The sequence below is a fragment of the Schistocerca serialis genome, chromosome 2, assembly GCF_023864345.2.
Source record: "Schistocerca serialis cubense isolate TAMUIC-IGC-003099 chromosome 2, iqSchSeri2.2, whole genome shotgun sequence".
Taxonomy (NCBI): Eukaryota; Metazoa; Arthropoda; class Insecta; order Orthoptera; family Acrididae; genus Schistocerca; species Schistocerca serialis.
In genome coordinates this window covers 819,763,442-819,835,530 of record NC_064639.1, presented here as the reverse complement: position 1 = coordinate 819,835,530, position 72,089 = coordinate 819,763,442, and the positions used below count along the sequence as shown (strand labels likewise).

Sequence of the window (72,089 nt, the reverse complement as noted above, 5' to 3'; positions counted from 1 at the left end):
GGGTGGAGGGCATAGGATTTAAAAAGGCCAAAATGCATCAATGAACAGAAGAAAAGAATTTTTCATTTTATTTATTTACTTATTTAATTTTTCATTAGCAGTACGCCACAAAAGCTCGTACTATGGCATGCTTCGTATTACCGAATGGAAGGTAAATGAAAGCCGATCCTCGTCGACTATCAGACAGGAAGTGGAGCAAGAGAGGTCGCCTCGTTACGACGGGAGGACGCTCAAGGCGCTAATCGCTGAGGAATTATCAGCGGATTTCTTCTCGTAGCAATGTGGTCACCTTCGGCAGATCAGTCATAACGAAAAGGGTTCATTCTTCAATTTCTACTGTCGTAGATAATCCAGCTGTGAAGTGGGGTATGGAAAACGCTAAAGACAAAATATGAGAATTGTTGCAGGTACTTAGAATTTGTACCATCGCACAATGTCGTTCATTTAATAAGTGCCAAAAACCGAAAATTGTCTTCTAACCGTCACCGAACAAGCAGCGAACGGCGTGGCCGTATATATTGCTCCCGGAGAATACACTTCATACGAGAAGAAGCACGACTGTGCAGCTATCCAATCCGGAAACGCGTGGGAGGAAAGCTAACATCTGTCGCAGCAAATACTAAATATCCTTCGCCGAGTCGCAGACAAGGCGATGGTCATCCGTATCCACCACCCTGCGATGTGAATTTGATGTAGGCGAGACTGGCATACCCACTTCCCGTTGAGCGTTATGTACCGAGCGGATTGAACATCCGCATCAAGAGTGATGGCTTAATTCCAGGAGCGTTAATATATTGCATTATGACCATATAGGGCATCATTTCCGTTTTTTAATAAGTATTCTTGCGTTATAACTTTGATTACAATGTTGCTATCATAAGAAAAAAGATTTTTCCCCCACATGTAATATTGGTTGAAAAATAATTGATGTATATCAAAAGTAACATTGGTCCTAAGATGCTGCCCTGAGGGACACCTGTGTTAATCTACTTAATGCGTTATACATGTTTCACTAAGTATATTATTTCATTTAAAACCTGTGTCGACTCTATGACGTGTATCGAGTTTTTGAATTACTATTGGAAGCAAAAGGAAATTTCTATTATTCCTAATATTTCTGGCTTCCTTGCTACGGCGTGTGTAGAAGTTTTAGTGAGAAAGTGCAGTATTTCGTTCTTGCTGGTTTGCGTTCAATAGAGAATGTGTCAAATCGACTGAAAAATGTATTTTTACAAACAAGAAGTGTGATACATTTCCGATTGCAGTGACATCTGAAGCGGCCGCAACTGGCAGCGGAGTAAACGTGCTTCTCGCGAAGCGGTAGCCTCGACAATTGGTTGGGGGTCAGGCAGCTTGTGGGAGGGGGGCAGGGGGTGTGCGGCACTAAACCGGAGGCCATTAGCGGCCCCTGTGAGCTCTCAGCGAGCTCTGGCTCGGGGGAGGGGCGTGCACCGGTCGTAAAGCCGTGGAGCGAGCCGGGGCCGATTCCGAAGGCAGCGGGAATAACTGACAGCCAAAAGTGCACGGCGGCGGCGAAATCAGAGAAGTGTCATCTGCAGCCGACGGTGCGCACTGCTGGGGAAAGAAGAGGGGTGGGAGGAGGGGAAGGGAGGGCTGCTGTAAGAGAGGCGGCGGCTGCGGAGAAAGTGAACGCTGTCGCCAGTCCCAGGCCGCCAACTGGAAAGTTGTCTGGGATGCAGCGGGGGCTGGCGCCGGGGGCGGGGAGGCGGCGTCGACCGGCTGCCGGCGCTATAAAACGGGGCGTCTAGTGCATCCCGACCAATCGCGGCGGCCCGGCCGGCTGCAGCATTATTCTTTGGCCTATAAAATAATCCGGGGAATCCCCGGTCCTGAGTGGGTGCGCGGGCCGGAGCGGGGGGAGGGAGGAGAAAGTGGGACGGTAGCGCCGGCTGTAAAGTGCCGCCGCCACTGGCGGGCGACTTTATGACGGAAAACTTGAGCTCGCATAAAACACAGAAACGTTTCGGAATAGGCCCACAAAAGCCATCCGTGCGCGAATATCTTACCTTCCTCTGGCGGCGACGCAGCTCACCCCCCCCCCCCCCCCCCCCCCCACCTCTGCCACCCTAGCGAGATTGGCGGCTCCTCTGGCCTTCGCGCGATTGGGACGCGGGGTGAAAATTCCAGGAGGTGCAGGCGCGAGCGCGATGGGGCGGACGGTGCGAGATACGCCGCCTCCGCCGCCCCCGCTGCCACTTTCCCTGAGGAGGCGTCGATTTATGGCGCGAGCGGGACGCGCTGATAAAAGAAAATCCCGCAGTAAACGAATACGGCGGCGCTCATAATGGGCGGCGGCGCGACGGCATGTGGTGAAGAGGGGGGGGGGGGGGGGTTGCGTCGCGACGGGCGTCAGCCGCGAAGCAGGCGCGGCTGCTGCGAGCAGACACGTGGCCGCGGTCTTTAGCGCTGCACGTGGCCGCACGCAGGGTGGCCCGGTTGCGGCGGACGATCTGTGGCGTTTCCTTCCTGTCTCTCAGTCAGCTTTTTCAACCGAAAGTTTCTCGAAGGGAGACATAACTTAGCAATTCGTAATATAAATCGACTTTACCTAAATTACTGTCCGGGCGAGGAAGGAAACCACAACTCTCTAAGTCTCAGGATTCTTTTGTTTCCGTATATCAGTCTGCAGAAATGGAACCCTTATACGATCAGTTTTTGTTGCCCTTATGTCTGTCTGTCTGTCCGACTAATGAGAAACCATTCCCTCCGGAACTGGTGCACCTATCAAGTTCAAATTTGTATCACAACTAACGTCTACCGTCCCTTGGCGGTGTTTAAAATTTAACCTTGTAAGTCAATGCAGTAAGAATATACGGCCATTTATGTTATATATTTTGATACGCGTAAACTCACTCATCAAAACCTATAGTGTTCTTCCCGTTGACCTAGAATCACGAATTTTGTCAAGAAGCAAGGTTCTGAGTACAAGCAAAGGAAAATAGGGAAACTGTTGAAATGTAATTATATCAAATGAAAGTCTTAGAATTCACAGGGCCCACATCTTGCCAGAATCGATATCGATAACAGCGAATGAGCGTCGACATTTCCGACTCCTGAAAGGAACTATCTACATACATCAAAAAAGTTTTGCATCACCTCGGTTCCGGGATTTCTGGAACCTTTGCAGAAGATGGAATAGAGATCAACATAAACATCATTTCCGCCCTTTTTATTGCTCATGAAAACCACATATTGCATGTTGTACCACCATACAGCGAGACCTTCACAGGTGTGGGTCCAAATTGCTGTACACACCGGTACCACTAACACCCAGTAGCACGTCCTCTTGCATTGATGCTCGCCTGTATTCGCCGTGGCATACTGCCCACAAGTTCATCAAGGCACAGTTGGTCCAGATTGTCCCACTTCCAACGGCGATTCGGAGTAGATCCCTCAGAGCGGTTGGTGGATCACGTCGTCCATAAACAGCCCTTTTCATTGTATCCCAGGTATGTTCGATAGGGTTCATGTCATTGACTGTGCGGCTGCTCCCGGTGGAGGTTCGAGTCCTCCTTCGGGCACGGGTGTGTGTGTTTGTCCTTAGGATAATTTAGGTTAAGTAGTGTGTAAGCTTTGGGACTGATGACCTTAGCAGTTAAGTCCCATAAGATTTCACACACATTTGAACATTTTTGGCTCATATCTGGAGAACATGCTGGCCACTCTAGTCGAGCGATGTCGTTGTCCTGAAGGAAGTCATTCACAAGATGTGCACGTTGGGGGCGCGAATTGTCGTCTATGAAGACGAATGCCTCGCCAATATGCTGCCAACATGGTTGTATTATCGGTCGGGGGATGTCATTCACGTATCGTACAGCCGTTATGGCGCCTTCCATGACCACCACCATCGTACATCGACCCCACATAATGCCACACCAAAACAGCAGGTAACCTCCACCTTGCTGCGCTCGCTGGAGAGTGTATCTAAGGAGTTCAACCTGACCGGGTTGCCTCCAAACACGTCTCCGACGATTGTCTTTTGGAAGGCATATGCGACACTCATCGGTGAAGAGAACGTGATGCCAATCCTGAGCGGTCCATTCGGCATGTACTGGGCCCATCTGTCCAGCTCTGCATGGTGTCGTGGTTGCAAAGATGGACCTCGCCATGGACGTCGGGAGTGAAGTTGCGCATCATGCAGCCTATTGTGCACAGTTTGAGTCGTAACACAACGTCCTGTGGCTACTCGAAAAGAATTATTCAACATGGTGGCGTTGCTGTCAGGGTTCCTCCGAGCCATAATCCGTAGGTAGCGGTCATCCACTGCAGTAGTAGCCCTCGGGCGGCCTGAGCGAGGCATGTCATCGACAGTTCCTGTCTCTCTGTGTCTCCTCCATGTCCGAACAACATTGCTTTGGTTCACTCCGAGACGCCTGGACACTTCCCTCGTTGAGAGCCCTTCCTGGCACAAAGTAACAATGCGGATGCGATCGAACACCGGTATTGACCGTCAAAGCATGGTTGAAGTACAGACAACAGGAACCGTGTACCTCCTTCCTGGTGGAATGACTGGAACTGATTAGCTGTCAGACCCCCTCCGTCTAATAGGCGCTATTCATGCATGGTTGTTTACGTCTTTGGGCGGGTTTAGTGACATTTCTGAACAGTCAAAGGGACTGTGTTTGTAATAAAATATCCACAGTCAAGGTCTATCTTCAGGAGTTCTGGGAACCGGGTTGACGCAAAACTTTTTTGATGTGTTTATATACGGTACTAAGTTTGTAAGTAACCCTCAAAGTGCGAGGTCGATTCACACTTAGCCAATTTGTTATTCACCATCTAGACGAATGTCTACGTAAATTACGTGTCTCGAAGTTATTAAAGACAATGACTGGAGTATTAAGTGTACTGTGTGCAGAAGTAGTTGGATAAAAAGAGATTTTAACATCTGCTAGACGATTCCTAATAATACGAGGTGTCGCTATAACATAACGGGATTGATGCTGTCACAAAGTATGTATGCAAGTGGCAGAGATGAACGACCAATAGCTGTAAAGCGTGAAACCTTCTCAGTGGAATGCTGCATCTCTAGTGCCTGTAGACAAATAAGTGTGGCCGTGGCCTTCGTTTGTGCAAAAGCTGTTACTTTTTTTTAGTCATCACTTTTCGTATGGTTCGATACGGCCCGCCACGAATTCCTCTTCTGTGACAACCTTTTCATGTGAGGGTAGCAGTGGTGGAACTTATTCCATGATGTCTTAACAAATGTTCTACTCTCATGTCATTTTCAACATTTTTCTGTAGCACGACATCTGAAATGCCTCGATTCTCTTCTGTTCCGGATTCCCCACTGCCTATGTTTCACTAGCGTACAATGCTGTGCTCCAAACGGACATTCTCAGAAAGTTCTTCCTCAAATTAAGGCCTATACTTGATACTAGTAGACTTCTCTTGGCCAGGAATGCCCGTTTTGCCAGTGCTAGTCTGCTTTTTGTGTCCTTCATTCTCCGCCCGTCATGGGTTATTTTGCTGCCTAGGTAGCAGAATTCCTAACTTCGTCTACTTCGTGATCCCTATTTCTGATATTAATCTCGTTTTTCTCATTTCCGCTACTTCTAATTACTTTCGTTTTTCTTCGATTTGCTCTCAATCCACATTCCGTTCAGCAGATTCTGTAATTCTTCTTCACTTTCAGTTTCACTTTCGCTTTCTGTTGCACTGGCTTAAGCATAACCTTCATGAGACCATCATCATTTCATCACTCTCATAATGTTGGCACCAGGTTCTTGAGTAGGCTGGGAGGTCCATTGTTAAAAGGCGGAGACCGATCAATCCCACATAATTCTCACCATAAAACGTTACTTACAATAAGGGAAATTATTGGATAAAATATCTCAAGAGGGGCTTTTACTTCTGACAGAGAAGGAATTAACCGAAGAGCACGAATAGTCTTTGGTCGTTGTCCCAAGAACAATCCGCCTCCAACCGCTCGTATTTGGCCACCAAAGAACATTTGAAACGAGACGCAGATTCTATGATTGTATGGAGACAGGATGGCAGTTTTTTTTTTAAAAATAATGAACTCGACAGGTTATAGTGAAAAGGTAATTATCAAGCCAGCAAATATCAATGGATCCTAACTTAAATGTTGACAGCAGAAACACTCTCGAACGAAAGACAGATGGTAGGTCGATACAAATGAATTAGCCTTCATCATATATCTTAGCGACATTATTTTAAGATTTTCTACGGCTTCTCGAAGCTTCGATGTATTTAGTACAATTCAGTTGCTTCGTTGAGAAGTAATAACTTTCATTGCTTAATTTTTTATGAATAAATTGTGCGCCTATAATGTATCATTATGAATATCCGTTTCATTCATCGCTGAGACTTGAAAATGTATCAGGAACCATACAGTTTCTGAGAGATCGATAGGTCGCACCACGATCTCTGCTAGAACCATTTTGCCTCAGGAGGGCGTGGTGCGCGCGGAGATCGAAGGCGCGAGGGCAGTGACGGGGAGACCAGGAAGGTGAAACAGTTCGCTCGGGTCGAGGCGGCCGAGTTTGAACCTGGCGGCGAGGCGGGTAGAGTTCCGGTAGTTGACGGCTAGCATAAATCCGTCAGGTGACGATCACCGGCTCTGAGCGTAGCAGTGATACCAGGAAGTGACCCTCAGTTGGGTTCCTGGACTGCGAACCGTAATTACCTCGGTTGCGGCTGGCTGCAGACCTTTGGACGTGTTGGCCGCTTACCGAGGGACCGTGCCTTTTGTGTGCTTCAACAACCGACATGACCTGCAGGCAGAAGTTGTGTGTCGTCTACACGCTATCCTTCCTGTATCGTTGTACTGATATGTCTGGTGAGTTTCCGATTTGGTTTATCGGGTTCGAGTGAGCCGGACATCCGCAGTAACCATAACTGTAACTGCCATTTTCTATACCAGTACTGTGACTGTTAAGTCGCCGGCCGGATTTGCCGTGCGGTTCTAGGCGCTACAGCCTGGAACCGAGCGACCGCTACGGTCGCAGGTTCGAATCCTGCCTCGGGCATGGATGTGTGTGATGTCCTTAGGTTAGTTAGGTTTAATTAGTTCTGAGTTCTAGGCGACTGATGACCTCAGAAGTTAAGACGCATAGTGCTCAGAGCCATTTGAACCATTTGAAGTGTTAAGTTCGGTAGGTTTCTGGTTGTTTGTTCGAGGGTCACGTTCGGTTTCGTACCCGTCTTCTGGTTGTTGATCACGCATCTTTCTCTAGGCAGGAAAGTTGTTTGTGCAGTCCTATAAAACTATGGAATTTCTTTCTTTATTTAATGCTCCAGTCTGAGTGTTATTTGACAAGTTGGAACTTCCCAGTTGGCTGCTCTAAGGCGTCAGATTTGTGGCGGCACGCCTTTATGTATTAGGTAGGTTCATTTGGTGTGCCACGTCCTGCATGTTCTATTACTGGAGCGCACAATTTTGTTATCTTATTGGGTGTTTATACTACCAAAAATGGTTCAAATGGCTCTCAGCACTATGGGACTTAACATCGGAGGTCATCAGTCCCCCAGAACTTAGAACTACTTAAACGCAACTAACTTAAGGACATCACACACATCCATGCCAGAGGCAGGATTCGAACCTGTGACCGGAGCGGTCTCGCGGTTCCAGACTGAAGCGCCTAAAACCGCTCGGCCACAATGGCCGGCGGAACATCCCACATCAGACGAGTTGCGTGGTAGAGTAATGGTGTTGTGCATGAACTTGGAGAACTTGTTTGTGTAACAGTCGCCGACATAGTATAGCTGAGGCGGGATACGGGGAACCAGCCCGCATTCGCAGGGACAGATGGAAAACCGCCTAAAAACCATCCACAGACTGGCCAGCTCACCGGACCTCGACACAACTCCGCCGGGCGGATTCGTGCCGGGGACCAGGTGCTCCTTCCCAATCCGCAAAGCCGTGTGTTAGACCGCACAGCTAACCGGGCGGGCCATTAGTGTCTTAATCATTGCACTCGTACTGCAGCTATTCTTTTATTTTTTTATTTCTAGCTCATGTAAATTTTTAAAGTGTTAACTGGCTAATTTGCCAATGGAGTAATTACTAGATATATTAACTTAAATGTGTTTGTGCAAGTTTTGGCTCGGCCACCTGAATAGTGATTAACTTTACTCCTTGTACGCACCGTTGTTGCTTGTACTCGCCAAACACTAAGAGATTTAAGATCTGTTAATTTCATGAAGGCTCTCACTGGCTATTTGCTCCATTAAGGATGCAATTTTTAACATCAGTTTTGTTTGATAATTGCTCTTGTGTGCCTTGCATACCTCCACTGTCTGGCGGTATAGTAATTTTCTTATGTGGTACTTATTTACGAAGTATCTAAAAGTTTATTTCGAGAAAGAATTTTTAGCTCTTTATTGTACTGCTACAGTTTTTATTCTTGTATTTAATCTGTTTGATATTAATCAATCTGTTACAGTTTTAAAATTGTAAATTATTCTGTCTCTTAGTAGCCAGTACCTGGTCAGTACCATTAGAGGTGGTTTTCGAAGAGATGTATAATACATCTAACTTCTAGTGTTCTGCTGAAAAAAGATAGTTCACAACATCAATGATGTGCAATCTCCCTTTGCCTTTGTCCTTGCTAGCATAGACAGCCTGACGTGGGTACTGCGTACCAGTTTCATTTAATTATATAGTATCAGTTAAATTTAAACTAGAAGATGCCAAAGAAAAATAAAAGGAAAAATTCAGATCCTGACTTGCTGAGTGAGCGAAACTTTAGTGTTCCAGTTAACCTTTGAGATGTATTCTGCTTGCAGAAGAACAACAAACCCTTTCCTGATTGAAGCACTTGATATCCTCCAAGCATTTGTGTAACAGAGAGAGCGCTGTGCTTGTGCAGTTTGCAGTTACCGACAAGGGGGTTTGGAACACTTGAACGGAGCGACATTTGGACGGAGTGACACTTGCACGGAGTCTGGGGCTCTTGCCGGACTAATCTAAATTTTCATAAGTACAGCCACGTAAGAAGTCTTACATCGCACTCGCACCACAGCACTGACCAACCATGTATCGCTTCAGCGTGGCTCATTAACGCGTTTCGTGACAAATTTATTTTTAAGACTGTTGTCTTAATGAAAACTGACAATTATATCGAAAATAGTGAGAACTGACACTGAAATTCATCTCTTTTAACATTTTGATGATGCAAAGAAGGGGTGGGGGGAACATAGTATTTCTTACAACTGTTGCAGCCTTATAATGACTGCTGTTTTAGGGTGAAATTTAAATTGTAAAATTTAGATTTCGTTGATCCTTTATTAAAACATTGAACATAAAAACGCAGAATATCAATGGATATTACTTATTTTACTTTTCTCTAAAGGATCAGTCTGGTACCACGACTGCCCCAGTCGGAGGTTCGAGTCCTCCCTCAGGCATGAGTGTTGTGTTGTCCATAGCGTAAGTTAGTTTAAGTTAGATTAAGTAGTGTGTAAGCTTAGGGGCCGATGACCTACGCAGTTTGGTCCCATAAGATCTTACCACAAATTTACAAAGATTTTTTCTGGTACCACTATTCGAGTAATGCTAATTCGACAATAAGCTCTGCCAGCGAGCCTCTGTGCGTGGATTTCGTTCTCTTCATTGGGTAAAAAACCAACATGTTCATGTAGGTCTAAACATCGACATAATTGCAGCATGTAAGTATAAACATCGACATAATCGTAGCTGCAGACTTGTGAAGTTGTGAAAATTTACGCTGAGGAAACAGAAGTCTACTAGACTAATTCTGATATGAAACTAATCACGCGAACGTCACACATGCCTCGGGCATGGATGTGTGTGATAGCCTTAGGTTAGTTAGGTTTAAGTAGTTCTAAGTTCTAGGGGACTGATGACCTCAGATGTTAAGTCCCATAGGCTCAGAGCCATTTGAACCATTTGATTTGAACGTCACACAGTATGTGTATAGGATCTAGCTGTAGCGGAGTTTCCAAACTGTCAACATAACCCGAAAACCAGCGGAACTTTGTAAGCTGAAAAGCGGTATGGTCACCTAACGGCAGATTCATCCGTTGAGTATTCCCCTGAAAACAAAACTGCATTTTTACAGTGATAACGATGGGAAAATTATTGAGACATTTATTACTCTGGCCCTTTATGATGAATACTTTCTTCAGGCGTATCACTTAAAAGCGTATCTTTCTTTCCCTTTAATTTTTGCATTACGGCTTCTCGCTGTTCGCCTTCCAAGCGTCCATAATATTTTGTATGGAATCGATTGTAATGTTATTGTAAACTGTATTTTTTGTTTTGTTCAAAGTTTTGAAGCACATTAATAGGAAAGTAAGCACATCAAGACACCATCGCATGTAATAAACATACCCACATAGATGTGGCAACTGCACTGGTACTTTGATATTGATGTGTCAGACCACTCTGAAGTTCCTAACTCGATAATCACGCTAATTTTCATCTCTTTAAAAACGGCTACTCTTCGTTTTATGGGGAGACTCCACCATAAAACTTCAATTTTTTTCAAACACAATTAATGGTTATTTCACGTCTCTGGAAGTCACCTTTGAAATTCCAAAACGATTTGGCTATATTCGAATGACAAATAGTCTAAGTAATGTTTTAAATACGAACTGCGTAAGGGGCTGTGGCACACCGAAATGCCAAAGATATTTTTTTGCTTTCTATTACAATCAAACAGAACCACGTTTACTCCGAATCTGGCATAAACTCAAACTGGGAAAAAGGTTGCAAGGTTTCCAGGAAAACTGAAGCAAAATAATCTGCAGCCAGTCGCTGGAAATCAATTACTTCGCCTATTGACTGTGTAAATATAAATTTAGGGAATACACTAAAATCCTGTACAAGACAGTACAAATAACAAGCTCCAAGGAAGTAGGCATTTGCGTTCAGTCAGATATGCCTACCACTGCAGCGCCTCAAGAAGACTGTGAGCAGATTTTCATTCATAAAATTCAAGAAAAAAGCTACCCTGATCTTGAAAATACAAGAAGCAACCTCGTATAAGCAGGAAAGGAAAACGAAATAGTGCCGGTGAATTTTTATGGGCATGTGTCTTGCAGTAACATTCATTTTTTGATAAAATGTTAAAATCTGTTTCACCATAAGTTTGTTTTTCTAAGCTCAGTGTCAGCATTTTTATCATAAATATTACCCAGTCAGAATGAAATTTTTGCAAGAAGTACTCTCGATGTGTTTGCTTACACTGTTATCGAAAATGTAATTTATTTATTTTGTAATCACATTTATGAACCGATAATTAAAGAAAATTTAAGGCTGAATTTGAAATACACTGAAAACAAATTAATATTTTTCACGAAAGAATGCGCAAACCGTTGAACAATTTCTTGTGAACGTATCTGCAAAATCTGGCATGTCAAAATTGTTGGTGCCAGTGAGTACCAAAATTTGGTTTTCAAGAATGCCATTAAAATCATATAAAAATTCAAAACTCGAAAACTTGGGTACTGCTATGTCTTTGCATAACAGGAATGATTTTAAAATTTCTTTGCTATCGGCAGAGTAGATGGAAAGTTAAATGTTTCGCTGGTGTCTCCTCTTTAGCACTGCGCCGTATGTAATGTATGTTCGTACCTATTTATGGTCATTTCTCTGACGGCAGCACATCGTTTGCACTTCTCCTACTCTGCTAGTCGGTCGCGCTGCGCTAAGTAATGACGTCTGATCGTCCAATTTTACTGCGAGCTATCACAACTCAGGCGGCGAGCTAGCCTGGGAGCTCTTGCTCGCATAGCTGAATCCTCAGCTGGCCTATTGTAGACCACGACATGTTACCAGAAATTAGTTTTAACATATGTCGAAACGTTGCAAAAGTGCGACCATTTTTATGATAGTTTTGTCTTTACCAGTTTCATGCTAGTTTGCTGATCTTGGAACGAGGGAAGGAGGGAGTATCGATTTAATCGGACGTCATCACCCCATTTGCCTACGTTTCCGCTGCAAAAACTTTTTATTTGGTGTAGACTCATACAGATTTTGATTCTAAGAACCTCTCAAAGCGAATGCTGAGATTATTCCCTTGAAAGGATTGACCTTTGAGATAGTCTTTTCAGTCTTCATCAGGCAATATTTTTACAAATTTCAAGAGACATTTAGCAGACTTTGTGTCGTTTCCAGGGAATTTTCCATTTTCGAATCCTATTAAATTTATTTACAATATTTACAAGAATGCCAATTATTACATTAAACCACTTTTCAATATTTACAAATTTTTCGACGATTCTGACATTTTCTTCGACATTCTAACTTTTGTGCATAGGCCACACGAGTCTAAAATGTTTTTAAGTTCCCATCAGTTTGGAGTTTCTTTAAAGTCATTGAAATCGTTTCGTCAGTCTTCATTGCTGACTTTTTTTTGTTTTCTTTTCCCATCATGGTTTATAAAGTAAATCCGTCAAACCGGTGGTCGTGGTCCTCTGCATCTTCACGAAAGTGTTTCGTTAATGACTAAATATTCGGATGACCTTTTTATATTAATGTACTTCTGAGAGTCTATTAGCGCGATGGGGCCTTCCATTCCGGTTCCACATCAATGCGGGCATATGTTCTTTATCGACCCACTGGACGACAAAAGTCATAAAAGTCCTGAAGCTTCTGGTTTTTAGGCAGGCGTGCTCTGCCAATACAGAGCCAACCACCATCCAGCATGTCCACGGGAAGATGTGCTACAGCATAACACATTCTTACGTGACAGCGTAATTCCACGTTTTCCTTATAGGCGGCAAGGGGCCGGAATACTGAATTTGTTTCCACAGACATTGATTAAAATAATTGCAATCAGTAATCTGTTTCAGAAAAGAAACTGTTAGTTGCTTGGACGATGGCATTTTGGAAGTCCATCCTCAGAGATGCACGGTTCCATCCAGACACGTTAGTTTAAATAGCATTAAAAAAACATTCATATGTTTCTCGCTGTTTATTTGGCAGCAAAGCGTAAACAAGTGGAAGGGGTTATTTCCTTCCTTCCAAGAACTATTAAGGTCGGCGTGAAGTATAAACAACTGTACAAACTGCTTGCTCTAACTCTTAAACGTTCCATCCACAAATAATGATCCACAGTTTGATAAGAACGCTTTTACCTTTTCTCTGGCAAACATCAGTATACTGTGATTCGGTCCCCGGTTATCATCTAAAACTGAGCAACTGCAACTAGCATTCACCAGCAAATTATTTTCTTGAAAGACTGTCGCTCGAGACAGGTCAGAGTATTGTATAGTTCCCAAATATTTTCGTCTAATGCGATGTAACGATTGTTTCGCACCTCTCTGCGATAGTAATTTTACTAAGTCGTTGCCTCAATTGAAGAGCTGCCCTACTTCTATAACGTAAAGTGATGAAATTGTGGCGTCTTTGCTCTGAAAAAATGTCTTTGCACTTCATTTGCTCCTCCATCTGGAATACAAAAATGGCTACCTTCCCCTAAAAATGTTATTTTTTATAAATAGTCTTCCTTTGCATTTACTCTTTCTAAGGTTTACACAACGGCAGTAAGTCACTTCTTGTTTGTTTGTGTAGTCCACTATAATCAGTAAAGGCTTCCCTTTGATGGTCTCAGTGAAATCCATTATCTCAGTACTAAAACACGGAACACTACTTGCCAGTCAGACGTCAATTGCAGTACCGAACTCTGGGAGAAAGCCACGCACACGACGAACTGGCGCGTGGGCAAGGAACTTTGTGCAGGAAATGGCCTTTGACCTTCCCAACAATAAGTCGCAGGTAGCGGCCGACAAGACGGTACATCCTACTTCTGGAAGACACTATCCACTACCGACAGTGTCGTCGGCTCCGTACAAATAACACTCAGTGCAAGTGTCACGAAGTCCCGACAGCGAGGGCCGCATAGCTCCACGCCACGTGTAGTCGCGGCGGTACGCAGCAAGGAGGTAAGTGCGTTTTGGAGTACCTGCTGCTGCATCTGTCTGGCCACCAGCAAAAGTAACAGCATGTCATCCTCAATATTCACCTTTGTCCGTACGCGCGCTACGCAGCAGCTTACAAATTGCGCAAATTGTAGATACAGCTGCTTTCCTAGAGTTCCAGAGACATAACTCCAACCTGTAGCTCAACTACCGTTTAGGTCAATCTTTATCATTGCTCACTAATGTGAATATTCTTGTTGTGTGCAGTGTGTCACATAACAAGCTGGATAAATTCTTGAGTCAGTACGCATTCACGTTTCAATCCCATATGCAAGTCTATCTCAACGTGAGCAACCGGTGTTTTCTGTGAGCACCACACAAGACATGTGAACGAATGGAATATTGTGCCCCGTGGTGATAATCAGTCGCGGTAAAACATTCAAGAGCGCCGCACAATGTCAGTGTGAATAGCGTCGTTAACTACACTACTGGCCATTAAAATTGCTACATCATGAAGATGACGTGCTACAGACGCGAAATTTAACCGACAGGAAGAAGATGCTGTGATATGCAAATGATTAGCTTTTCAGAGCATTCACACAAGGTTGGCGCCGATGGCGACACCTACAACGTGCTGACATGAGGAAAGTTTCCAACCGACTTCTCATACACAAACAGCAGTTGACCGGCGTTGCCTGGTGAAACGTTGTTGAGATATCTCGTGTAAAAAGGGGGAAAATGCTTAACATCACGTTTCCGACGTTGATAGAGGTCGGATTGTAGCCTATCGCGATTGCGGCTTATCGTACCGCGACATTGCTGCTCGCGTTGGTCGAGATCCAATGACTGTTCGCAGAATATGGAATCGGTGGGTTCAGGAGGGTAATACGGAACGCCGTGCTGGATCCCAACGTCCTCGTAACACTAGCAGTCGAGATGACAGGCATCTAATCCGCATGGCTGTAACGGACCGTGCAGCCACGTCTCGATCCCTGAGTCAACAGATAGGGACGTTTGCAAGGCAACAACCATCTGCACGAACAGTTCGACGACGTTTGCAGCAGAATGGACTATCAGCTCGGAGACCATGGCTGCGGTTACCCTTGACGCGCTGCATCACAGACAGGAGCGCCTGCGATGGTGTACTCAAAGACGAACCTGGGTGCACGAACGGCAAAACGTCATTTTTTCGGATGAATCCAGGTTCTGTTTACAGCATCATGATGGCCAAATCCGTGTTTGGCGACATCACGGTGAACGCACATTGGAAGCGTGTATTCGTCATCGCCACACTGACTGGCGTGATGGTATGGGGTGCCATTGGTTACACGTCTCGGTCACCTCTTGTTCGCATTGACGGCTCTTTGAACAGTGGATGTTACATTTCAGGTGTGTTACGACCCGTTGCTCACCCTTCATTTGGTCCCTGCGAAACTCTATATTTCACCAGGATAATACACGACCGCATGTTGCAGGTCCTGTATGGGCCTTTCTGGATACAAAAAATGTTAGATTGCAGCCCTGTTCAGCACATTCTCCAGATCTCTCACCAATTGAAAACGTCTGGTCAATGGTGGCCGAGCAGCTGGCTCGTCACAATACGCCAGTCACTACTCCTGATGAACTGTGGTATCGTGCTGAAGCTGCATGGGCAGCTGTACCGGAACACGCCATCCAAGCTCTGTTTAACTCAATGCCGAGGCGTATCAACGTCGTTATCACGGCCAGAGGTGGTTGTTCTGGGTACTGATTTCTCAGGATCTATGCACCCAAATTGCGTGAATATGTAATCACATGTCAGTTCTAGTATAATATATTTGTCCAATGAATACCCGTTTATCATCTGCATTTCGTCTTGGTGTGGCAATTTTAATGGCCAGTAGTGTACGGGGTCATGCTGAAAAGTAATGCCTTCGAACTTTTTATAATGTTCCCAATATTGGTTGAGGTATTATTAGGTCGATCATATTACTCGGTACGACTTGCCATCGTTGCTGACACAAGCTGCAACCAACTTCCGCTGGGCTCAGAATTGTAGCGTAGCGTATAACAAGGCGGTGCGCAACGTAAATAAGTCAGTGCGTGAGAAACAGCATGCCGTAATAGTGTTTCCAAACGCACAGAACGTACCTTCAATCCATATAAGAATGTAAGTTTGTTTTGAGCGTTAGTGTGATGGGTTCATTAAATGTTCAAATGTGTGTGAATTCTTAAGGGACCAAACTGCTGAGATCATCGGTCCCTAGACTTACACACTACTTAAACTAACTAATGCTAATAACAACAGAAACACCCACGCCCACGCGGCGAGATGGGTTCCTTAACAAAAATCGTGACAGATGATAAATCTGGGTTCACCATTTTCACTCCGAAAACAAGAGAGCATTATTGAAGCTGCACCAGAAAGTATCATAGACTTCAAAAAAGTTCAGGACCATGCCATCAACAGCCTCATTGTTCTAGGATGTTCAAGTGTTAAAGATGCCGTATATTTGTAAGTCATGCCTAAAGGCACCACCATAAAACCTGCACGGCGCTGCGAGAGTCTCAGAAACTGAAAACACCAAATCGAAGAGTTCAACACACGGAGCACCCTCTCCTTCAGCACGACAATTCCATACCACACGCGACCGCTTGGACACCTGCAAGTATCTGACGCCTTGGGTTCATATCCATCGATTGTCGTCCATTCTGTCATGACTTGACCCCATCCGATTTTCATCTGTTTCAGAAATTTAAAGAACACTTTCGAAGACTTTGCTTTGACAGGGCTGAAGCGGTGAAAGAACAGGTGAGATTTTGGCTCCGCAATAATGTCAAGCATCCTCCAGTGACGGTGTCAACAAACTGCTCTCTCTTTGGAAGAAATGTGTTCGTCACCAGGGTGACTATGTTGAGAAATACATACACAGACATGAAGAATAAAGATGTAGAATGTTAAGAAAGCTTTAAGATTTTTCACATAAGAAGTTCGGAGCCATTGCTTTTCAGCACAACGTCGTATAAGGCTTACAAACGGAAGGGCAGGGAGGGGGAGGGGGGGGGGAGGGTAACCACTGATTGGCTTCTGACAATGATTATGACAAAAACTGATCTGACCTGTATTTTTGACGACTAGGTAAACGTAAGGATATCAGCAAAACTAAAATAACAGGAGCTTTACTTTACATTCCTGTTTGTCCTAATGTCATCACACACCCCATGAACCATGGACCTTGTCGTTGGTGGGGAGGCTTGCGTGCCTCAGCGATACAAATAGCCGTACCGTAGGTGCAACCACGACGGAGGGGTATCTGTCGAGAGGCCAGACAAACATGTGGTTCCTGAAGAGGGGCAGCAGCCTTTTCAGTAGTTGCAGGGGCAACAGTCTGGACGATTGACTGATCTGGCCTTGTAACACTAACCAAAACAGCCTCGCTGTGCTGGTACTGCGAACGGTTGAAAGCAAGGGGAAACTACTGCCGTTATTTTTCCCGAGGGCATGCAGCTTTACTGTATGGTTAATGATGATGACGTCCTCTTGGGTAAAATATTCCGGAGGTAAAATAGTCACCCATTCGTATCTCCGGGCGGGGACTACTCAAGAGGACGTCGTTATCAGGAGAAAGAAAACTGGCGTTCTACGGATCTGAGCGTGGAATGCCCGATCCCTTAATCGTGCAGGTAGGTTAGAAAATTTAAAAAGGGACATGGATAGGTTAAAGTTAGATGTAGTGGGAATTAGTGAAGTTCGGTGGCAGGAGGAACAAGACTTTTGGTCAGGTGATTACAGGGTTATAAATACAAAATCAAATAGAGGTAATTCAGGAGTAGGTTTAATAATGAATAAAAAAAATAGGAATGCGGGTAAGCTACTACCAACAGCATAGTGAACGCATTTTTTGTAGCCAAGATAGACACGACGCCTACGCCTACTACAGTAGTACAAGTTTATATGCCAACTAGCTCTGCAGATGACGAAGAAATTGAAGAAATGTATGACGAAATAAAAGAAATTATTCAGATAGTGAAGGGAGACGAAAATTTAATAGTCATGGGTGACAGGAATTCAGTAGTAGGAAAAGGGAGAGAAGGAAACGTAGTAGGTGAATATGGATTGGGGCTAAGAAATGAAAGAGGAAGCCGCCTGCTAGAATTTTGCTCAGAGCACAACTTAATCATAGCTAACACTTGGATCAAGAATCATAAAAGAAGGTTGTATACATGGAAGAAGCCTGGAGATACTGACAGATTTCAGATAGATTATATAATGGTAAGACAGAGATTTAGGAACCAGGTTTTAAATTGTAAGACATTTCCAGGGGCAGATGTGGACTCCGACCACAATCTATTGGTTATGAACTGTAGATTAAAACTGAAGAAACTGCAAAAAGGTGGGAATTTAAGGAGATGGGACCTGGATAAACTGACTAAACCAGAGGTTGTACAGAGTTTCAGGGAGAGCGTAAGGGAACAAATGGCAGGAATGGAGGAAAGAAATACAGTAGAAGAAGAATGGGTAGCTTTGAGGGATGAAGTAGTGAAGGCAGCAGAGGATCAAGTAGGTAAAAAGACGAGGGCTAATAGAAATCCTTGGGTAACAGAAGAAATATTGAATTTAATTGATAAAAGGAAAAAATATAAAAATGCAGTAAATGAAGCAGACAAAAAGGAATACAAACGTCTCAAAAATGAGATCGACAGGAAGTGCGAAATGGCTAAGCAGGGATGGCTAGAGGATAAATGTAAGGATGTAGCGGCTTCTCACTAGGGGTAAGATAGATACTGCACATAGGAAAATTAGAGACCTTTGGAGGAAAGAAAACCACTTGTATGAATATTAAGAGCTCAGATGGAAACCCAGTTCTAAGCAAAGAAGCAGAAAGGTGGAAGGAGTATATAGAGGGTCTATACAAGGGCGATGTACTTGAGGACAATATTATGGAAAGGGAAGAGGATGTAGATGAAGATGAAATGGGAGATATTATGATACTGCGTGAAGAGTTTGACAGAGCACTGAAAGACCTGAGTCGAAACAAGGCCCCGGGAGTAGACAACATTCCATTAGAGCTACTGACGGCCTTGGGAGAGCCAGTCCTGACAAAACTCTACCATCTGGTGAGCAAGATGTATGAGACAGACGAAATACCCTCAGACTTCAAAAAGAATATAATAATTCCCATCCCAAAAAAAGCAGGTGTTGACAGTTGTGAAAATTACCGAACTATCAGTTTAATAAGTCACGGCTGCAAAATACTAACGCGAATTCTTTACAGACGAATGGAAAAACTAGTAGAAGCCGACCTAGGGGAAGATCAGTTTGGATTCCGTAGAAATATTGGAACACGTGAGGCAATACTGACCCTACGACTTATCTTAGAAGCTAGATTAAGGAAAGGCAAACCTACGTTTCTAGCATTTGTAGACTTAGAGAAAGCTTTTGACAATGTTGACTGAAATACTCTTTCAAATTCTGAAGGTGGCAGGCGTAAAATACAGGGAGCGAAAGGCTATTTACAATTTGTACGGAAACCAGATGGCAGTTATAAGAGTTGAGGGTTCATGAAAGGGAAGCAGTGGTTGGGAAGGGAGTGTGACAGGGTTGTAGCCTCTGCCCGATGTTATTCAATCTGTATATTGAGCAAGCAGTGAAGGAAACAAAAGAAAAATTCGGAGTAGGTATTAAAATCCACGGAGAAGAAATAAAAACTTTGAGGTTCGCCGATGACACTGTAATTCTGTCAGCAAAGGACTTGAAAGAGCAGTTGAGCGGATGGGACAGTGTCTTGAAAGGAGGGTATAAGATGAACATCAACAAAAGCAAAACGAGGATAATGGAATGTAGTCGAATTACGTCGGGTGGTTCAAAAATGTCTCTGAGCACTATGGGACTTAACATCTTAGGTCATCAGTCCCCTAGAACTTAGAACTACTTAAACCTAACTAACCTAAGGACATCACACGCATCCATGCCCGAGGCAGGATTCGAACCTGCGACCGTAGTAGTCCCGCGGTTCCGGACTGCAGCGCCTAGAACCGCAAGACCACCGCGGACGGCAAGTCGGGTGGTGCTGAGGGAATTAGATTAGGAAATGAGACACTTAAAGTAGTAAAGGAGTTTTGCTATTTGGGGAGCAAAACAACTGATGATGGTCGAAGTAGAGAGGATATAAAATGTAGACTAGCTATGGGAAGGAAAGCGTTTTTGAAGAAGAGAAATTTGTTAACATCGAGTATAGATTTAAGTGTCAGGAAGTCGTTTCTGAAAGTATTTGTATGGAGCGTAACCATGTATGGAAGTGAAACATGGACGATAACTAGTTTGGACAAGAAGAGAATAGAAGCTTTCGAAATGTGGTGCTACAGAAGAATGCTGAAGATTAGATGGGTAGATCACGTAACTAATGAAGAGGTTTTGAATAGAATTGGGGAGGAGTTTGTGGCACAACTTGACTAGAAGAAGGGATCGGTTGGTAGGACATGTTCTGAGGCATGAAGGGATCACCTATTTAGTATTGGAGGGCAGCGTAGAGGGTAAAAATCGTAGAGGGAGACCAAGAGATGAATACACCAAGCAGATTCAGAAGGATGTAGGTTGCAGTAGGTACTGGGAGATGAAGAAGCTTGCACAGGGTAGAGTAGCATGGAGAGCTGCATCAAACCAGTCTCAGGACTGAAGACCACAACAACAACAACCTATAGTCCATACGCACTAAAGAGTGTCCAGTTAGTTTTGGACACTTACAGTTGTGGACACTTACGCACAGTGGCACGTGCACGTACAAACGTAAAAGCAGTTGCACATATTTTGTGATTGATGACCTTAGAGCGACCTTCTGCATTGCGAGGATTTTAAATTCTGTAAGCAAAACTCATCACATTTTTAAGATACATAAGCTCGCCTACTTCGTCTTCGATCGGAAGTCGTATTCCTTCTTTCCTTTTCAGTTTATTGTGTAACAAAAATACAGCAACAAAATAAACACGCAGCCTCAAGCGCAATAACTAGTTTATAGCCACCTTACGGAGCGATTGACACGGAAATGTGTTGGTGCGCCCACGTCGTGGCGGCGAGGAGGGAACGTGGCGAGAGCAGTGCACACTGGAGCGGCGCCGTCAGGGAGACGCAGCACGGTCATGCTACGAATGGATCAGAATATGTTTTCTTCATGAGACGTTCCGTAGCGAAGATGATGTTGCTTACGTCTATTATAGTTGAAAAAAGAGGAAGAAATATGGGCATTCGACGTAATGCAAGATCTGAACATGTACCTCGACCATTTCCAGAATTTTTTTTCCAGAGTGGTTGTGTGAGTTAACAAGCATTTCACTCCCATTTAAGTATATGGATGAGAGAGTCAGCCTTCAGAAATTGTGAAACTAACCCTATCGTCCAGGACCGTGTGTCATAAACAGTGCACATTCGCCACGAGATAGGGAAATTCACAGGCGTCTATTGTGTTGAATAAGCGCTGTAGTGTGCGAGTGATACAGACGAAAATGTGCGTCATAGAGAAACCCCGTAGAAGCTGTTTGGGTCCAGAGACACGTAGTAGTCTTAAATATGGCGGACCTAAGATCGACCATAAAGAGAAACATTTACGAAAACTATTTAATTCTGTAGTAATTCATGGAACCACAGTAATTTTAATCTACCATCCATCATAAATTTTCAGGGTGATCCCAATAAAACTTGAATATTCATCATATCTATAATAATTTAGGATTTACTGTTCAAGTTGTGTAACAAAGACCTGAAGCTAAAATCTGAACGCTTTGGTCGATCTTAACGATCGTCTTTTCATATAGAAGCGCATCATTAAAATGACAAATATTGTAAATATCAACTCTGTAACTTTATTTGTTTAAAAGATATAGTAAATTTAAATTATCAATATTTTCAGTTAAGCATCAGATCATCATTTCCTCCACACAACACATTGAACGATGACAGCATGACACTTTATTGAATCATTAGGTAATAGAATATTTGTTGTAAAGTTTAGTGCATAATAGTTACTTTTGTTCTTTATTTATTTATCGGAAAGCACATTAGTACAAGGCTACTGGCGCTGACATTCAAAGTTAAGAAGGAAACTGTACTGGTTTTATGTAAAAGAATTTAACGTTTGTAATGTAATCGATATCATTGTTACTTTATTTAGAACGTGAAACTGGTTAAGCTTTGATTATTTAAATATGTAAAATAATGTAGAATAAGCTGTAGCCAATCAGATGGACGGCTTCAGGAAAGGAAACTGCCCTAGACAGTTGAGCGAGGATGTTCGGCGCGCGGGAAACGCGGCCGGGGACGGACAGAGGAACTGTGCTGGTGGAGACGCGGAAGCAGAGGGTCGGTCTTTAGGTAGCAAGGAAGTGAAACGACGGAAAATTTCGCGTTGTGTGGTATCGCGGGACTTAGTCTCTGAGCGGTGAGCAACCGCACGCCTGGTGTGAACTCTAACTTTTCGCGTATTTAACGAGTTGGAGGAGTATTGGACTTGAAGTTCGATATGCGATTGTGAACGAGCGAACTGTGTCAAATGGATATGCGCTCGAGCGTAATAGAAATTCTAAATACGACCACTTACGCTATTAGTTTGCTTTCTGAATAAACATTATTCTAACCAAATCGCAGATGTGTGGCCTACATCATTTATGGGTCCTTAATGTAGCTCCCGGTATTATTATTACTGTTGTTATATGTTATATTAAAGTTGTACGTTTCATACAGTTTCGCAAACTTGCCATCAGCCAGACAATTTAACCAAAAGGCTACAAGTGTCTAATTTAGGGCGTGTAATGCGACACGTGCGGTTCAACCCCCAGACGAGTTTGAGCCAAGACATTTCGACGAAGAGGAACAGCATGTGAGTCCGAACATCTTTAGGATGTTAGCTCGCAGTTGGCAGCAATCAGCGGCTGTGTGGCGATGCTGTGGTGTGCGGGAAGGTGTCGAAGATGAGTGACTATAGGATGATAAAAGATGAAGTAGACAAAATATTTAGTTGGTGTGAAGAATGGCAGTTATCTCTAAATGTAGACAAGTGTAAATTAATGCAGATGAGTTGGAAAAACAAACCCAAATGTACGGACACAGCATTAGCAGTGCCCTGCTTGACAGTCACGCAGTTTAAATATCTAGTAGTAACGTTGCAAAGTTGTGTATAATGGATCGAGCATGTGAAGACTGTGTCAGGGAAGACTAGTGATCGTCTTCTGTTTATTGGGATAATTTTAGGGAAGTGTGGTTCATCTGTAAAGATGATGATATAGGACGAGAGTGCGACCAGTTCTTGAGTACTGCTCGAGTGTTTGCGATCCGCACCAGATCGGATTAAAGGAAGACATCGAAGCACTTCAGAGGCGGGCTGCTAGATCTGTTACCGGTAGGTTCAAACAACACGCAAGTGTTAAATGCTTCGGTAACTCAGACGGAAATATTGATGGTAGGCGACATCCGATGTGCACTCTTGAGAAACTTGAGAGAACCGGTATTTGAAGCTGACTGCAGAACGATCCTACTGTCACCAGGATACATTTCGCGAATGGATCGCGAAGATAAGATATGAGAAATTAGGCCGTATAGACAATCGTTTTTCCCTCGTTCTATTTGGAAAGGTAACGACTTGTAGTGGGTCAGGGTACCTTAGCCGCGTACCGTACGGCGCTTGTGGAATGTCTGTAGATGTAGATGTAGAACCAGCGAATTGAAAGGAGATTAGCGTATTAGACCAAGGGCTGCACTGACAATTATTCTAAATAATTGTGTCCAACTACACATTTCATCTGAAAACCACATTACACTAAGAGAAAGAAAAAGGCATAATATTCAATAATCGTGTTGTAAAGCATTGCAAAGAAGCAGAGAAGTACTGGGAAAAGGAATCTGCCGCTAGATAACATTTCAGTTTTTTGAGTCTTGTTTGATAAATTTCTGCCAGTAAAAAGTGCCAAGAAAGAAGCCATACTTAGCATGTGAAATAAATCGCAGCCGAAAAACGGAATGTCTATAAGGAAGTACCATCTGAACGTGGCTCTGTACGTCTGTCTGACAAAACCCATTGATTGAGGCCAGAAAATGTACTTGTTTTGTGTAATTGCAACAGGAATAGTGTTAAATTTTTCCTTACCCTTTTGCTACTGCTTGTGCAGATTTCCATTTGCGATAAACATTTTATGTTTTGCCTTGTATTCACGTACTTTCTAAAAAAAAAAAAAAAAAATGGTGCAAATGGCTCTGAGCATTATGGGACTTAACTTCTAAGGTCATCAGTCCCCTAGAACTTAGAACTACTTAAATCTAACTAACCTAAGGACATCACACACATCCATGCCCGAGGCAGGAGTCGAACCTGGGACCTTAGCGGTCGTACGGTTCCAGACTGTAGCGACTAGAACCACTCGGCCACCCCGGCCTCCGTAATAAGTGTCACAAAAAGTACAAAATGCTGTTTTACCTTATATACACCAACTGCATCAAGAAAACTTTAATAGGAAAGTATAAAATAGGTAAGGAAATAGGTATGCATAAAACATCCAGAACGAAAGTATTAGTGCAGACAAGAAAACTTGATGTGTACAGTATATAGGTAACTCCGCCGCTGTATCTGTGGTTGTATATCCCTGGTTTTAAAATTTAAAAAACTCTTAATGTAGCGTTAACATAAAATTTGGTTGTAATGGACTTCATAAACCACACACGAAAGAGAAACACGAGCCACAAATCCTCATGGCGCGTGGTGATGACAGAGGTGGCGCGTCGCGGCTTGTCTCGGCGAAATGTCCAAATGTTAGTTCCATTTTTTGCGCACAATGATGGATGTAAAATGTACTAAATGTAATTTGGCCAGCAACTACGTTTTGCACTTCAAACTATTCGAAATATGGACGGTATTTCCCTAGTTTAGACATATCAAAATAACTATCAGAAATATCTAAAAGAGAGACTGTTTATTATTAAGTTGTGGTATCAGACTATAAGGTGTGAAAGAATAAAAAAAATATCGAATAGTTTCCTCAAAATCGAATGAGAAAGTCTGCATAGCGGAAACTACGTGCGGATTCCAATTTGACTCGAAAAGAAAATGTTTTACAGAAGAACTAACTACAGAGACCAATGTAGTTCTAAATCATCTCGTATTTTGACACTTCAAATTAACAAACACAGCAGCGCGTCGCTTGAATGTCTCCGCCCTGCATTGCTTCCCTAAATACTGTTAGAGTTAGTTCTAAATGACGTTAAATGTACCAATGTATGTACTATAGTGGCAGACTGAAAGAAGCCATTAAGTAAATCGGCCATAATTCAGATGTGGCGTGAGCTAACTATGAACTGAGCGCATCACAAGAAAGAGAAGAAGCACCATCTTGATATGGGACAGTGACTCACACGTACATACACTGAGGAGCCAAATAAACTGGTACACCTGCCCAATATCTTGTACGGCCCCCGCAAGCACGCAGAAATGCGCAACACGACGTGGCACGGACTCGACTAATGTCTGAAGTAGTGCTGGAGGGATTCGACACCATGAATAGTGCAGGGCTGTCCATAAATCCATAAGAGTACGAGGATGTGGAGATCTCTTCTGAACAGCACGTTGCAAGGCATCCCGGATTTGCTCAATAATGTTCATGTCTTGGGGGTTTGGTGGCCATAAACTCGGAGTGTTCCTGGAGCCACTCCGTAGCAATTCTGGACGTGTTGGATGTTGCATGTCCTGCTGGAATTGCCCAAGCCCGTCGTAGTGCGCAATGGACATGACTGGATGCAGGTTATCAAACAGGATTCTGGCTTACGTTTCACCTGTCAGAGTCGTATCTAGAGGTATCACTCCATCTCCACACGAACCACACCATTACAGAGCCTCCAACAGCTTTAACAATCCCCTGCTGACATGGATTCATGAGGTTGTTTCCATACCCGTACACGTACACCCGCTCGATACAATTTGAAACGAGACTCTTCCGACCAGGCAATATGTTTCCAGTCATCAACAGTCGGTGTTGGCGGCCACAGGCGAGGCGTCAAACGTTGTGTTGTGTAGTCGGTAAGGGTACACAAGTGGGCCTTCGGCTGCGAAAGCTCATATCTATGATGTTTCTTTGAATGGTTCGCAGCCCGACACTTGTTAATGTCCCAGTATTGAAACCTGCAACAATTTCCGGAAGGGTTGCACTTCTGTCACGTTTAACGATTGTCTTCAGTAGTTGTTGATCCCTTTCCTGCAGGACTTTTTCCGGTCGCAGCGATATAGGAGATTTGATGTTTTGCCGAATTCCTGATATTCACGGTACACTCGTGAAATGGTCGTACAGGAAAATCACCACTTCATCGCTACCTCAGAGATGCTGTGTCCCATCGCTTGTGCGCCGACAATAACACCACGTTCAAACTCACATCTTGATAACCTGCCATTGTAGCAGCGGTAACCGATCTAAGAAATGCGCCAGACACTTGTCATCTAATATAGGCATTACCGACAACAGCGCTGTATTCTGCCTGTTTACATATCTCTGTATTTGAATATGTATGCCTATACCAGTTTATATGGCGCTTCAGTGTATTTCTACATGTTGTATTTATTTTAAAGTCGTGCCACGGACCACGAAGCGACGCGTCTCCACCACGCTTCCTCTGTGCGAACTTTTTCTTTTGTTAACACAGAGATGATTTTAAACAGCGCCACGTCCTCACCAAAAGGTCGCTCCACGCCAGTTCTCTATGATTTGGGTCTAAGGCCATTAGCACCTGATGATGATAGTAAGTATCCCGAAACGAGTCGCACAAAACTTTATGGAAGTGAAAATACCAAATCCTGAAAACAGAGGTTTACCGACAACAGTACCGTACTGGCTAAATAGGAGAACAGTTGACTATGTTGATGTCCAGCCCTATATCACTAGGCATGGTCTACAACTAAACACAGCTGTGAAGGGAGGAATACTACAAGTCATGAAGAAAATGAAACCATTGGAAAAAGCAACACGAGACATTTGTCAGATTTAACAATCCTTCAATAAAAAATAAAATACAACAATAAAATCATCAATAAGAAATAAAGTACAACAATTTGAAGTTTAGCTTTAATCTTTGAACTGCACAGTAATTTGTGTCACTGAGCGCTGGTGTAGGTACACATAAATCCAACGTGTAGTATTATCCGTGTATGAAAAGACAGACTATTATTGTGGGACTACTTAAGACGATAAGTCATGTATTTATATCAGAAAAGGAACACACTTCGAATCAAGACATCCCCCCAGGGGGTCCACAACTCTTTTGTGGATACGTGCGTAGCGAGCACGGGACCCTGAGCTAATGTGGCCCTCCTTCCTTTCCGGGCTGCATACCTTCCTTTTCCGCATCCTTCCCTATCCCCCATCTTCGCCCCCCCCCCCCTCCCATCACCTCTGGCTCTTTCCTTCCCTTTCTCCCCCTCTGGGAGTATGGTTTGTGCCTATGTCCAGAGACGGACGCTTGTAATTGTAACGCATTCTTCGCCTTCTCTGCTTGTCTGTCTTCATCCCTCCTTTGTCCTTCTCTTTTCCTTACCTCTTCTCTTTACCCTTTTCTCCACTGCGGCGTTTGAGACCTCTCTTCTTTCCTTTCCCTTTCTTTGTTTTTCCTTCTCTCTTTCTTCCTCCCTGTGCGTGTCTGAAGGCCGACCCATGCATCTTTGTGCGTAGCCGGTGACGGGGTAACGCGTAATTCCCTGCCCCGGGTAGACAGGTAGGACACGTATGTACCCCCTGGTAATGGCTAGGCCCAGGGAGGGGTAATTACCCGAGCTGATACCTTCCGAAAGTGCCGATTGGTCCCTCTGTCCGATTGTCGGGAGGTGTGACCTGAGGTGTGAACAATCACCTAAGGCGGGAGTGCCCTCAGAGAGGGCCCCCACAAGGGAGGAGCGCGCCATCGGAGACGCCGGTAATCATGGGGGATTCTTCCGCAATGGTTTCCTCTCCTTCCACTATGTCTGCTCACAAGCGTAAGTTCACTGAGTCTCAGCCACAGACAGTTCTTCCGTTGTTGCCACAGTTCCTTGTTGTTTCTCGGTCTACCGGCCGCGGTGGTCTAGCGGTTCTGGCGCTGCAGTCCGGAACCGCGGGACTGCTACGGTCGCAGGTACGAATCCTGCCTCAGGCATGGGTGTGTGTGATGTCCTTAGGTTAGTTAGGTTTAAGTAGTTCTAAGTTCTAGGGGACTTAAGACCTAAGATGTTGAGTCCCATAGTGCTCAGAGCCATTTGACCATTTTTGTTTCTCGGTCTGACGAAGGTCACGACTTCTCCATGGTCAACCCTTTCATTATTCAGAAAGGTGTCGACGCAATTGCAGGTCCTGTAAAGTCTTGTTCCAGATTACGGAATGGCACCTTGTTGTTAGAAACAGCCAGTGCCCTCCAGGCACAAAAATTGCTGCGTACTTCACTGCTCCACACCTTCCATGTCCGGGTTGAAGCGTACCGCACTTTAAATTCCTCGCATGGAGTCGTTTATACACGCTCCCTCGATGGATTGTCAGATGAAGAAATTCAGCACTACCTATCTGACCAGGGCGTAACGGCTGTTCATAGAGTTATGAAAAGGGTTGACACGACCATCATTCCAACCCACACTGTCTTCTTGACATTTGACAAAGTTCAACTCCCATCGAAAATCAAAGCAGGCTATGAGATAATTTCCGTTCGCCCTTACGTCCCAAACCCTACGCATTGCTGTCGGTGTCAGCAGTTCAATCACACTAGCCAGTCCTGTTCCAATCCGGCCAAATGTGTTACGTGTGGCAAGGATGCCCATGAGGGTGCTTGTCCACCTCCATCCCCCCGCTGCATCAACTGTATGGGTGACCACGCTGCTTCCTCTCGAGATTGCCCCGTTTTTAAAGACGAAAAGCTCATCCAGGAAATCAGAGTGAAGGAAAAGATGTCGACGTTTGCTGCTCGAAAATTATTCGCCAGTCGCCAGCCCACCGTGCCTCAGACAGGAAAATACAGCACTGTCCTTGCATCTCCTCGGCCAACAAAGGAGGCGGCCACGCAGACTTGTGACCTCACCTTTAGTGCCACGGTCGTCAGATCGGCCAGTGCAAAGATCGCCCATTCAACCTCACCACTTTCGCCTGCCCACTCTATGGCTCACCCTTCATCGCGTTCTGCTAAACCTCGAGCCCAAAAGTCAGACACCCGGACTTCCAAAAAAGAGCACACTTGTGAAGAGTTTTTACGTACCCTAACTTCGCAACCATCGGTTCCTCCTCCATCTAAACATCATAATTCCAAGAAGGCTACTAAGAAACCCAGCTCTTCTCCTTCTCCGCCAAGGCGTGTCCCATCTACAGCACCACCTGGCGGAAATCGCCCTCGGCCATCTTCTGTGTCGCCGAGGCGCACTGCTGGCGGCCGATCAACCGGCCGATCGCTGGTGGCAGGAGTTGCCCCTGCACAACCTATGGATCAGGATCTTCTGCCTTCGGCTGAATGCCATTCCATGCTGTCGGTCGCAAGCTCTGAGCAGTCGATGAGTTGACAGCAACCTTGGTCACATTCCTCCATTTTCTGTTCACCCTATGTCAATTATCCACTGGAATATCCGCGGCATTCGAGCCAATCGGGATGAATTGTCGATCCTCTTACGATCCTACTCGCCGGTCATCTTCTGTCTTCAGGAAACAAAGCTGCGTCCCCATGACCGCTTTGTTCTCCCCCATTTTCAGTCTGTCCGATTTGATCTCCCTTCTGTTGAAGGCACTCCAGCCCATGGAGGACTCATGATTCTTCTCCATGATACTCTCCATTATCACCCAATCCACTTAAACACTTCCTTCCAAGCTGTCGCTGGCCGTCTTTCCCTTTCTGGATATACCTTTTCTCTTTGTACTGTATACATTCCATCGTCCACACCATTGGCACGAGCTGATCTCCTTCATCTTCTTGGTCAGCTTCCACCCCCTATTTGCTGGTTGGGGACTTCAATGCCCACCACCCCCTTTGGGGATCTCCACATCCTTGTCCACGTGGCACACTATTGCTAGACGTCTTCCACCAAGCGGATCTAGTTTGCCTCAACACTGGAGTCCCCACATTTTTGTCTGCCTCCATGACAAATTTCTCTCACTTGGACCATTCGGTCGGTACTGTTCCGCTAGCTCGGCGCTTCGAATGGTTCGCCATTGACGATACACACTCGTGTGACCACTTTCCATGTGTCCTTAGACTGCAGCCTCAACTGCCATCTATGCGCTCGCGACGCTGGAAGTTTGCCCAAGCCGATTGGACACTTTTTTCGTCTCTAGCGACATTTGATGACCGTCACTTTCCCAGCGTAGACGATGAGGTCACACATATTACCGACGTTATTCTTACAGCTGCGGAACGTTCAATACCACGCACCTTCGAATTGCCCCGGCGCCCCCCAGTTCCTTGGTGGAACGAGGCGTGCCGTGACGCAATACGTGAGCGGCGACGTGCTCTTCGCGTTTTCCGCCACCATCCTACTTTGGCCAACTGTATCCGCTATAAGCAGTTCCGTGCGCGATGCCGTCGCGTCATCCGCGATAGCAAGAAGGCAAGCTGGAAATTCTTTATTAGCTCATTTAACACCTTCACTCCCTCCTCGGAAGTTTGGAGTCGGCTTCGGCGGTTGTCAGGCGCGCCTAGTTTCTCCCCGGTCTCTGGGCTCACTGTCGCGCATGATACATTAGTGGACCCCGTCGCAATTTCTAACTTATTGGGTCAACACTTCGCTGAGGTTTCGAGCTCTTCAAATTACCCGCCAGCGTTTCTCCCCAAGAAACGTGCAGCGGAAGTGCGACCTCTTGCTTTCTCCTCTCAAAATCGCGAAAGCTACAATACTGTTTTCTCCATGCGGGAACTCCAACATGCACTTTCTTCTTCTCGCTCCTCCGCCCCAGTACCGGATGGTATCCACGTCCAAATGTTGCTGCATTTACCACCCCATAGTCTGCGTTACCTCCTTCGCCTTTATAATCGAATTTGGACCGACAGTACTTTTCCCAGACGATGGCGGGAAGCTATCGTCGTTCCTGTTCCAAAACCTGGAAAGGACAAACATCTCCCCTCTAGTTATCGCCCCATTTCTCTCACGAGTAGTGTATGTAAGGTTTTGGAGCGTATGGTGAATTACCATTTAGCTTGGTGGCTGGAGTCCCGAAGTCTTTTAACACCTGCCCAATGCGGTTTCCGAAAGCATCGTTCTGCAGTTGACCATCTTGTTGCTCTCTCCACTTATATCATGAAAAATTTTCTCCGGAAACGCCAAACAGTAGCAATATTTTTTGATCTGGAGAGAGCATACGATACCTGTTGGAGGACAGGCATCCTCCACACACTGTTCTCTTGGGGCTTTCGAGGTCGGCTGCCCCTTTTTCTTCGCGAATTTATGGCAGCGCGCACATTTAGAGTGCGGGTGAACACTACTCTCTCCCGTACTTTCTCCCAAGAAAACGGGGTACCCCAGGGCTCCGTGCTGAGTGCTGTACTGTTTGCCATTGCCATAAATCCCATTATGGTTTGTCTCCTTCCTGATGTCTCGGGCTCCCTCTTTGTGGACGATTTTGCGATCTACTACAGCTCTCAACGGACCAGCCTTCTTGAACGACGTCTTCAAGGATGTCTCGATCGCCTCCACTCTTGGAGCATCGAAACCGGCTTCCGTTTTTCTCCCAGTAAGACCGTTTGTGTTAATTTTTGGCGACGAAAGGAGTTTCGTCCACCCTCCTTACATCTAAGACCTGTCAACCTTCCGTTTTCGGACGTCGCTAGATTCTTGGGACTTATGTTTGACAGAAAACTGTGCTGGTCCTCCAACGTTTCCTATCTTTCGGCTCGCTGTCTGCGATCCCTCAACACCCTCTGTGTCCTGAATGGTACCTCCTGGGGAGCGGACCGAGTGGTCCTTCTCCGCCTCTATCGCGCCTTAGTGCGCTCGAAATTGGACTATGGAAGCATAGTTTACTCGTCTGCTCGGCCGTCTATTCTTCATCGTCTCGACTCTATCCACCACCGTGGATTACGTGTAGTGTCTGAAGCTTTTTACACCAGCCCTGTGGAAAGCCTTTATGCTGAGACTGCTGAACCTCCGCTGTCCAATCGGCGAGCAATCCTTCTGAGTCGTTATGCTAGCCATCTGTCTTCCATGCCTGCTAATCCAGCCCATGACATTTTTGTCGACGCCTCCTTTGATGTAGGGTATGCAGGCCGCCCCTCCTCCCTACTACCACCGGGAGTCTGCTTCCATCAGCTGCTCCATTCTCTTTCCTTCTGCCCCCCAGGGGGTCCACAACTCTTTTGTGGATACGTGCGTGGCGAGCACGGGGCCCCGAGCCATTGCAGCCTTCTTTCTCTCCCGTGCTGCATTTCCTTTCCCTTCCCCTCCTTTCCCCTCCATGCTCCTATCCCCTCGCCCTCTCCTCTCCTCTATTGGTGTCCTTGCTTATGTTGGCCCCCGCTATCCTCCTGGTTGTGTTGGTTTTACACTCCGGCTTTGTTGCGTAATCATCTCCTCCTTTTGGCATTCCTTGGTCCCCCTCTGGGGTTTGACCTCCATTACAAAATTTCTCCTCCGTAGCGTGAGCCATTTGGGGAAGAGCACCTTACCTAGTGTCTCCGACGTGCGCCCTCCTAGTATATTCCACCTTCTCTTTCACGTCATTGTCTGATGCTAGGGTGCATAGCCAGCACGGTAGCCAGCCCGTGTGGTGGGGTCGCTATGTACCCTTTTGGTTCAGCCCCCTGAACACACAGGGATCACACTTCTGATACCTGAGCTGTGACCTCCTCATGCATACCTTGGAGTGGTTGCTCGTCATCCTGGAGCATCGGAACTCCCGGCAATGGCCGCCGTGCCAAACGGCCCTTGCTGTGGCTGGGTGGCGCCCGTGAGGAGAGCCCCTGATCGGAGTGGGTGGTATCAGGGCGGACGCTATGCAGATGAAACACATACGGGTCCAAAACTCTGGCCGTTCTTCTGCGGCCGTCTCTCTGCGTGGAACTGATTCCTCAAGTGCTGCTTCTCTTGTCCCTTCGGCCTTCCCTTCCATGGCTACTCCCTGGGAAGAGGGTCAGGCCCGTTGTCTAGGGGCAAAACCTTTCCCCCGTTATCTAGTTTGCACCAGGACTGATGGAGATACTTTCACCAATGTCAAACCTTTATTCTTTGTGAAACACATTGAAGACAAGTTTGGTGAAGTGGACTCCCTGAGCAAGATGCGGTCGGGTTCGTTGCTGATAAAAACTGCTTCAGCTGCCCAATCTGCGGCCCTTCGTGCCTGTACCCATCTTGGCACAATTCCTGTGTCCATTACCCCTCACCAGTCGCTAAATATGGTACAAGGTGTGATTTTTCACAGGGACCTCATCCTTCAAACTGATGAGGAACTTCGGGACAATCTCGGGTGAGGAACTTTGGGACAATCTCGGACGGCGGGGTGTTCACTTTGTTCGGCGTGTTCAGAAGGGTCCTAAAGATAATCGTATTGATACTGGTGCCTTTATCCTGGCCTTTGAAGGGTATACCCTTCCTGAGAAAGTTAAGATTATGGTCTATCGCTGTGATGTGAAGCCGTACATCCCACCTCCTATGAGGTGTTTCAAGTGGTTGCGTTTTGGCCACATGTCTTCTCGCTGTTCCCAGGACCCTCTCTGTGGTGACTGTGGACGTCCACTCCATGAGGGGAGCCCCTGTGTTCCCCCTCCTGTATGTGTAAATTGTCATGGTAGTCATTCTCCACGTTCACCAGATTGCCCAGTATATAAGAAAGAAAAAAAGATAAAAGAGTGTAAGTCCCTCGATCGTTTAACCTACACAGAGGCCCGTAAGAAATATGCATGACTGCACCCTGTGTCCATGACATCTAGTTACGCCTTGGTTACCTCTTCACCCCTTCCTCCCCCTTCCTTACCACCATCCCGGACCCCTCTCCTCCCCCCCTCCCCTGCGGCTCCCACACCTTCTCCTATGGGCGCTGCTCCCCCTCCCCAGCCGGAGAAGTGTCCCACTCCTTCGGCGTCTGCCGGTCAAGGGCGCCTCTCCCCAGATGCCCCTTCCCGGCACCTTCCAGGTCAAAGGTCTGCTGCCGCGCGGCGACCGCGAGAGCCGCGGTCTGTCGGCCCCCAGGTCGCCCGGTCTCTTTCTGTTCCTGATCTTGCTGCAGCTGGCTCCTTTATGCCACACAGCCCTCCTCGATCTCAGCCTGAAAAGAAGAAATAAGTCCCGGGACAAAGAGCGTCTGGTGTCACCGGAGGTCCCTTCCCCGACTTCACAACCGGATTCTGACCTGTCGTTCATGGATGTCACCCCCTCCTTGTCGGTGACGGGTGGGGACCCGGCGGTATGACTGGATTTAGCGTGTTCAGCCCTCATTTAAACCATCGTTCTGTTGTTCTCCAATGGAATTGTAATGGATACTATCGTCACCTTCAGGAATTGAAATCCGTTCTTGCGTCCTACTCTGCAGCTTGTGTGGTTCTCCAGGAATCTCATTTTACCATCAGTGGGTTCCGTGTTTTCTGTCGAAATCGGGTCGGACCCCTGCGGGCATCTGGTGGCGTTTGTACGTTGGTCCGTACAGACATAGCTAGCACGTGGATTCCTCTCCAAACTACATTGGAAGCGGTTGCTGTTAGGGTCCACCTAGACTCTGCAGTCACAGTTTGCAATCTTTATCTCCCTCCTGACAGGACTCTTACACCTGCTGCCTTAACCACCCTTCTTCAGCAACTTCCTCCTCCCTTCCTCCTCCTTGGGGATTTTAATGTTCATCATCCACTGTGGGGCAGTGCCTTTCCATCTAGACGAGGTCTTCTTATAGACCAATTTATTGCAGACCACGACCTGTGCCTTCTTAATGATGGCTCCCCTACTCATTTCAGTGCCGGTCATGGTACCTTTTCTGCCATTGATCTTTCTCTTTCTTCTCCCTCTCTCCTCCCTTCATTACACTGGTCGCCACACGACGACCTTTGTGATAGTGACCATTTCCCGTTGATTATCACTCTCCCTTGTCGCTCCCCGATGGACAGGTTACTTCGTTGGTCTTTCCACCGCGCCGATTGGCCTCTATACACTGCACAGGTCGAGTTTTCTCCCTCTTTGTCGGGTTGTATTGATGACGTCCTACGTGACGTGTCCGACGCGATTGTTCGCACTGCCAACCTTGCTGTCCCGCGCTCATCTAGACCATTTCGTCGCCGGCAAATCCCGTGGTGGAGTACGGCCATTGCCATTGCCATCCGTGATCGCCGTCGAGCTTTGCAACACTTTAAGAGGCACCCATCCGTTGCCAGCCTTACTACCTTTAAACGCCTCCGTGCTAAAGCCCGTTATTTAATCAAACAGGGTAAGCGGATATGTTGGGAACGATTTGTTTCTTCCCTTGGTTCTACTGTCCCTCTGTCACGGGTATGGGCTACACTTCGCTCTCTCCAAGGTTGCCATCGGCAATCCATCCTCCCAGGCCTTCACCTCCCAGATGGCATTTGTACGGACCCATTAGTTCTTGCAGAACATCTTGCGACCCATTTTGCAGTGGTGTCAGCGTCAGCCTCCTATCCAGCTGCTTTCCTTCATCAAAAACAGCTGGCTGAAGCTTCCACCTTATGTTTCACCCCTTGTGAGTGGAATCTTACAACGAACCTTTTACTGAATGGGAATTTCTTTCTGCTCTATCTTCTTCTCATGATACGGCCCCTGGCCCAGATTCCATTCATAAGCAACTGCTTCAACATCTCAGTGCTCCACAACAGCAACATCTTCTTCGGGTGTTTAACCGTATCTGGCTCCAGGGTGACTTCCCTTCTCAGTGGAGGGACAGCATTGTGGTTCCTGTCCTTAAGCCTGGTAAGAACCCCCTATCTGTTGACAGCTATCGGCCAATTAGTTTGATCAATGTTGTTTGTAAGTTACTTGAATGGATGGTAGCCCGTCGGCTCAATTGGGTCCTCAAATCTCGGGATCTATTGTCGCCTTACCAGTGTGGCTTTCGAGAGGGACGGCCTTCAATCGATCATTTACTTCGCTTGGAATCCGCAGTTCGGCAGGCTTTCTCCCAGCGCCGCCATTTGGTTGCAGTGTTTTTTGACGTTCGCAAGTATACAGAGAAGTTGCTGCATTAGAAAATTGTAGCGAAATACAGGAAGATCTGCAGCGGATAGGCACTTGGTGCAGGGAGTGGCAACTGACCCTTAACATAGACAAATGTAATGTATTGCGAATACATAGAAAGAAGGATCCTTTATTGTATGATTATATGATAGCGGAACAAACACTGGTAGCAGTTACTTCTGTAAAATATCTGGGAGTATGCGTACGGAACGATTTGAAGTGGAATGATCATATAAAATTAATTGTTGGTAAGGCGGGTACCAGGTTGAGATTCATTGGGAGAGTGCTTAGAAAATGTAGTCCATCAACAAAGGAGGTGGCTTACAGAACACTCGTTCGACCTATACTTGAGTATTGCTCATCAGTGTGGGATCCGTACCAGGTCGGGTTGACGGAGGAGATAGAAAAGATCCAAAGAAGAGCGGCGCGTTTCGTCACCGGGTTATTTGGTAACCGTGATAGCGTTACGGAGATGTTTAATAAACTCAAGTGGCAGACTCTGCAAGAGAGGCGCTCTGCATCGCGGTGTAGCTTGCTATCCAGGTTTCGAGAGGGTGCGTTTCTGGATGAGGTATCGAATATATTGCTTCCCCCTACTTATACCTCCCGAGGAGATCACGAATGTAAAATTAGAGAGATTAGAGCGCGCACGGAGGCTTTCAGACAGTCGTTCTTCCCGCGAACCATACGCGACTGGAACAGGAAAGGGAGGTAATGACAGTGGCACGTAAAGTGCCCTCCGCCACACACCGTTGGGTGGCTTGCGGAGTATCAATGTAGATGTAGATGTAGACACGGCCTGGCGCCATCACATCTTACTTACCCTTCATCAGTGGGGTCTTTGGGGTCCACTCCCGATTTTTATCCGCCAGTTCCTGATCCATCGGTCATTCAGAGTTCGAGTTGGTACTGATTTTAGTTCTCCACGGACCCAGTAGATGGGCATCCCACAGGGTTCTGTCTTGAGTGTCCTTCTTTTCCTCATTGGTATCGATGGACTTGTGGCCTCTGTCGGTCCCTTGGTCGCCCCTGCCCTGTATGTGGATGATTTCTGCATTTGGGTTAGTTCCTCCTCGATGGCATCTGCAGAGCGGCAGCTCCAGGTAGCTATACAGCGTGCCTCTGCATGGACCCTCTCTCCTTTAAAATCGCGAGTGGTCCACTTCTGTCGCCGTACTACGATCCACCCTGATCCAGAGGTCTATCACGCTGCACAACGATTGCCTATGGTCCCACAGTTTCGTTTCCTGGGTCTTCTTTTCGACAACAAGCTCACTTGGCTGCCCCATATCAGACTCCTGAAGGTAGGATGTTTCTGTAAACTCAATGTCCTTCGCTTCCTTGCCCACTCGTCTTGGGGTGCAGACCGTTCTCTCCTCCTCCGTCTTTATCGTGCTCTCATTCTTTCTCTCTTGGACTATGGTTGTGAAGTTTATGGTTCACCTGCTCCTTCCACACTGCACGTGCTGGATCCAGTCCACCATCGTGGTATCCGTTTAGCCACCGGTGCCTTCCCTACTAGCCCTGTTGATAGTCTCCTAGTTGAAGCTGGGATCCCCCCCCCCTTTCTGTTCGGCGGTCCCAGCTTCTGGTGTCTTATGCACTCACTATCCGTTCCTCTCCCACTCATCCTTCCTATTCTATCCTGTTCCCAGACCATGGACGTCGCCCACCTGACTCCCGCCCTAGGGCGGGTTTACCGGTTGGGCTGCGCCTTGCGTCTCTTCGCCGTGATTTTCAGCTTCCTTCTTTGTCCTGTCTTCCTCGCTCCCTCCCCTCCACCCCTCCTTGGTTAGTTCCTCGGCCTCGACTTCGGATGGATCTCCGCCGCGGTCCGAAAGATTCCATCCCCCCGGTGGTGTTCCGTTCCTTTTTCCGCCAAATTTTGTGGGAGTTTCGGGATGCTGTTGTTTTTTACACTGATGGCTCTAAATCTGCTGATCGTGTTGGGTATGCCTTCACGTCCTCTGTTGGAACGGAAAGTCATCTGCTGCCACCTACATGTGGGGTGTTTACTGCGGAATTGATGGCAATTTCTCAGGCCCTTACCTTTATTAGACAGTCCCAACACAACCGCGTTTTGTTATGCACGGACTCGATGAGTGGCCTTCTTGCTATTGACCGGTGTTTTTCGCGCCATCCCTTGGTCTCTGCCATTCATGACCATCTCGCTGATATTCACCGTGCTGCTTGTTCTATTGACTTCCTTTGGGTCCCTGGCCATGTGGGTATCCCGGGTAATGAGCTCGCTGATCGTTTGACTGGGGGAGCAGTTACTTACCCCCCGTTTTCTGTAGCCCCTCCTGCAGCGGATTTACGGCTTCACATCAAATCCCACTTCGCACAGTCATGGGCCAATTCTTGGGAGGCTACTCCCCTGTCTAATAAACTTCGTGCAATTAAGGTGACACCAGGCTCATGGCGTTCTTCCTTTCTCATCTCCCGAAAGGACTCGACCACACTGTGTCGTCTCCGCATTGGCCATACTCGGTTGACCCATGGTTTTCTTTTGCGTGATGAGCCACCCTCACTATGTGGTTGTGGAGCCTTCCAGTCAGTAGCCCACATTTTGGTTGAATGCCCCCTTCTTTTGGCTCTGCGTGCTAAGTACAGGCTACCCCACACTTTACCTTTGATGTTGGCTGACGATTCCCGGATGGACTCTCTGGTTCTCGGTTTTCTCCGGGAAAGTGGTTTTTATTCTCAGTTTTAAGGTTTTTAATCCCTCTCTGGTGTTGGGGCGGGGCGGTGAGTGTTTGGGTGTCTCCCACTGTAAGCAGTGTTCGGAGATTCCTGATTCACCTCCCTGACCGAATTCCTCTTTTCATCCCCTTTTACTCTGTTTTTACCCTTTTTTTAAGGCTTGGTTAGTCTTTCTATTCCCATACGTACTTTCTAAATTATAGCAGTTGTACCTTTTAAGTCACAGGTGGTCTTGCCTATGCTGCTTCAGCAGTGTTGGGTTCGTTCTCTTGCCGACTTCCCTCATTTTGTTTTTCACCAATGACAACATGACTGCCTTTTTACGTTTTTTCCCTTTTTCCGTTTTATTGTTCTGACTTTACTGAGTTGTCCCATTAGCGGAATGGCGCATATTTGAAACAAGGGACTGATGACCTTGCTGTTAGGTCCCTTAAACCTCAACCAACCAACCAACCAACCATCTTTCCTTCCGCTTTCCTAAAACCTTCTTGACAACTTGGGGTACAGCACCGCCTTGGCTCCCTCCCCGGATCTGCCTGCTCCGTTACCTTTGTCGATTTCCCAAGGATGGTACCCCTTCACTTGTTTATCGTCGTGCATTTGCTGCTCTATGTGCACAAATGACGGAAGCCACATTTATTTACACCGATGGCTCGAAAACATCGTTAGGTGTAGGGAGTACCTATATTGTTGGCGACACCCCAAATCACTTTCGGCTTCCCGACCAGTGTTCGGTTTATACTGCGGAGCTTTACGTTGTTCTCCAGGCTGTCCACTACATCCGCCGCCATCAGCGGATACAGTTTGTTATCTGCTCAGATTCTCTCAGCTCTCTCCTCAGTCTCCAAGCTCTTGACCCTGTCCACCCTCCGGTCCACCGGATTCAGGACTGTGAAAGCTCTTCCTTGTGCTTGGACCTCTTCCTCCCGAACGCGTCGTCGGGAGGAGGTAATTTTAACTAGACTCTGGATAGGGCACTGTCTTTTTAGCCATCGACCTCTTTTAAGCGGCGATCCTCCCCCACTCTGTCCCCACTGCTCTCAGCTGTGGACGGTAAGACACCTTTTAATTGAGTGCCCCAATTTTACTCCGTTACGCGCCCGTCTACAGCTGTCGCCTGATATATCGTCAATTTTAGCAGATGACACGCGCTCGGCCGATCGCGTTCTCGAGTTTATTAGTGCCAGTGAAATGACGTCAGTCATTTGAAGCTTTTTTTGGGGACAACCACCCCCTTTCTGTAGTGGAGTTTTACGCCTTCCTTCTGCTTTTAGTTTCTCCTATTTTTTGAGTTTCGTTCCCATTGCTGCTGGTTTCCATGTTCGGTTTTTTACTGTTTCCTAAGTCACGGACCGGGCGCTAATGACCATAGCAGTTTTGCGATCTAAAACCAAAACAAAACAAAAAAGATTCAAGACATGAATTTAGTACTGTTAATGAAGGCAACACTTTAAATATCAGCTACTGACTTAACAGGGCTTTAAAAAAAAACAAGAAATTAATTATTTTGTACCCGTATCGATCTCCTAGTAGCAGAGTGGACTTTTTTTGAATAAACTAACAGTTTTCTAGGTAAAATCTCAAGTATAAAAGTTAACATAACTTTGTGTGGAGACATAAACGTAAGTACATATATCATCAATGAAACGGGTAGCACTGTCTTAAATATCCTTCAGAGTTTTGGCATGTCACTGTTGGTCAATAGTACAAGGGTTGCTACAATGATCACATCAGTAATTAACCATGTGGCTACAATTATGCGCCGGCCGGTGTGGCCGTGCGGTTAAAGGCGCTTCAGTCTGGAACCGCAAGACCGCTACGGTCGCAGGTTCGAATCCTGCCTCGGGCATGGATGTGTGTGATGTCCTTAGGTTAGTTAAGTTTAATTAGTTCTAAGTTCTAGGCGACTGATGACCTCAGAAGTTAAGTCGCATAGTGCTCAAAGCCATTTGAACAATTATGCACAGGAAAAAGTGTGATGTAGCTGCAAAAGATCTTGGACTATCAGACCACTTCTGACAAATTATAAGAGTAAAATCGGGTACACAAAAATTCCCTAAATTGCAAGTTTACAAAACATATTAATCAGAAATAAAAATACAAGATTTTTCAAAAGAACTAGTAGACTGAAGCTTGGACGAAGTGTATAGAGAAACCACTTTAAATGTGAAGTTCATTCAATTCACAACATTACTTAAATTGAATTTTGGAAAGACATTTCCGAAAGTACCTACATAATTATTAATGTTGCACAAAAACAAAGGGATCATGGCAGTGTCAAGAATTATCTCAGTTCCACGAAAAAAGTCATAAGTTCTTGAATTTACATCATAGGTAAACAAAAGATTTATAGGAAGGTGCAGATTGCTGCAAAAAAGGCATTTAATGGAAGAATAATATACAAGGCAGAGAATAACAGCAGAGCAGTCTTGGATGTCATAAAAAAGGGGAGGGACAAACAAAGGCATAATAACATACTTGTAAGGGAGGGAGTTAAAGTAAACTGTGTGAACGAGCGATTTTCGAGTATTTCAGAGATATAACAGCAAAAATGTATCATCTGTAAATAATTATGAATTAGGTACAATGATGTTGCTACCAGCCACAGAACGTGAAGCCAATAAAACTCTACAAAAACTAAAAAATAAAAAGGAAGAAAGGATTAGATGAAGTACCATTGTGTGTACTGAAAAAATACATAGACTATGCAAGCCCCCTTACACGCAACAAAAGAACCTTTTACATTAGAGAAATTCCCAGAGTATTTAAAAGAGGCAAGAGATGTATGCCTGCTAAAGAAAGGTAATGCAGACAGAAAATTTCAGTCCCATTTCCCAATTGACACGGTTCTCAAAAATAATAGAATCATTTATGATACAAAGATTAATCAGTTATTTGAATAAACACAACCTTTTAAGTGAATCACAGTTTGGTTTTCGAAGTCATAGAAGTACGGAATCAGCCATAGTAGAATTCACAAAAGTGGTACTTGATGCTCTCGACAAAGATTGGGGTGTCATAGGCATATTTTTAGATCTTTCTAAAGCTTTTGATACTATTGACCATACGATTCTACTAAGTAGGCTAGATGAATTACAAATAAGATCAGTAGCTAATGGCAGGTAGTTTACAAAGAGTAGAGGTAACACATACCACAAATATGCCTAAAGTTGGGTAAAACACCTATCAGAGCCAAAATATATTATAGTCACTGAGAAAACAATAGAACTCCTTGCAGAGAAAGCAGATGAAAACCTCAAGGAATTTTTCAGTTAGCCAGTAAGCATTAAACTGACGTAAAGAAAACAAATACAACATATTTCAGTTTGAAGATGGAAAATGACACTATTAAATGTGGATGGCATCTCTATAGAAAGTGCATCAGATGTAAAATTTCTGGGAATGAATGATTCTCTGTTGAAGTAGTGTGAACACACAAAGATACTTCCAAACATATTACGTTCTTAAAGTTTCATCATCAATATGTAACAGCCATTCTCTTTTAGTTAGGTGCTACTGATATGTGCACTCAGTTGTTAGCTGTGCCATTCTTTTTTGGGATCATATGCACAAAATAGGAACACAATTTTTAACTGCACGAAAGGACCATGAGACTATAGCAAAAAAATAGCTGTCTAGATCACTGTAAAGATTTGTTCAGAACACTGGAGATTTTAAATGCATCATGTGAATACATTTCTCAAACAGTAGTATACATCAAAAAAATATTTCGAATTACAACACAAACAGCTCTGGAACAAGATTGCAGACTGAACTCACATTTACCAAGATAGAAAAAGTAGAGGTTAAAGAAATTGCTAAAGCAAATTTATTTAAAAAGACAGTTTTAAAAGTGTCTGTTACTGACGGTTGTTGATTCAGTTTTTCTAGCATATTGGAAGTCCAGTGCGCTAAATTATCCTCACATCTGTGTGTTTACTGTTATGAAAGAATGTGTATATAGTGTGGGTATTGTGTTCAAAGTCTGGGAGTGAAAAAACGAACGGACATTCTAGCATTAGCCTTTCCTCATTATTAAATAACTTATTTGTAAAACAGTACTGTATAGTATGAACAAACCGAATGAGAAGGTAGCACTGTTCTAAAAACTGTGGAGAGTGGAGGCTCCAGTTCTCACCCAGCCATCCTGACTTAGATTTTCCGTAATTTCCCTAAACTATTTCAGGCGAATGCAGGTATGGCCTAATATTATTTTAAGGCCATCCTTGTCATTCTAGACGTGTAAGTCTGTAAATGTATACGTGAATTACTTATTTATTTTTCTTACTTTCTAATACCAAGGCATGTCCAGTATCCTTGTAAAAGTTATGTACAGATAAATATGTCCTGCTACCTACATCCACATTTATACTCCGCAAGCCACCCAAAGGTGTGTGGCGGAGGGCACTTTACGTGCCACTGCCATTACCTCCCTTTCCTGTTTCAGTCGCGTATAGTTCGCGGGAAGAACGACTGCCGGAAAGCCTCCGTGCGCGCTCGAATCTCTATAATTAAGTAGGGGGAAGCAATATACTCGATACCTCATCCAAAAACGCACCCCCTCGAAACCTGGACAGCAAGCTACACCGCGATGCAGAGCGCCTCTTGCAGAGTCTGCCACTTGAGTTTTCTAAACATCTCCGTAACGCTATCACGCTTATCAAATAACCCTGTCACGAAACGCGCCGCTCTTCTTTGGATCTTCTCTATCTCCCTTGTCTACCCGACCTGGTACGGATCCCACACTGATGAGCAGTACTGAAGTATAGGTCGAACGAGTGTTTTATAAGCCACCTCCTTTGTTGATGGACTACATTTTCTGAGGACTCTCCCAATGAATCTCAACCTGGAACTCGCCTTACGAGCAATTAATTTTATATGATCATTCCACTACAAATCGTTCCGTACGCATACTCCCACATATTTTACAGAAGTAATTGCTACCAGTGTTTGTTCCGTTTTCATATAATCATACAATAAAGGATCCTCCTTTCTATGTATTAGCTATACATTACATTTGTCTGTGTTAAGGGTCAGTTGCCACTCCCTGCACAAAGTGCCTATCCGCTGCAGATCTTCCTGCATTTCGCTGCAATTTTCTAATGCTGCAATTTTCTCTGTATACTACAGCATCATCAGCGAAAAGCCGCATGGAACTTCCAACACTATGTACTAGGTCATTTATATATATTGTGAAAAGCAATGGTTCCATAACACTCCCCTGTGGCACGCCAGAGGTTACCTTAACGTCTGTAGACGCCTCTCCATTGAGAACAACATGCTGTGTTCTGTTTGCTAAAAACTCTTCAATCGTTCTTACTTTATCAGGCGACAGTGCGGAACTGTATCGAACGCCTTCCAGAAGTCAAGGAAAATGGCATCTACCTGGGAGCCTGTATCCAATATTTTCTGGGTCTCACACGATCGCTGTTTCCGGAATCCATGTTGATTCCTACAGAGTAGATTCTGGGTTTCCAGAAATGACATGATACGCGAGCAAAAAACATGTTCTAAATTTCTACAACGGATCCATATCAGAGATGTAGGCCTATAGTTTTGCGCACCTGCTCCACGACCCATCTTGAAAACTGGAACTACCTGTGCTCTTTTTCAATCATTTGGAACCTTCCGTTTCTGTAGAGACTTGCAGTACAGGGCTGTTAGAAGGGAGGCAAATTCCTTCGCGTACTCAGTGTAGAATCGAATTAGTATCCCGTCAGGTCCAGTGGACTTTCCTCTCCTGAGTGATTTCAAGTGCTTTTCTATTCCTTGGACACTTATTTCGATGTCAGCCATTTTTTCGTTCGTGCAAGGATTTAGAGAAGGAACTGCAGTGCGGTCTTTCTCTGTGAAACAGCTTTGGCAAAAGGTGTTTAGTATTTCAGCTTTACGAGTGTCAACTCATGTTTCAATGCCATTATCATCCCAGAGTGTCTGGATATGCTGTTTCGATCCACTTACTTCTGCTACTATTACTACTACTACCATTACTAGGTGGACAATTTGAAATACAATTTATTGTACAACAAAACAGAACTGGGACACGAACCTGCAAAATAAATTGTATAATTCATTAGGACAGGTGTATGCATAGTGTGTATTCGTAAATTTGGTGTGCCATTGGTATGTTGTATTTCATGTCGGATTAAAGAACAACCAGAGACGACATTTATTACGTACTTGTTTGTTTATTACAGAAGTGCTACTTGCAGTAATTTATTTATCAAAACCTACAACATGCAAAGATAATCCTGATAAACTGCACGTCGCTTGGTGAAACAGAACACGTATATGAGGATCAGCCAAACACTTGGAAACTTACGTATCGAAGGCTTAGTAGCTCACTTACCGACAGTAAAAATTACTGTGAGTTCAGTTGGCGAATGCGTGTTTCTATTGTAACTGCGGTTCAGAATAATGAGAGGCATTCAGCAAGTCTTATTGAGAAGTGATAATATATAATGCTCTCTTGGTCTGGGATATTTATTTATTTGACAAGTTGTGTTTCTTCTACCCTTCAGACGTTTTTCTCTGTAACTACCATTTATTAACGAATGATCTACTCGTAAATCAGTCTGTGAATAGATGTTGCAGATAATGAATGTTTGAACTGCAGTAATATTCGTGCAATGTATTTCACTTGCAGGTAGATACGTAACTTATACAGAATGAAAAAAGTTGCAATTTCTTTATTACTCTGTCTTGAGCCAAAACCTCCTGTTGTCATTGTCTGATACATCTGTAGATATCAGCCAAAAGTCTCCTGTTTGTTGAGAAGTTTTCCGTAGTTTTGATTAAAATGCATTATCTCATTCCTACATAATAATTTGTATGTAATGAACACACGATTTTAGTAAACAGTAAAAAAATATTTTCTACCCGTTTCCGCTGTTCCACTTCCTGACAGCTTGCGAGTTCTGCAATTTTCCCTTGATGTTTGATCATATGTACGTGACTAGCGTAAAAGAAGCAGGTTAGTCACCTGGTTCCTTTGGTGGAACGCAACTGCTTAAGAGCTGCCCGAGTCCCCGCCCACTACTCTCCCCCCCCCCCCCCCCCCCTTTCCTGCCATTGTGCACATCCTCTGGCGCCGGGCGCCGGTCGCCGCTTTGTTTGTACACAAATACAGGCGCCATGCGTCACCCTTGGCTCTCTGCTCATGGATTTCCCCCGGACTCAACAGCTAAAGACGGAACTCGCTAACGGCAATATCCGGACGCGGCGTTGTGAATGAAGCTACCTAATAATGGCATACTACTCAAACGCACAACATGCTCTCCTCGTGTAAATTCGTGTAGAATTAATTTTCAAAAATCACCACTGATAGAGAAACGTAGAACCTGTAGTGGAGATAAAGAAAATGTTTCCAAAGGAAATGAAGACAGCTTATAATTCGATGTAAGCTGCGTATAGCTTCTTACACAGGAGCAATGGCAAGAACGGATCGCCAGCTGAGGCTCACAGACTTGAATAATGTTTAAGAAAAGAAAATTATTTCAGCTTCTGCTCCAAAACCTTGTAATTTATAAGAAAATAGAAGACAGACTTCTCTGATGTGCCACAGTCGAGCTGATTCAAAACCATTTCATGTTTCGATCCCAGGCCCAGTAGCGACAGATTTGTTCTCTCTGGTTCAGTGCCGCACCCCGTAGAGAGAAAACGTTCTTCCTATGCAGAACGTATCTTTAATAAAACAGCCGGCATTTTAATTATGTTGACGAAATCGTGAGTATTAACGAATTTCAGATGCTTATTTCATTAGCACTTAGCATTTACTTAATTTCGTTATCAGATGTTCCCTGTTAAGAAATAAGTGGATTTTATGTTACTTCGAGTGCATAATAGACAGTCCCATCTCTATAATGACCTCGTTGTCGATAAGACTGTAAAGTGTAAACTTTCTGAGCCCACTTTCCGATTTTCTCTTTAGTTTCATCGTCATATGGTACTCATTACACGATTTCATTACCAAGAACGTACATTAATAATTACTAATATTACGGAACAATTTAATGCAGCATGTTAGTTATACCCCTTAATCCTAACATTAGATATACTGAATGAAAGGCTTATATTAGAGGTCTATGCGTTATAGTGGGACAAAATACGACTAAAACTAAAAATTAAAAAAAGTTGATTCACCAAAATTTTAGGACTTGCAGCTTATGTGCTACATAAAGCCTCAGATAAATTTTGTTTTTTATGCCACTAATAAAATGTTTTGAGCGTGTGCTTTGATGAATTTTATTTATAAACTGACAACTTAGATACATAGATATATTTATGTAATCAACACAAAATGTTTTATTATAATATGTGAAAATGTAGGCCCAATCAAAAAATTCATAATTCCACTTCTTATATGAAACAGAGATATATTCCGCATTTACTGCACTGCTTAAATATGAAACATTTCCACCCAGGCAGCGTACATCTGGAACGATTTTTATGAATTTTATTTACATACCATGTATGTGCATAGCATGGAGCTTCCACGCTGTTGGTACAGGTTTAGGTTTACTAGGCCGTTTCATCTTTGGAACTCCACCATCTTTCTCACCACATTCCTGCCTCTTCACTTTCTTCTTCTTCTTCTTCTTGCACTCCCTCTTGTGAACTGAAAGTGTACGTCGTTAACGAATATAGAAAACAAGCTATCATTGTATTGTTGTGATGAAATAATCACATTCGATAACGTAGGCTATATTAGCATATTACAGCATGTTCTAAACATTCTAGTTTCTAGTCAGAAACAACATTTCTGCAACAAGTTGCTGCCATATACTGGAAGCCTGCATAAACGAAAATAAGTGATGCATAGAAAACAGATAGCATAAAGTATGAGTACAGACACTCCTCCGTCCGAACAGGCCATGAAGGCCCAACGCTGGATGCGGATACGGAGAAGCATGTGGTCAGCACATCGCTCTCCCGACCGTTGTCAGTTTTCGTGACCGGAGCTCCTCAGTTTTCCTCACGAGGGCTGAGTGCACCCCGCTTGCCAACAGCGCTGAACAGACCGGATGGTCACCCATCCAAGTGCTAGCCCAGCCCGACAGCGCTTAACTTCGGTGATCTGACAGGAACCGGTGTTACCACTGCGGCAAGGCCGCTGGTTGTTGACAGACACAGAAAGTATAATTTATTCAATGAGCTAGGAAAAAATGAAACCCGGATGTAAAACATACTAGTACACTGCTGGAAAAAAGTAATACGCCTTTTTAGAGGTTTCCAATTCACTCAAGATTTATTGTTGCAGCAGTGCATAAGGAGTACATGAAATGATTACATTTACAGATCAATAGCACAAGCGGTTCTGAGGTACGAGGTATCGGCCCATGCTGCAACACCCATACTAGTACGTGAGTAGCCTCCACGGGCGGCAATGAAAGAGCTGACTATGGCATCCAGGCGACCGTACAGATAACGAATACTGTTCTGCGACACGTTATCGCCTGCTTGACCTGCTCAAGTAGTTCTGTAAGAGTTATTGGTAGACGAGTCGCACGAGTCACTTCTCTTTCCAACATATCCCACAGGTGCTCAATTGGAGACACGTCCAGAGATCGTGCTGGCTAGGGAAGTTGCTGCACATCTTGCAGAGCTCGTTGAGTTTCAAGGGCAATATGTGGGCGAGCATTATCCTGTTGGAACAACACATTACCTTCCCATTGCAAGAGCAACAAAGGAACGGGTCTACCGACATTCTGCATGCAGCGAGTGCTGGTTAACGTCTCCTCCATAAACAGCACAAGCAGACGTCCATCACTTGCCTGCTTTCATCATTGAAAACCACGGTACGCCAGTCCATCTTTCAGGTGATCCTCTGACGGCACCAGTCGAGCCGTGCATGTCGATGCTGTGGAGTGAGTGGAAGACGGGCTAGGGATGTACGTGACGCTGTGCATGTCCACTCCTAATAACCGGTTCGGAATAGTTCGTCTTGGCACGTCTGGGTTCACAAGCTCTCTTATCTGGGCTGTGGTAGCTGTACGATCTGCCACTACTGCCCTTACAAAATGACGATCCTGGCAGAGGTCTGTGCTGCGTGAACGTCCAGAACCTCGTCTACGGGTGTGAGAATGTTCACGTGAGCACTGATACCCGGCATCGTTGCACAAATGAAGCAGCGCGCCCAATGTGTGTGGACATTCTCCGAAAGGACTTTTGCTACTCAGAAGGCCACGATTTGACCCTTTTCAAACTCGCTTGTTTGGCTGTAGGAAGCACGAATGAGTCTCCGTGGTATGGTTGCCTGCTTGTTCCACGTGTTTGCACCACACCGAGCCTTCTGAGTAAGTGCATTCTTTATTGAAGGGTGGAGACAGATGACAATCTGCTAGCTATGCCACAACGCTACGTGTTGGCGGACAACGCTGAAACTATTATTACTACATGTATAATTCCCCATTTGGCATATGCCGCTATCGCATCAAAATCGACGTGCTCTTTCCAGGTGAAGTAATTTCATTTTTCCCGCAGTATATGTTATGACCTTGTGGATAACATCGGAAGTTTACTGAGGCTTTTTGCGGATGATGCTGTAGTATATCGAGAGGTTGTAACAATGGAAAATTGTACTGAAATGCAGGAGGATCTGCAACGAATTGACGCAATATAGCAGGACAGCAACTGGAAGCAGTTAATCCCATAAATTATCTGGGAGTAGGCATTAGGAGTGATCTAAAATGGAATGACCATATAAAATTAATCGTCGGTAAAGCAGGTGCCAGATTGAGATTCATTGGAAGAATCCTAAGGAAATGCACTCCGAAAACAAAGGAAGTAGGTTACAGTACACTAGTTCGCTTGAGTACTGCTCACCGGTGTGGGATCCGTACCAGATAGAGTTGATATAAGAGATAGAGAAGATCCAACGGAGAGCAGCACGCTTCGTTACAGGATCATTTCGTAATCGCGAAAACGTTGCGGAGAAATTAGAGCAAATACGGAGACTTACAAGCAGTCGTTCTTTCCACGCACAATTCGTGAATGGAACAGGGAAGGGGGGATCAGATAGTGGTACAATAAGTACCCTCCGCCACACACCGTAAGGTGGCTCGCGGAGTATAGATGTAGATGTAGATGTAGAGATGATAGACAGACTCCAGTGGAAGACTCTGCAAGAGAGTCGCTCAATAGCTCGGTACGGGCTTTTGTTGAAGTATCGCGAAGAGACCATGACGATAAAATCAGAGAGATTAGAGCCCACACAGAGGAATGCCAACAATCTTTCTTACCACGAACGATACGAGACTGGAATAGAAGGGAGAACAGTTACGCTTTGTAATGTAAATGGTAAAGGAATACAGTATATCAAGGATCACCAGAAATGATTACTTGCGAGAATGACTATTTAGCCCAAAAAATTAATTGTAGAATATGCAACTAAGGACTTTCAGTGTAAATGGAGACTTCCTTACAGGAATCGCCCATCTCGCGCACATGTGGATGCTGTTTGTGTTATGGACAACGTCTATTCTTATTTAAGAATTCAGATGCAATAGTTTCCATGAGTACCAATAGGGGGCTTTCAATGGAATATATGATGAGACAATCTGTAGAGAATGATGACTGTGCTACTGGAGTTACCATAATTTTTTGTGAACAACGATTTACTTTTGAATGCTGATGTAAAAAGGATGCGAGTACTGCTGCGGAATGTCCAGAACATTTGTTGAGGCTGGCGCAATTAAACAGACAATAGGTGCATAGCATCATCTGCTGAAGGCTGCGAGCTGACTTAAACACGTAGTGAAAGGAAAACAAAGGAAATTCTTGAGGGAGAAAGTAGTTATATGTACATAATACTTATTATAAATTCCTTTTACAAAACAAACGAGTGCACACAGGGGGAAAGTAGTTAACACCATCGATTGCCCACTCGCAGGCAGTAGCGGAGGAGTGTGCAGGCAGCTGAGATGCGCACAGCTGGGCACTGTGTCCGCACATGAACACAACGCATGCAATAGGGCTATGTGGTGGGTAGCTTATATTAGCTGCATATTTTGCATATTTCCACTCAGTAACTTCTTACGGAATAATTTTCTGAGGTACCTCAACACTTAGAAAGTTCTGATTGCACATAAGCGAGCGTTAAGGATAATAGATTTGAAACTGAAACAACCTAAAACTCAAGCAATCTTAGTTGCTTGCAAAAGACTTGTTACTCCGCAGTTCGGAGAACCTCTTCCCACACATAATCCTAAACAGTACAGAAAAACCTTCCATTCTTCAGTAAAGAGTTTGGGAATAATTCTGTACCATCACTTAGACTGCACTGACCACACAACTGCTGTATGTAAGAAGGTGTCAGCATCACTTCATTCAATACATAGAGCTGCAAAAAAATATTTCCTCGCGAGCTTAAAAAGTAGTAGTCAGTAACACTCCCCACCCTTGACTATGGAGATTATTTTTTAAGGATTTTCGTATGAGTATTCAAGTCAGCTGGAACTGCTGATGAAAGCGTTTGTGGGATACATTTATGATGTAAGCTATTTCGACCATGTCACTCCTGCCTATGAACAATTATCATGGTTACCCTCGATAAACGTAAAGATTATCATACCCTCTGTCTGCTGTATCGTCTTCTCAATCATTGTACTACTTCCAATTTATCTTCAATGCTTACACTACCACCACAACTTGTTCTCAGCAAAGTAAAATCCTCTCTGTACCACTACACAACGCTGCTATGGTCTCTAAACCACTTCCTGTGTCAGAAATCCGACTTTAGAACAATCTTCCTTAAAATATTAGAAAAATTAAAATATTTTCAAACTTCAAAAGACAAACAATGGCCCACCTCCTATCCCAATAGCTAGCTATCTCTTCTTGCAGCTCCTCTAGTCAACTCTCTCTCTCACCCACTACTTTTCCCTTCCCTTATCTACAGAGTTCTGTAGTGAAATTCTCTTCTTTCGTAGAAGGCACTGTCACTTTCATTATCCCCGCCATTTTCTCTGATACCATATAAGGCTTCAAAAATGCTAAATTAATCAATACCGTTTTTAATGACTTCTTAACATTATTGGTATTACTACCAGTTTTTGCTTTTATTGATAATGCAAATACTACTATTGTGATTGTTAAGTAATATTTTTTGTATCGGTTATTCTTGATCAGATATAAGAGAGGGCTTTGAGGCTCTAATCTGGTCACGCTAAGTGCGCAATGCATAAATAAACAACGTCTGTGCCCCAAGGAGCAGCTGTAGAGCAGCCTACATTAAGTAGAACCCAGGAAAAGTTTAAAAACAACAGTTCTGGAAAAAATATTTCAAATGACGATTTTAATGAGCTGAAACAACCTGCTACCAACTGACGAGGTGCGAATATACAAGTGTAACGGATATACGTGCCGTTATTTCTGTTGGTGACTGAGGCCGGTGTACTCAACAACATTACACCAGTACTTACGTCATTTCCATATAAACAATTACAGCCATTACAAGTCCAATGCTTTTATATTACTTAGTACATGTGACAAGAGCAAGCCATTAACACTTTTTTCCCTTCGGCGTCAGGTCAGATGTTGATGTACAGATTTACGGACACAAAACGGTTAGTCTATTTGAGGCATGGCCTGCTTAGTTGTGCAGAATAGCCATGCAGAAAACATCTGATGGTAAAGTTTGTGAAGTTTTGGGAGAAGATTGTTCGATCCAGAGGAAAAACATCCAATATACTGATTATGTACGTATTAATGTACCACTTATAAAAACATCTGCATTACACCTTATAATATTTAGTACGTGAACAGATGCCAGCAGAATGATTGGATGGTCTGATCTAAGTGGAAACAGGACTGAAACCCATTACAAAACCTAGGTTCCGGTTTCGATCAGAATGCAAATACAACATGAAATAATTTACTGTAAGAACTACAATACCGAGAACTATTAGTTCGTTCCAGCTGAGTGCTGTAGATTGTACAAGGGTATGCTGAAAATTAATGCCTCCGAATTTATTATTTGAAAACTGTTAAATATTTTTAAATAAGACAAACGCTATTAACATTCTACACCTTTGCTCTTTTGTCTACATATTTATTTCTCAGCATAGTAACCCTGGGGACCAACACATTTCTCCTAACAAGAGACCAATATGTTGATACTGCCACATTAGAATGTTTCAACTTTTCTGACGGAGCCACAGCCTCACCTCTGCTTACACCGCTTCATCACTGTCTGAAGTCCTAGAGGTGTTCTCTGAGTTTTAGAAACAGATGAAAATCAGAGGGGGCTAACTGAGACTGAATGGAGGATAATCGATGACAGTGAACACAAGGTACCGGATTTTTTTGCAGATGCTGCAGCGCTCTTGTGTTGCCTGGTGTTGTCATGCCGAAGGAGAGGGTGCTCCACGTGTGGATGAACTCATCGAATTCGTGCTTTCAGTTTTATACCTCACCCGATATTGAGAACAGAATAAAAATCTTTGGGATAAGCCACAAGCATACAGTGATCTCACTAAAAATAGCTGCAACTTGAATGTAGCGAGCACGCCTACCATAAGGGGTACAATCAACGAAATATTACCTCAGACTCCAAAACTACCGACCAACAGACAAGATGTGCAGAAATTTGACTTCTGTGAATCGAGCTCTCATAGTAAAGCGTCTCATTGGCTGAATACATGCTACCCACTAGTCCAAGGAACTTCGCAAATTTCTTCTATCATCCCAGTTTCTATTTGTGCAGTGTTGCTGATGACGTGATGGAGTATCAATACGTATATGTGTGTGTGTGGGGGGGGGGGGGGGGGAGGAGGGGAGAGGGGGGGCTGTTTAGAGCTGAAAGAGTTGCGTCACTTTAAGGTGTTAATGAAAAGAAGCGAAAAAGCAAACCTGATTCAACTTTCAGAATGATAACTTGAGAAAGGACGAACTTTCAACAACTTTTATTTAATTCACTTATTTTTGAAATTGGCTAGTTGCTAACCAATCAATTTTTAAAGCAGTCATAGCATCTGGAAAGTCCAAGGAATATGCTAGGCCGCATGTCGCGATCGTAATCTGCCTGCTGCCTCCCCTTCACTGGCCCCGCGCAGTACAGAACACTGCGTCTGCATTGTGCGAGAACACATTATTACATACTATGATATACAGTCATATCGCCAACAAATTTACGCTTCATATCTACACCACGGCCACGAAAAAACAGACAAATGTTATCATCATGACCAAGTTTACATTTTTTCTAGTCCTTACACACAATGGCTTATTAATAAAAAAGTTAGTCGATGTTTCTCCAACACCACGAACTTGAGACATAGTAATAATGAATGTTCGATAACCCAAAACATCACGAGGAGGTACCTGCTCCAAAGACGTTGCAGTAGACTTCGAGGTTGTATCAATACGTATTATTGCAACAGTCATCCAACAATGACCAACAGAATTGTCAGTAACAGAAAATGAAAAGTCAAAACGACCTCCTCGAAAAACAGTCTGTCCTTTTGGATTTATGTGTTGAAAGGACAGACTGTGTTTCGAGGAGGTCGTTTTGACTTTTCATTTTCTGTTATTGGTTGATGTGTCGACAGTCCACCCTCAGTGGGGCGAGGGGAATGAAATAACAATAAAGAAAGCATGCAATGAGATCGAGTCAAATAATGAATAAATGTTTCCAAACAGCTACACGAAGAAAATTGCAAAACATTGAATTCTGTCGAGTTACGTACGTGTAGACACATCTTTAATGTCACATCTTCTCACTATGTAGTGCACAGGGTGAAAATCCCCACTCCCACTCCCCCTCCCCCCCTCCCCCCCTTCCCCAGTTGATACAGCAAAATTACTCAATAACTGCGCATCGTATTAAAACAGGAAAAATATGTTCAATATTTTTAAAAATACTATTCGGTATCCCAACTTTGAAATCTTAAATAGGAGCTTTCTTTTTATTTATTTATGATTCTGATTCTACGAGAAAAAATACGTAAGTTATGTATACAATAATTTTGTCGTTGCACGATAGATGGCACTGTAATCCACAAATAAGAGTTCAAAACCTGTATTATCTGGAGAAAAATTTATTGGATCAAGGAAAGACACCCAGACGTGTTTAGTAATTGTGAAATAAGCTTGTTTGGGGTGTGTCCTCTCTCCTCTCACCAATAGAGTATCCATTTAACGTGCGTCCTCTCATCCCCCACCACATGTCCAGACCCATCCTTCTTTCCCAATACCCAACTTACTGCCTATCCTCTTTCTACCGACGCCACCCAAAGGCTTTACCTCTTTAGTGGAAATGCAGTGCTACATTTTAACGAACGTTGCCGTCTCATCTTCATTTTTAAGATTTAAATGTCCATTGTCGAGTTTTTATATTCACCTGCCATACTTTTCATTTCCTTTTTAAACTTTAAACAAAGAAAAACGACTCAATATATTTGTAATCAGTTCTGCATAGCATTTTAAATTTTTTTTAAATTTTTGCATTCTTCAGTATGTTCTGTAATTTCGTCATTATTTTTTGCAAGTGGTCTAGACTGAAGAGCGGGATATTATACCTCTGGCAGTCCACCCCCCGTGGGGCGAGGGAATGAAATAACAAAGAAAGCATGCAGTGAGATCGAGGCAAATAATGTAAGAATGTTTCAAAACAGCTACACGAAGAAATTTGCAAAACATTGAATCTTTTGCGAAACATGTCCGTCTTTATGGTTTTGATCCAATGCATTTTTCTAGACATAATACCGTTTGGTAATCAATTGTGTTGTTTCCCTATTACTGCGCCATCTATCACGCAACGACAAAAGTGTTACATACACGAGTTACGTATTGTTCCCTTAGAATCCGAATCTACAATAAAATTCCGATGTTCCTATATAATGTTTCAAAGTTGCTCTCACTCCACCCCTTTGGGCCTGGGCAGGGGATCAACATTAGTATCGCCAGATAGCATTTATTTAGATACTGACCACGTATTTTACGGTTTTTAATTTGATGCGTGGTTTTTAAAGAATTTCATTGTCTCGAGATGAAAAGCTCACCTGTATGCTGATGCTGTAAGTATAATGGCGCTGACAGGTCGTCTGCACACTTAGATCACTGTTTTTATGGCTGCAGGGAAACGATTAACTGTGTTGTAATAAGAGATTATCGCTGGCTTTTGAGTCAGAGGGAGTAGTGCCTATGAAATGGGCAAGTTTGCATACTGCATGTGTGCCCTCGTGGTGAAAGTAAAGTGTATCGTGAGCGGATTAGTAGCAGTAGTCATACTGACCGCTGAGCTGACTACACAGCCTGTAAGCTCTTCCTCAGATATTTTTGACAAAATTATGAAGTACCTGACTGTTCGACGGCTGAACTTTCAAGGGAGCTGACTTACGACATACCACATCCAGCAGAGGAAATAAAATGTACATACTTGATAGGTTCCCGGGACTTACGCCGGATAATATTGTAGAAACCGCACAATATTTCAGCGAGACAACTGCCCGCCATCTTCAGGTGCTACTGTCGCGTCGCTGAGAAACGCGCCAATTTATATGCTGGCTTTCTAGAACAGCGCAGGCGCCAGCGGGGCATAACGTCATCGAAGACCAGTCGTAGACAGCGTCGAATACCAGAGTCCTCTGCTGGAGAAACGGGTCGCGGTCTGCGGAAGCGGAAGCGCGCCGCGGCGCGGGAAAATGCGGCCGGGAGCGACGTGTCGTACGGTCAAAGACAGATGCGACGAACATAAACGTCACACGAGGTTGGGTCAGCCAGAGAAACCTGCGGTTGCTGAACATTGCCTTGACACGGGACACGGCATGAATTATGAAGAAACCAAGATCCTCTCGCATGCTTCCACATACTGGGACTTCCTTTGAAAGGGCACGGCCGACTTCCTTCTCCGTCCTTCCCTAATTCGCTGAGACCGATGACCTCGCTGTTTGGTCTCTTCCCCCAAACCAACCAACCAACATACTGGGACTCCATCATCAAAGAGGCGGTCGAAATACGTATAAGCAGTGACCTAATAAACAGAGACACGGGGTTTCACCTGAGCAAAGCCTGGGAACCAGCCTTGGCGGCACTAAGGAATCGTCAGCCACAGATTAGCAACCGCACCGAGTCAACGCAGATGGGAAGCCTTGGCGTAGATGCTTAAATCGCGCGCCAACACCTCGCGCGCGCGAACGGGGTCCGTCGCTCCCGGCCGCATTTTCCCGCGCCACGGCGCGCTTCCGCTTCCGCAGACCGCGACCCGTTTCTCCAGCAGAGGACTCTGGTATTCGACGCTGTCTACGATTGGTCTTCGATGACGTTATGCCCCGCTGGCGCCTGCGCTGTTCTAGAAAGCCAGCATATAAATTGGCGCGTTTCTCAGCGACGCGACAGTAGCACCTGAAGATGGCGGGCAGTTGTCTCGCTGAAATATTGTGCGGTTTCTACAATATTATCCGGCGTAAGTCCCGGGAACCTATCAAGCAGATGCAGCGCCGGGAAAGCCTCAAACAGCACAAAATGTACATAGTTACTCATAATGTGTCTGTAAGTAAAATCCACATAAAATAACTAACAAGTGATGATGAGGGTTCTCTACAATAAAGGACAATGTACATTTCAATACTAATCTTCAGACATATAGTTAACAAATCAAGTACATGTATTTCTGAGAAGTCGCCGTCTGGAAGTGTTACCGGTAGTTCAGTACGAATCTGATTATAAGTACAGGAACTACTCCAATAAATGATTCAGCATGCCACTTTCCACGCTAATAACAGGCAGTCAAGGGAATCGCGAAAGTTGGCATCATCAGAGGATAACTGGGAATTCTGGTCGGAAAAGCGTTGGCATCAGCATCAGCATCAGCATCCCTGAATTTCTGACATCATCTAGTTCCAGACAATTGCATCAACACCCTGACAGAATCATGTCATTGCCCTGTGAAGGCCACCCCACCCCACCCCACACCCCCATGCTCACAGGCTTCCTGTGCCACCACAGGCACGTGCATCATGGGAGTGCTCTAATTAGTATGCGGTGCTGTTTAAACGAGCCAATGGCGTTACAAATGTGTGAATCGCTGTGGGCCCCAGCGTACCAATGACGTGCAAGCCCACCCGCCTTCATCTTTCGAGCAATTTTATTTTTATAGTTCGACTGCGTAACTGCCATCATTTGCTGCCTTCACTTTGTGTAGTACGGAGCGCCACCAGCAGCAGCAACGATGAGTCTGGAAGAGGAAGCCTGGCAGTACGTATTTGTCCATATGTTTTTGTTATAACAGTATGGTTATTATTATCAAAAGCCATCAATTTGTGTGAGTACATCACAACACTCATATGTGGCATGAGGGTAGCAGCTAACATTGTACTGCTTATGCACGACTTAGAGAACTACTGCATGTGTATTTGAGATATGTGCTGATGTACTAATATATTAAAAAAGATATGGCATTCTCTGGATCCACTATACAGAGTGAGTCAGGAGGAAATGTACATGCTTTGAGGGGTGATAGTGTTAGTGTTTCTGGACAAATAACTTCGTATAGAGATATGCCCTGTTCTGAATGGATTCCGAGATACGATTTAATGTATATTGTTGCTTATTTTCTGTACTGTTCGAACATTGTCATTGTTTACAACGTAACACATTATCGTAGAGGAATTTGAGACGAACATTTTAATACAGGGCACTTGTGGCCTATCGATTCGGGAAAATACTTCACATTGGCCTACAAGACCTACAGAAGCTTCAGTCTATGCGCATCGCGCGAGATTTTCAATATTCTCCCGTTGTCTTTGTGAAGACTATTAATCCTAGAGAAAAAATGAACAGGATCTTTTTTGCAGGAAATTTAATGTAGTTTGATTTTGCATCAGCACACGTTTTCTCTGGAGGCTGTCGTTTTCTAGTGATTCCAGAAAAACGTACAAAGGTGATATTAAGTGTTTCATCTCGGAAACAATTCGGAATAGAGCATATGTCCATATGAAGTTTTTTGTTTAGAATCGCTAATACTATTATCCCTCCACCCGACAGATTTACACTTAGATTTGGTGAAAATTCTGATCTGGTGCTGGACCAGGACATGAATGTGTTCTGAGTTGTACTGTCGTCTCAACAGCAGCAGATGCTGTCCACAGGATTTTCATCTACATCTACATGGATACTCTGCAAATTACATTTAAGTGCCTGGTAGAGGGTTCATCGAACCACCGTCGCAATTCTCTATTATTCCAATCTCGTACAGCGCACGTGAAAGAACGAACACCTATATCTTTCCGTACGAGGTCTAATTTCCCTTATTTTATCGTGGTGATCGTTTCCTCCAATGTAGGTCGGTGTGAAAAAAATATGTTCGCATTCGGAGGAGAAAATTGGTGATCGGAATTTCGTGAGAAGATTCCGTTGCAACGAAAAACGCCTTTCTTTTAATGTTATCGGGCCCAAATCCTGTATCATTTCTGTGAAACTCTCTCGCATATTTCACGATAATACAAAACGTGCTGTACTTCTTTGAACTTTTTCGATGCACTCGGTCAGTCCTATCTGGTAAGGCTCCCATAATGTGCAGCAGTATTCTAAAAGAGGACGGACAAGCGTAGTGTAGGCAGTCTCCTTAGTAGATCTATTACATTTTCTAAGTGTCCAGCCAATAAAACGCAGTCTTCAGTTAGCCTTCGCCACAACATTTTCTGTGTGTTCCTTCCAATTTAAGGTGTTCGCAATTGTGATATCTAGGTATTTAGTTGAATTTACGGCTTTTAGATTAGACTGATTTATCGTGTAACCGAAATTTAACGAAGTCCTTTTAGCACGCTTGTGGATGACCTAACACTTTTCGTTATTTAGGGTCAACTGCCAATTTTCGCACCATTCAGATGTATTTTCTAAATGGTTTTTCAATTTGTTTTAATCTTTTGATGACTTTGTTATTCGATAAACGACAGCGTCATCTGCAAACAACCTAAGACGGCTGTTCAGATTGTCTCCCAAATCGTTTTTATAGGTAAGGAACAGCAAAGGGCCTATAACACTACCTTGGGGAACGCCAGAAATCACTTCTGTTTTACTCGGTAACTTTCCGTCAGTTACTACGAAATGTGACCTCTCTGACAGGAGATCACAAATCCAGTCACATAACTGAGACGATATTCCATAAGCACGCAATTTCACTACGAGCCGCTTGTGTGGTACAGCATCAATAGCCTTACGGAAATCCAGAAATACGGAATCGATCTGAAATCCCTTGTCAAGGCACTCAACTCCTCATGTGAATAAAGAGCTAGTTGTGTTACACAGGAATGATGTTTTCTGAACCCATGTTGACTGTGTCAATAGACAGTTTTCTTTGAGGTGATTCATAATGTATGAACACAGTATATGTTCCAAAATCTTGCTGCAATTCGACGTTAACGATATGGGCCTGTAATTTAGTGGATTACTCCTATTACCTTTCTTGAACTTTGGTTTGACCTGTGCAACTTTCCAGTATTTGGGTACGGTTGTATATGTTAAGTATGAAGTTAATGCATCAGCATACTCCGAAAGGAACATAATTGGCATACAGTCTGGACCAAAAGACTTGCTTTTATTAAGTGATTTAAGTTGTTTCACTGCTCCGAGGATGGCTAAATGGTTCAAATAGCTCTGAGCACTATGGGACTTAACTTCTGAGGTCATCAGTCTCCTAGAACTCAGAACTACTTAAACCTAACTAACCTAAGGACATCACACACATCCATGCCCGAGGCAAGATTCGAACCTGCGACCGTAGCGGTCGCGCGGTTCCAGACTGCAGCGCCTAGAACCTCCTCGGCCACTCCGGCCGGCACTTCGAGTATATTTACTTCTACGTTACTCTTGTTGGCAGCTGTTCTCGATTCGAACTCGAGAATGTTTACTTCATCTTCTTTTGTGAAGGCATTTCGGAAGGCTGTGTTTAGTAACTCTTCTTTGGCAGCACTGTCTTCGATAGTATCTCCATTGCTATCGCGCAGAGAAGGCATTGATTGTTTCTTGCCGCTAACATACTTCACAAACGACCAGAATCTCTTTGGATTTTCTGCCAGGTTTCGAGACAAATTTTCGTTGTGGAAACTGTTAGAAGCATCTCGCAATGAAGTCCGCGCTAAATTTCGAGCTTCTCTAAAAGATCGCCAATCTTGGGAATTTTGCGACTGTTTAAGTTAGGCGTGTTTGTTTCGTTGTTTCTGCAACAGTGTTCTGACCCGTTTTGTGTACCATGGAGAATCAGCTCCTTCGTTTGTTAATTTATTTAGTATAAATCTCTCAATTGCTGCCGATGCTATTTCTTTGAATTCAAGCCACATCTGGTCTACACTTATATTATTAATTTGAAATGAGTGGAGATTTTCTCTCAGGAAGGCGTCAAGTGAATTTTTGTTTGCTTTTTTGAATAGGTATATTTTTCGCTTGTATTTGGAGGATTTGAGGATTAGAATATTCAATCCCGCTGCGACAACCCTGTGTTCACTAATCCCTGTATCGGTTTTGAGTGTCGTTATTAACTCAGGATTATTTGTTGCTAAGAGGTCGAGTGTGTTTTCACAACCGTTTACTATTCGCGTGGGCTCATGAACTAACTGTCCGAAATAATTCTCAGAGAATGCGTTTAGCACAATTTCGGATGATATTTTATGTGCATATCCGGAATGAAACAGGTATTTTCGCCAAAATATCTAGGGTAAATTAAAGTCACCACCAACTATTATCGTATGATTCGATACGTGGTGGAAATCAAACTCAAGTTTTATTAGAACCTTTCAGCAACTGTACCATCTGAATTGGGAGGTCGGTAAAAGGATCCAATTATTATTTTATTCCGGTTGCCAACAATGACCTCTGCCCATACTAACTCATAGGAAGTATCTACTTCAATTTCGCGATAAGTTAAACTACTATTAACAGCAACAAACACGCCATCGCCAACTGTGTGTAGCCTATCCTTTCGGAACTCCGTTAGATTCTTCGCAAAAGTTTCGGCTGAGCTTATATCCGGCTTTAGCCAGCTTTCAGTGTCTATAACGATTTGAACATCAGTGCTTTGTATTAGCGCTTTGAGAAGTGGTACTTTCCCAACTCAGCTACGATAATTTACAACTTATACCAATGGTTCCTGTATCTACGTCTTTCCTGTGTTCAGCCCGCACCGTTTGTGATTGAAGCCCTTCTCGTGTTTTCCCGAGACCCTCTAACCTAAGAAATCGCCCAGTCTCCACCAAACAGCCCCTGCTATCCGTGTAGCCGCCTCCTGCCTATAGTGGACACCTGACCTGTTCAGCGGAACCTGAAACCCAACCACCCTTTGGCGAAAGTCGAGGAATCTGCAGCCTACATGGTCGCAGAACCGTCTGAGCCTCTGATTCAGACCCTCCACTCGGCAATAGGTCCTGTCGACAATGCTGCAAATGATCAACTCTGCTTTCATATTCCAAGCAAGACTGGCAGCCTTTACCACTTCTGTTAGCAGCTTGAAACCAGAGAGAATCTCTTCTGATCCAAAGTGACCCACATCATTGGTACCGATGGCCACCCTGTGCTCTTCATGGCATCCGGGTGGACCCTTTCCACATCTGGAAAGACTCCACCTGGTATGCACACGGAGTGCGCATTGGTTTTCTTTCCCTTTTTGCCATCCAAGTCCCTAAGGGGCCCCATAATGCACCTAACGTTGGAGCTGCCAACTACCAATAATCCCACTCTCTGTGATTGCCCAGATCTTGCAGGCTGAGTGGTTTCTTCTGAAACAGGACAGGAGATAGCATCTGGCTCACCGACAGTCAGCCACAGACAGCACCTAGAACCTGTCTGTCAGACAAACCGGGGAGGCCTTACGTGCGCCCGCCTAGGAAGTCTTTCGCCGCCTGTTTCGCCCTGGGGCGACCTCCCACTCGACCACAGGTGAGGGGTCAACCTCAGTGCGAGCAGTCACTGAGTTGGCCACCGGTGAGGACCTATCGGATAATCGGACGTGCTAGACGTCCGTTGGATCCCCATGGTCGGCCCACAACAGTGGTGCCCATCCACTGCAGCCTCAAGCTGGGTAACCGAAGCCATCACAGCCTGAAGCTGTGAGCAAAGTAACTCGGCTCGCATCCGCACACAACAATAGCAGTCCCTGTCCATACTAAAGACCGTGGAAAACTAAACTATGCAGATAAACGGACTATCGGCACGTGCTGCCCAATTCTATTGTAGACCCTGACGAGACCAGCCGAAGTGGCCATGCGGTTCTAGGCGCTTCAGTCTGGGACCGCGAGACCGCTACGGTCGCAGGTTCGAATCCAGTCTCGGGCATGGATGTGTGTGATGTCCTTAGGTTAGTTAGGTTTAAGTAGTTCTAAGTTCTAGGGGACTGATGACCTCATATGTTAAGTCCCATAGTGCTCAGAGCCATTTGAACCACTTTGAAGACCCTGATGAAAACACAGGAACTGTGTCTAATAATACGCAGATATTCAGAAACATAACTACCGAAGCACTCAGGTGAAACTAAATAATTTACCCCTGATTAGGAACTTGTAATATGTCACAAAATCGGTTTACTTTCCGACGCAAACGAAAACGCGGGAACTGTGGCTATTAGATATTAAATTTAGATGCAGAAACTCAAGAAACTAAACTATTAAAGCACACAGATGATACAATTCGCTCGTGGTTAGGAACACGCAAATGTCACAAAAGCGGTTACTTCCTTGTTGGTGCGTCTGTCTCGGTCGGCTACTACTGCCTGATGTCTTCCTGGCCTATCAGGCCTCTTGTATTTCGATTACACAGTTACACAGCTGCAGCTGCAGCTGACCGCAGTCCAAAGAAGCTCTAATCCAATGCTGTCAGAACTGCTGGACCAGGAGTTGGAGGTGTTCCATGAGCCACAGTAGCAGCCTTCTACATTGAGTTTATTAGGACTGCCAAGCAATCAGGAGGAATATAGGATGATAATGAGTGGTTATTACTGCCAGTTTTAAATTGACCATATACATACAGGGTGTCAGGCTTATAAGTACAGGTATTCTGATTACTGGTACCTTAATATGTATTCACTCCAATGTGTTAGTTGCTTTTCTTCTGTGTCTAACAGTCTTCCTGCAAATATGTCACATAATTTACTATGAGATGTTTTCTGCATAGTCGTCACTGCACCACTAAGTTGACTACTACTGTCAGCATAGATTAACCGTTTTGCATCTAGGTCTCCACACTTCAACACCTGACCTGCTGTCCAGGGAAAAATAAACATTAATGGCTTGCTTGTGCCATGCATACTTGAAGGTACTCATCAACATGCAGATGAAGTAAATACTGATCTAATGTTGTTCAATACACTGTCCTCAGTCATCAATAGAAATATCTGCTCTTATGCCCTTAATCACCCTGTATATTTCCTTGAAAATTATTTTCACTATTTTAAACTCTATCAACCAATAATGAAACGCCCGCTCTACCCTCTGGGCAGAACAGGTGATTAGGATTGTGGAAAGGGTCAAATAAGGTGTTGGTCAGTTTCACTTCAAAATTGTAATTTAATAACACCTTCAAACCAAAACGGCACATAGCCGAACCTTTACAACTACGAGTTTCAAAATCCAAATCTTTCACGGCTGAAGGCCTCCAAACAAGAAATCTTAAGAAAGAAACAAGATAAATTTCATGTGACTGAAGACATGCAATTAAAATTGCAAATAAAAATATAGGCAAAAGTGGATAGAACAAACATATACAAGGTGCAATACAAACGGCTGAAGGCCACAATAAAATTTTAAAATATATTACCATAATCTTTTAAGGCAGAAGGCCGCAATATTTTCGCTTAAGGGGAAATTTTGAGAATAAGGCCTTAAGCGGCTGAAGGCCCACAGTCGATTTTCCAAGAATTCAAAAATACCTTAACCTTTAAGTTTTCAATGGCCGAACGCACACTAAATGAAAAAGCAACGCAACGACAGTAACTAAATTTAAGAATAAGGTTTTAAGCAGCTGAAGGCCCACAACTGATTTACATAAATTGATTTACATAAAACATTGGCTATAATAGATTACTAACAGACCACTAAACACCAATGAAAAGTACAATATAGACAACGACACTCATACGTCTCCAGGGAGGGGGGCAGGAGGGGGGGGTTGGCCTGCCCTCGAAACATTAACGTTCACTTAGGTGAGACAGGTGGTGGGCCCAACTACACTTGATCCGTCAGCAACCCAACCAAGAGACAGTCACGGACCGACCGACGACTTGCTTGCCGCCAGTCGGTGCATAAAAACGCTAAGACCAAACTGTTACGGACATGATCATCCACAATGCAATATGTATTAAGCTGTCAAAACTAGACACCATGTTGGACAGCGACAACAGGTGAGCAACGGACGCTGCCTGAAATTACGTCAGTGGCCAGGGCAGGCAACCGGAACACTAACAGCCACAAGGCAGAAAATTTCGCTGGTGCACTTGAATTGTAGTGAACCCATATAGTTAATTCCACCGCACGGCGGCCCGATTTCACCACTACAAACACTCGGTGTTGCTCACAGGAAAAGCTCCCCAACAGCGAACCACCGAAACGAACGACGCAACACGAACGGACGTGTCTTGAGTACTTAACACATCACTCAACTTTGACGTCCTGGATCGGTGAGCCACAAAGCTCGTAGCGATCGGACAGCTCTACACACGCTCCGACACTGCGCAGGGACCGCAAGCGGACTCAGCCGACTGCACCGCACGGAGATATCCTCCCTGGACCGCACCAACCGACCGACTGCCCGCAGACTCCCTAGCCGGAAACTATATGCACAAGACCAAAGATGGTACACGGTGCAAACATTGATACACATCGCTGCAGCCACACGTAGAAGGATGAAGAGTCACGGGATAACTGCAATAATGGCGGAAAACCAAATACAGATAGACAGGCAAGTTCAAGAAAACGCATAGTTCGGAGTGAGCACGGCTCAAATAACAGCACATACGCACCTGCAATTTATAAAGTGTAGTGATTGACCATCAGCAGCTGAATCTTGTTCCTACCAGCTGTATCACGTTTTTAAATTGGTGGTATTGTTTGAATAGTTTGCAAATGGATATGACCCCAAATTGGAAAGAAACTGGTTGAAAATTGGCGGTTTGGAAGGACACCATATACGGAAATTAGTAAACTACACGTATAATTAGCAAATTGGTAGCACACTAAGTACCAGAACCGGAAAAATTGGGTGCAAAATTGTAAATTGGTAGGATGCCAAAGGGAAAATTGGTAAAATTGGTTGTGAAATTGGCAATTTGGTAGGACACCAATCTGCAGAAACTGGTAAAATTGGACATAAAATTGGCAAACTTGTAGGACACCAATCGGAAACTGGTAAACTGGTCATAAAACTGACAATTTGGCAGGACACCAAGTCCATAAATTGGTTAACTGGCTGTATAACAGGTAAATTAGTAGGATGCCAAATCTGGAAACTGGTAAAATTGGCTATAAAATATCCAATTTCGTTGGTCGAAAAGTCGGATGTTGGTAAAATTGGTTGAAAAATTGGCAATTTGGTAGGCTGCCAAATCTGAAGATTGGTAAACTGGCAGTAGAACTGTGAAATTAGTAGGATGTCAAATTCAGAAGTTAGCGAATTGGTAGAATAGACCAAAATGCAGATGTACCAGGCAAAAAAGTACTGGTGGACGTATAAATATGCCCAATTTTGCACATGCACATTTGCATTAAATATACAAGTGCTGTGCATTAATGATTTCTGAACTGCTGGTGTCCATATCTACAGTAGTGAGTGGCACAGTTTAAAAAACGGCGAGGTGAGATATTTTGACACTGCAGGGTAGGTGTGATATCATAACATACTCCAAAGAAATATGACTTTTGTATTTACCATCAAAGTATCAGAAATTATCTGAAAGCACTCCCCAAATACTGATACTGTGTAACTCATTTGGGTGCTGTGAACATGCGTTAGAGATCATTTTCTCTGTCCCTGCACACAAGCATTTCTACCAAGTCAGTTATTGCTAAAAATATTTACTAAATTCTTCTGCAAGCCCCAGCTTGTCGGGGCCAACACTCTGTCAATTGCCACGTGCAAACTAGTGTCTTTGCCACAATGTAATTGTTCTATCGAAGCAGCAGCAAAAAAAATTTTTTTCTTCAGATTACCGTCAGGCAATGTCATGTTGTAAATTTATAGCAAAAAGAACCAGTGTATCAAATGCAAACTATTCTATAGCCTTACTTATTTAATGAGGAAATCGAGACTCTATTGTACCACATCTTGCAGCATATGGCTGATCTATTTTTATGTGTTAAGTTTCTATTTATAACTACAATATTTACGCTACACATATGAAGATGTTGCGCTATTGCACATGAGTGCGTCTAAAATAACGTTAGCATGTCCACATGTCACCCTTGCAAATTGTGACCAGCTGTAAAAAAAAAAAAAATATAGAATTAGCTACCTGAGGTTAACACATCTTTTCAGAAATTGTATGTCTGCCTTTACCATGATTAGGGGCACTAAATCCACCATAAAATGCGCTAGAAAGAAAGACAAACTTTCTTTTTCCCTTTTTTTTTTCTTCTTTTTGAGTCATCACTCTTCTGACTGGATTGATGCGGCTCACCGCGAGTTGGTCTCCTGTGCCAGCCTTTTCACCTCAGAGTAGCACATGCAACTCATGTCCTCAGTTATCTGCTGGATCCCAATATCTGTCGTCCTCTACACTTTTTACCCTCTACACATTTACTACCCATCAGAGAGGCGATGGATTGTCTGATGCTCTACGAAGCATGGCCACCATCCATCTTTTACGTCCCCACGCAATAAACTGATACCTCCAACAATAAATGTTGCATGTATCTATAACTTGATACATCCTATCATGTGACATCGCCACCAAACACTAGGAGATGTGTTCTTGACGTCACGATCACTTTTCTCGCCAAAGCTGCCAACTGAGCTACCCTCTATAAATGGCCCTCCAGACTGATAAGAAAAAGGTCAGTTTATAATTCATTTCACCCCCCCCTTCCCCCCCTCCCCCCCCCCCCCCCCCCCCAGAATCTTGAATAATGTGCATCCTGCATCCAGTAGGTATCAGCACCACATCTTAATGCATACCTATAATTAGCATTGAGAGACTGTACAGAACGAGGATGTCACACAGGCAGTCAGTTCTACACTGACTGTATTTTCTAATTAGTACATCCCCCATCTGTCTCGCCAGCTGTACCACCCACTCACGTCACTAGTCTTGACAATGCTTTTCAGATACCATGTATGGCCAGCACGCATCTTGGCATGGTGTACCCTCGTTCCAATTTAGCGATACGCAAGTCACATAGACTGTAAGTATTGGGGCATTTATATAACACTGAAGGACGTAGTGTAGGTGCCGTTCGTGGTTACAGACCATACTGGCTTGGCTAGCATGCATTTCTCACAGTACCCTACACATCGTCCGCTGTCAATAAACACTGGACGTGTTTTAATCAAATGTTGGTGTAAACATAGCTGAGAACAGAATAGATCATGTGTTTGACCCTGTGCAAGGACAAGCAAACAGCGTTTACAACGTGTTCCACTGTACTCAGTGCCAATGACTTCCACGTAGTATTAATTTAACTTGTGGAACAGCCGCCGTCTGGTCTTTTTACCTGTGTTCTGCAGTTTTTCTACTGAGGTAATGAGCCCCTACGCAAGTTTAATGTGTTGCCCATACATAAAAGAAAACTGGAAATGGAGGACGTCAAACTCAAGAAATGAAAAACTGGAGTAACAGCTTAGACAGTTGCCATGAAGGAGATACGTAAAATGCAACTGGAAAAAGAAGCTATTGCAGTTGCACAAGGAAGGTTTACATATTGTTTTAAATATAATTTATAGAGAAATCTGGCTACAACTGAGGAATATGAGATAGAATTTACTCTAAATAGCAATGGTAAGTAGCTGTATAATGGAGTACTGGTCGAAAATGTTGGATGGTTCAAATGGCTCTGAGCACTATGGGACTTAACTGCTGTGGTCATCAGTCCCCTAGAACTTAGAACTACTGAAACCTAACTAACCTAAGAACATCACACACATCCATGCCCGAGGCAGGATTCGAACCTGCGACCGTAGCGGTCGCGCGGTTCCAGACTGTAGTGCCTGGCTACAACTGAGGAATATGAGATAGAATTTACTCTAAATAGCAATGGTAAGTAGCTGTATAATGGAGTACTGGTCGAAAATGTTGGATGGTTCAAATGGCTCTGAGCACTATGGGACTTAACTGCTGTGGTCATCAGTCCCCTAGAACTTAGAACTACTGAAACCTAACTAACCTAAGAACATCACACACATCCATGCCCGAGGCAGGATTCGAACCTGCGACCGTAGCGGTCGCGCGGTTCCAGACTGTAGTGCCTAGAACCGCTCGGCCACCCCGGCCGGAGAAAATGTTGGAATTGAGAACGTTTACTGCATAAAGGACGCATGAAAAGCGTGTTAATAAATCTCGATTTGCATTCGGATCCGCTTAAAAAGGATGGTTACATTGCATCTAAACATAGCGGCCTAGAACCTAGCAACATAATAACGGTTTCCAGAGTTCAAAAACCGATGGAATAACATTTACAAAAACTATTAACTTAAAATTCTGCATGACTATATGATGATGGGAGCAGAAGTGTTTCATGACAGTCTGCTGCCATATTGCAATGAGAGAATCTCTGTAGACGGTAAGATACCAATCATTTGATATGTAGCGTAATGTGCACAGTCATCTGAAAAGTGCACCCTTTTTCCTGCATTCTATGCTCTACACTGGAAGGTTGTAAGGTGTATAGCATGGCTGCCAATGGTCGACTACGCCTATGGTACCTTCCTCGCGATACTGCATATGCTGCGAGTGCAAACGTCGCGGACTGATTCGAGTATTGCTTTTCCCCCAGCAAAAACGTTTTCTACTTTTTAGGACCAATAAAAGTCGCCATAGTAGCAATAAATTACAAAGAACGTTGTTGGAGTAACGCATAGATGGGCAGCGTTAAGTCCTGGTGATCGTTTTAGTGGCTTTCTGAAGCACCACAAACCAAGTGGGAAATATAGCTGATAAATTTGCTGAGAGTGCAGCCAAATACTGTACCACAAGATCAGCAGACATAGATGATTAAAGTCATATACTAACAATTACTTCTGCAGGTCGTAATGGAGAAACAAAAGGGTAAGTTCGAGACAAGGCTAACTGAAAAAATAAGATAGGAATGTAATGTAATTTAATATAATACAGAAAGTAATATCAAAGTGGACGCGTGTTAAAGCGCTTCAGCGCTTCATCGCTTCATTTCCTCTAGTGTCTTGGTGGACTTGAGATGACGTAAACAAGTGGAATGGTATGCTGTCTTGTTAAGTGGTAGCAGTGTTCGAACGTATTTTTGATCGAATTCCAGGTACAGTTGTGAGATGTTTGTGCATAACCGTAGACATACGAAGGTTGGACAAAAATATGGAAACACCGCGAGAGACGCATGCTCGAACACAACAAACGCAGATGCCAGCCTAGCCTACAGACGCCGCTGTTGTAACTGATCACTCGCAAAAACTGTACCTTGCCAACGCCCTCAATACGTTGCAAGCGTCAGTCTTCATCCGAATAGTGTTCTGTGTAGCTGCGTAAGCACTATTCCGGATCTAAGTGAATTCGAACGTGGACAACTAGCTGGTGGTCGTAAGTGGTTCCTTCCTTAACTAAGGTTACCGAAGTGTTTCATGTTTCAAGAGGCACTGTAGAGAAATTAATGTTGCATACAAGGAAAGTAAAAAAACATCGTTCGCTAGGTCACAATGCGGATGAGAGTGTATACTGAGTGATTGCGACAGATGCTCAATGAAGAGCGTTGCGCCGAAAAATAAGAGAAGGACAGCTGCAAAAGTTACTGCTGTACTGCACGTCGCACGTGAGAACCCCTTGTGACGTTACTGGCTCCAGGAGTCATACCGTTCGTTCCCAAATATTACTCTGTAATTAGAAAGGTTAACCTTAGCTGATATGACGTAAATGATGGAGTGAGGTACAGACAACTTTCATTGATTAACATTCCTTTATATACAGCCTGTGTTCAGATTCGATTGATAAGTAAGATACTCTCAATAGAAAGCGATCATACTCAATATTCGAATTCCTGTCATTACGTTATTTTTATAAAGTCAGCCTGTTGCAAGGCAGATGAGGCACGTCGTGCGCCAATAATTAGAGCTCAGCGAAGTGTTTTGGGCTGTGTCGGAGTCGAGTGTGGGACGTGACCGGGTGACAGTGCGCTCGCTATCGGCTATGCATTTCGGTATAGGCAATGCTGCACGGGTAAGCTGATCTTTGCTCAGCAAGAATGTACACATTAATGGGCCGCGACTTTGTGTACAATGCACTGCAGATTGTGTGTGTAGGAGTAATTTTATCAAGCTATGTACATGAAATTTCTTGATCTTTAAAGACATTGTCTGCAGTATGAACAATAACGTGTGACCCTGTAGTCGAACATTTACCATATATCAGTTATGACCGGTTTAAAACTTTCTCTTCGGATGTAAGTAAATACGTTCGCACCCCTTAATTTCAACTCTACGCTATGTGATCAAAAGTATCCGGACAACTGGCTGAAAATTACTTACGTTCGTGGCGGCCTCCATCGGTAATGCTGGAGTTAAATATAGTGTTGGCCCACCCTTAGCCCTGATGAAGATTCCACTCTCAGAGGCTTACGTTCAGTCAGGTGCTGGAAGGTTTCTTAAGGAATGGCAGCCCATTCTTCACGGAGTGCTGCACTGAGGAGAGGTATTGACGTCGGTCGGTGAGGCCTGGCATGAAGTCGGCGTTCCAAAACATCCCAGAGGTGTTCTACAGGATCCCGGTTAGGACTCGGTGCAGGCCAGTCCGTTAGAGGAATGTTATTGTCGTGTAATCACTCCGCCACAGGCTGTGCATTACGAAGAGGTGCTCGATCGTGTCGAAAGATGCAATCGCCACTGTTTTTCAACAGTGGGAAGCAAAAAGGTGTTTAAAACAGCCGGGCGGTGTGGCCGAGCGGTTCTAGGCGCTTCAGTCTGGAACCGCGCGACCGCTACGGTCGCAGGTTCGAATCCTGCCTCGGGTGCGGATGTGTGTTATTCCCTCAGGTTAGTTAGGTTTAAGTAAGTTCTAGGGGACTGGTGTCCTCAGATGTTAAGTCCCATAGTGCTCAGAGCCATTTGAACCATTTGCTTATAACATCAATGTAGGCCTGTGCGGTGATAGTGCCACGCAAAACAACATGGGGTGCAAGCCCCCTCCGTGAAAAACACGACTACACCATAACACCATCGCCCCCGATCTTTACTGTTGGCACTGCACACGCTGGCACATGATGTTCACCAGGCATTCGCCATACCCACACCCTGGCATCGGATATCCACATTGTG

At 44.3% G+C, this 72,089-nt stretch overlaps 1 pseudogene; it reads right to left on the bottom strand.

The window, feature by feature from the left end:
* Positions 1 to 47,680: 47,680 nt before the first annotated feature.
* On the bottom strand, positions 47,681 to 47,798 carry LOC126459156 (5S ribosomal RNA; annotated as a pseudogene).
* Positions 47,799 to 72,089: the final 24,291 nt, after the last annotated feature.